This window comes from Scyliorhinus torazame, chromosome 13 (genome assembly GCF_047496885.1).
Source record: "Scyliorhinus torazame isolate Kashiwa2021f chromosome 13, sScyTor2.1, whole genome shotgun sequence".
Classification (NCBI taxonomy): Eukaryota; Metazoa; Chordata; class Chondrichthyes; order Carcharhiniformes; family Scyliorhinidae; genus Scyliorhinus; species Scyliorhinus torazame.
Window position 1 is genome coordinate 120,910,848 of NC_092719.1, and position 72,089 is coordinate 120,982,936.

The 72,089-nt window shown below is 50.2% G+C and overlaps 1 protein-coding gene across 2 annotated transcripts; it reads left to right on the forward strand.

The window, feature by feature from the left end:
- The first annotated feature begins 13,736 nt into the window (after positions 1 to 13,736).
- On the forward strand, positions 13,737 to 58,433 carry LOC140388262 (caveolin-1-like). 2 transcript variants are annotated; one of them, XM_072472121.1, is made up of 3 exons: positions 13,737 to 13,755; positions 37,789 to 37,905; positions 57,878 to 58,433. In XM_072472121.1, exons 2-3 carry the CDS (start codon positions 37,792 to 37,794, stop codon positions 58,217 to 58,219), a joined length of 456 nt encoding a protein of 151 aa, XP_072328222.1. In that variant the 5' UTR covers positions 13,737 to 13,755; positions 37,789 to 37,791; the 3' UTR covers positions 58,220 to 58,433. The 2 variants fall into 2 exon arrangements, with proteins under 2 accessions (XP_072328222.1, XP_072328221.1); XM_072472120.1 differs by lacking the exon at positions 13,737 to 13,755 and adding an exon at positions 37,584 to 37,627.
- The last annotated feature ends 13,656 nt before the right edge of the window (positions 58,434 to 72,089 follow it).

Here is a 72,089-nt window from a genome sequence, read left to right on the forward strand (position 1 = left end):
AGTGGCGGATTTCGGAGGCATGGAGGGTAGGGGAGAAGAAGGCCACAGGCCTGCCCGTTTGGTTGAGGGTGGCCGCCAGAGCTACGTCGGATGCATCGCTCTCGACCTGGAAGGGGAGGGACTCGTCGATGGCGTGCATCATGGCCTTTGCAATGTCTGCTTTGATGCGGCTGAAGGCCTGGCGGGCCTCCGTCGACAGGAGGAAGGTTGTGGACTGGATCAGGGGACAGGCTTTGTCTGCATAGTTCGGGACCCACTGGGCATAGTAACTAAAAAACCCGAGGCAGTGCTTTAGGGCCTTGGGGCAGTGAGGGAGGGGGAACTCCATGAGGGGGCGCATGCGTTCAGGGTCAGGGCCTATAACTCCATTCCTTATAATAATCCCTAAATGCCTCATTTATCTTCCTCGGCTCCGACACCACTGATGCACTATCAATTACTACAAAGACGAGAGTGTGGAATAATCGAGGCTTTATTGAGCAAAGATGTGTGGGCTCCTGCAGCTACTACCAGAATGGGAGCAGCTCCGGTGTGCACACACATTTATACGCCGCCTACTGGGCGGAGCCAGCAGGCAGGGATTTACTCCTGTGCCTCTAGTACAGGAGCCTTACCGTACTACATCTAATATACAGTTACTACATCTAATATACAGTTAGTGGTGACTACTACATTCACCCCCTGTTAAAAAAGAGTCCGGCGGGGGTGGTGAAAAAAGTTCAGGCAAAATCTACAGGTTCAGTCGGTCGGGTGTCTTGATCCTCCGCTGTGATCGCCTCGGTCCCGGTGGTGATGCGGGCGCCGACTTGGTCGCCTGTGACTCCGTGTCCGTGACACGTGGGAGCGTGTTGTCCTCGTCTTCATCCCCGACTGGAACCAGTGGGAGGATGGATCGTTCTGGGGCGGGAGCTGTGGTGAGGTGCGCTTGGGGGAGGGTGAGTGGCCCTGGGGCAATCGGAGGGGGGGGTGTCGGGTGGTGGGCTGTGGGTGGGGAACCAGCTGGTGCCAGGTCCCGGAGGGAGACTGTGTCCTGGCGACCGTCGGGATGTGCCACGTAGGCGTACTGCGGGTTCGCGTGCAGTAGTTGTACTCTTTCACCCAACGGGTCCGCCTTGTGGGTCCGCATGTGTTTGCGGAGGAGGACAAGTCCAGGAACTGCCAGCCATGTTGGGAGCGAAACTCCAGAGGTAGACTTCCTGGGGAAGGCAAGGAGACGTTCATGGGGGGGGGTTTCGTTAGTTGCAGTGCAGAGTAGTGATCGGATGGAGTGAAGCGCGTCGGGGAGGACCTCCTGCCAGCGGGAGACTAGGAGATTTTTAGACTGTAGTGCCAGCAGGACGGCCTTCCAGACCGTCCCATTCTCCCTCTCCACCTGCCTGTTTCCCTGGGGGTTGTAGCTTGTCGTCCTGCTCGAGGCAATGCCCTTGCTGAGCAGGAAGTAACGCAGCTCATCACTCATAAAGGAAGATCCCCGGTCGCTGAGGACGTAAGCGGGGAAACCGAACAGGGCGAAGACGCTGTTGAGCGCTTCAGTGGCAGAAGTCCTATCAGGGCATGGGATGGCGAAGGGTAATCGTAGTATTCATCGACCACGTTCAGGAAGTACGTGTTTCGGTCGGTGGAGGGGAGGGGCCCTTTGAAGTCCATGCTGAGGCGTTCAAAGGGGCGGGAGGCCTTCACCAGGTGCGCTTGGTCTGGCTGGTAGAAGTGCGGTTTGCACTCCGTGCAGACCTGGCAGCCTCTGGTGACAGCCCTGACCTCCGCAATGGAATAGGGCAGGTTGCGGGCCTTTATCAAGTGAAAGAACCGGGTGACCCCCGGGTGACAGAGACCATCGTGTAGGGCCCAGAGTCAGTCTACTTGTGCGCTGGCACATATGCCTCGGGATAGGGCATCGGGTGCTCGTTGAGCTTCCCAGGGCGACACAAAATCTCGTAATTGTAGGTGGAGAACTCGATCCTCCACCTTAAGATTTTATCATTTTTGATCTTGCCCCGCTGTGTGTTGTTGAACATGAAGGCAACCGACCATTGGTCAGTGAGGAGAGTGAATCTCCTGCCGGCCAGGTAATGCCTCCAATGCTGCACTGCTTCCACGATGGCTTGGGCCTCCTTTTCGATAGAGGAGTGCCGAATTTCGGAGGCATGGAGGGTGCGGGAAAAGAAGGCTACGGGCCTGCCCGCCTGGTTGAGGGTGGCGGCCAGAGCGACGTCCGATGCATCGCTCTCGACCTGAAAAGGAAGGGACTCGTCGACCGCATGCATCGTGGCCTTGGTGATGTCTGCCTTGATGTGGTTGAAGGCCTGGTGGGCCTCAGCCGTCAGGGGGAAAACTGGAGTGAATGAGTGGGCGGGCCTTGTCCGCATAGTTAGGGACCCACTGGGCATAATAGTAGAAAATCCCCAGGCATCGTTTCAGGGCCTTGGGGCAGTGGGGGAGGGAGAGTTCCATGAGGGGGCACATGCGGTCGGGGTCGGGCCCTAGAACTCCGTTTTCCACAACATAGCCAAGGATGGCTAAGCGGTTGGTGCGGAACACGCATTTCTTCTTATTGTACGTGAGGTTAAGGATTTTGGCGGTGTGGAGAAATTTGAGAAGGCTGGCATCGTGGTCCTGCTGATCATGGCTGCAGATGGTGACGTTATCTAGGTATGGGAAGGTGGCCCACAGTCCGTAGCGGTCAACCATTCGGTCCATCTCACGCTGGAAGACCGAGACCCCTTTAGTGACGCCGAAGGGAACCCTAAGGAAATGATAGAGGCGGCCATCTGCCTCGAACGCAGTGTATGGGTGGTCCGCCTTGCGGATGGGGAGCTGATGGTAGGCAGATTTCAGGTCCACTGTAGAAAAGACCCGGTACTGTGCAATCTGATTGACCATGTCAGATATGCATGGGAGGGGGTACGCGTCGAGCTGCGTGTACCGATTGATGGTCTGACTGTAGTCAATGACCATCCTGTGTTTCTCCCCAGTCTTTACCACTACCACTTGGGCTCTCCAGGGGCTGTTGCTGGCCTCGATGATACCTTCCCGCAGCAGCCGCTGGACCTCCGACCTGATGAAGGTACTGTCCTGGGCACTGTACTGTCTGCTCCTGGTGGCGACGGGTTTGCCATCCGGGGTGAGGTTTGCAAACAACGAAGATGGATCGACCTTAAGGGTCGTGAGGCCGCATACGGTGAAGGGTGGTAGGTCCGCTGAATTTTAAAGTTATGCTTTAGAGATTGCACTGGAAATCCAGACCAAGTAACAGGGCAGCGCAGAGGTTGGGAGGAAGTAGAATCGGAAGTTGCTGAATTCTACGCCCTGGATGGTGAGGGTCGCGATGCAGTACCCCGGATTTCCACGGAATGGGATCCGGAGGCCAGGGAGATTTTCTGGGTAACGGGGTGTACCGCGAGGGAGCAGCACCTTACCGTAGAGGGGTGGATGAAGCTTTCCGAGCTCCCGGAGTCAAGAAGGCAGGAAATCTTGTGCCCATCGATTTTCACCGTAGTCGTTGCGGTTGCGAGGTTGTGAGGCCGGGACTGGTCGAGGGTCATCAAGGTGAGCTGCGGCTGGTGCTGGTAGGCCCCGGGCTGGTCGGTGGTGGTGGCAGGCGAGGAATGGCCAGACGAAGTTCTCGACGAGCAGGGGTCCTTAGGCGCCATCCAAAATGGCGCTGAAGATGGCGGCGCCCACGGGGCGCACATGGCGGGCGGCGTTAAAGATGGCGGCGCCCACGGGCCGCACATGGTCTGTAGAGAAGATGGCGGCACCCACGTGGTCTGCGGGGATGAAAATGGCAGCGCCCAAGGGTTGCACATGGTGGGTGTAGGAACGCTGGGCCTAGAAACAGCAGCGATCGACCGGGCCTGGCACACAGCAGCAAAATGTCCCTTCTTTCCGCAGGTCTTGCAGGTTGCGCTCTGCGCCGAGCAGCGCTGCCGGGGTGTTTGGTCTGCCCGTAGCATTTGGGCCCCCGGGGTTGGCTGGCTGCCGCGCGGCACAGGCTTGGGGTGGGCTGGGGGCGGTAGCTGGTGGGGCCCACGATATCCATGAGGGTGCCGTGTGGTCGGGGGCGTATGACTGTACGTTACGGGAGGCTACTGTTAGCGAATTCACGAGTTGCCTGGTCGCCGCAAGGTCAAGCGTAACCCCTTGCAATAGGCGCTGGCGGATGTATGTCAACCCCATGCCCGTAACAAAAGCGTCTCTGATTAAAATTTCTGTATGCGCGACTGCCGAAACTGCCTTGCAGTCACAGTTCCTCACCAGGATGTGCAGGGCATGCCAGAAATCGTCCAAGGACTCAATGGGGAATTGCTGTCTCGTGGACAGGAGGTGCTTGGCATAGAGTTTGTTAACCGGCCGAACGTAATGTCCTTTCAGGAGTTCCATTGCTTCAGCGTAAGTGGGCGCATCCCGGATAAGGGGAAAAATATCAGAGCTCACCCGTGAATAAAGGACCTGGAGCTTCTGTGCGTCCAAGGGTTGTTCAGCCGATGATCGGAGGTAACTTTCGAAGCAGGCTAGCCAGTGGTCGAAGGCCGACGTGGCGTTGGCTGCTTGAGGGTGCAGCTGTAGGTGATCAGGCTTGATATGAAGTTCCATCGCTGTAAAATCTCTGCTCAATAAATTGATGCACTATCAATTACTACAATGACGAGAGTAGAGAATAATTGAGGCTTTATTGAGCAGAGATGTGTGGCCTCCTGCAGCTGCTACCAGAATGTGAGCAACTCCGGTGTGCACACACATTTATACACCACCTACTGGGCGGAGCCAGCAGGCAGGGATTTACTGCTGTACCTCTAGTACAGGAGCCTTACCGTACTACATCTAATATACAGTTACTACATCTAATATACAGTTAATGGTGACTACCACAACCACCTCCTCTGTCTTGGTCTGTATCCTGAATATTTCCCTGGATGCGGCCTGCCTCCATAGCTGATGTTCTAACATTCAACTCGCCTTCTCTCCGTATTCGTACTGCATCCCCCTTGCCCTACACAGCTGTCGTACCGCCCTCCCAATCGTCAACCTATCAAATTGCCCCTGCAACTTTTTCCTCCTCACAAATCCCCCGTGGTGGGTGCCCTTGAATACTCCTTATCTACCTAAACTGTGTCGTTCATTAACCCCTCATACTCCTCCCTCCTTTCCCTACCTGCATGTGCCTTGTACGAGGTAATCTCCCCTCGGACCACCGCTTTTAGCGCTTCCCAAAATGTGGCCACCGACACTTTCCCATTTTGGTTCAGTTCTACATAATCTTTAATCACAGCCCGCACTTCATCAGAAAACCCTCAATCTGCCAGCCCTGAATCGAGCCTCCACATCGGCCTTTGCTCCCGTCCGGATCTAAGCCAAATCTCCAACCAATGGGGAGCATGGACCGAGATTACTATCCCCGCATACTCTGCCCCTCCACCCGAACCAAAACCTCCCAGTACACCACAAAACAGTTGATTCTTGAATACACCCTACAAACATGTGAGAAAAAGGAATACTCCTTTCCCCGTGGGTTCATAAAATGCCACGGGTCCACCATACCCATCTTTTCCATAAACCATCCCAGATCCTTTGCCATTTGTATCCTACCCTTTGACAAGGGGCTCGACCTATCTATCCTCGGCTCTAGGACTCAATTGAACTCTCCTCCCACGGTCAACTGGTGTGTGGCCAAGTCCGGGATTGCTGCCAGCAACTTCCTTGATGTGGAGATGCCAGCGTTGGACTGGGGTGAGCACAGTACGAAGTCTTACAACACCAGGTTAAAGTCCAACAGGTTTGTTTCGATGTCACTAGCTTTCGGAGCGCTGCTCCTTCCTCAGGTTCCTTCACCTGAGGAAGGAACAGCGCTCCGAAAGCTAGTGACATCGAAACAAACCTGTTGGACTTTAACCTGGTGTTGTAAGACTTCGTATAGCAACTTCCTTATAACCCCTACATTGTCCCAATTTGGTGCATATACATTCACCAGTACCACAGGCGTCCCCTCTAATACCCCATCCACCATCGCATATCTCCCACCTGAGTCCCTCACTTCCTTCGTGCTCACAAACCCCGTTTTCTTGCTCATCAGAATGGCCACCCCCCCGCGACGTTGAATCAAACCCCGAGTGGAATACATGACCCACCCTTCCCTTTCTCAGCCCAACCTGCTCCTTCACGTGGAGGTGCATCTCCTGCAGAAAGACCACCTCCACCTTTAAGACTCCTCTGTAGCGCAAAGACTCGAGGTCCCCCCCCCACCCACGGCCACCTGTCCCGGCTTTCTCCCCCGCCTCACTTCCGTTCACCAGCATTACCTGCCAGCGTGGCAACACCTGCCCAAAGGCTCCTCCTGCCGACCCCCCTCCCCCAGCTTCACCTCTTTGATCCATGAAGAAGGTTCCCCGCTAATCTCACCCTCCCCACCCAAACAAAGACCCACCTCAAACCACAGGTCACCTCTCCCAAAGACAAACAAAAACAACTACAGGCAGCAGGGACGAGAGGGGACAATCCCCTTTACAAACCTTTCACCCCTGCGACCCTTTGTCAACACAACAGAAAAAAGAAACCCTCCACATCAGAGGAAAAGAAAAAATTAACCCTCCCTCCAACCCCCACTCTACCCGTAGTCTCCATTATTCCGGAGTGCCAGCACCTCCATCACCCAAACTAATTCAGTTCTCCCCCACTTTGTGCTGCTTGATAAAGTAATTTGCCGCTTCTGGGGTCTCAGAATAATATTCCCGACCTTCATAAGTCACCCATAGCTTTTCCGGGTAGAGCACCCCAAAACTGATCTGCCGTCGATAGAACAAAGAAAAGTACAGCACAGGAACAGGCCTTCGGCCCTCCAAGCCCGTGCCGACCATGCTGCCCGTTTAAACTAAAAGCTTCTACACTTCCTGGGTCCGTATCCCTCTATTCCCATCCTATTCATGTATTTGTCAAGATGCCCCTTAAACATCACTATCGTCGCTGCTTCCACCACCTCCTCCGGTAGCGAGTTCCAGGCACCCACTACCCTCTGTGTAAAAAACGTGCCTCGTACATCTCCTCTAAACCTTGCCCCTCGCACCTTAAACCTATGCCCCCTAGTAATTGACCCCTCGACCTAACTAAGGTTCTACACAACTGCAACATGACTTGCCAATTCTTATACTCAATGCCCCGGCCAATGAAGGCAAGCATGCCGTATGCCTTCTTGACTACCTTCTCCACCTGTGTTGCCCCTTTCAGTGACCTGTGGACCTGTACACCTAGATCTCTCTGATGTCAATACTCTTGAGGGTTCTACCATTCACTGTATATTCCCTACCTGCATTAGACCTTCCAAAATGCTCATATTTGTCCGGATTAAACTCCATCTGCCATCTCTCTGCCCAAGTCTCCAAACGATCTAAATCCTGCTGTATCATCTGACACTCCTCATCACTATCCGCAATTCCACCAACCTTTGTGTCGCCCTGCAAACTTACTAATCAGACCAGTTACATTTTCCTCCAAATCATTTTCTATACTACGAACAGCTAAGGTCCCAGCACTGATCCCTGCGGAACACCACTGGTCACACCCCTCCAATTAGAAAAGCACCCTTCCATTGCTACTCTCTGCCTTCTATGACCTAGCCAGTTCTGTATCCATCTTGCCAGCTCACCCCTGGTCCCGTGTGCCTTCACCTTTTGTACCAGTCTGCCATGAGGGACCTTGTCAAAGGTCTTACTGAAATCCATATAGACAACATCCACTGCCCTACCTGCATCAATCATCTTTGTGACCTCTTCGAAAAACTCTATCAAGTTAGTGAGACACGACCTCCCCTTCACAAAACCGGGCTGCCTCTCACTAATATGTCCATTTGCTTCCAAATAGGAGTAGATCCTGTCTCGAAGAATTCTCTCCAGTAATTTCCCTGCCACTGATGTAAGGCTCACTGACCTGTAGTTCCCTGGATTGGCTATTCTCCAGTCCTCCGGGACATCACCTGAAGACAGTGAGGATCCAAAGATTTCTGTCAAGGCCTCAGCAATTTCCTCTCTAGCCTCCTTCAGTATTCTGGGATAGATCCCATCAGGCCCTGGGGATGTATCTACCTTAATATTTTTCAAGACGCCCAACATCTCGTCTGTTTGGATCTCAATGTGACCCAGGCTATCTACACATCCTTCTCCAGACTCAACATCCACCAATTCCTTCTCTTTGGTGAATACTGATGCAAAGTATTCATTTAGTACCTCGTCCATTTCCTCGGTCTCCACACATAGATTCCTTTGCCTGTCCTTCAGTGGGCCAAACCTTTCCCTGGTTACCCTCTTGCTTTTTATGTACGTGTAAAAAGCCTTGGGATTTTCCTTAACCCTATTTGCCAATCACTTTTTGGGATCCGTTTTAGCCCTCCTGACTCCTTGCTTAAGTTCCTTCCTACTTTCCTTATATTCCACACAGGCTTCGTCTGTTCCCAGCCTTCTAGCCCTGACAAATGCCTCCTTTTTCTTTTTGACGAGGCCTACAATATCTCTCGTTATCCAAGGTTCCCAAAATTTGCCGTATTTATCCTCCTTCCGCACAGGAACATGCCGGTCCTGAATTCCTTTCAACTGACATTTGAAAGCCTCCCACATGTCAAATGTTGATTTACCCTCAAACATCCCCCCACCCCCCCCTTCTAGGTGCTTCAGTTCCCGCTTAATATTGTTCTAATTAGCCTTCCCCCAATTTAGCACATTCATCCTAGGACCACTCTTAACCTTGTCCACCAGCACTTTAAAACTTACTGAATTGTGGTCACTGTTCCCAAAATGCTCCCCTACTGAAATTCCTATCACCTGGCCAGGCTCATTCCCCAATACCAGGTCCAGTACAGCCCCTTCCCTAGTTGGACTATCTAAATATTGTTTTCAGAAGCCCTCCTAGATGCTCCTTACAAACTCTGCCCCGTCCAAGCCCCGAGCACTAAGTGAATCCCAGTCAATATTGGGGAAGTTGAATTCTCCCATCACAATAACCCTGTTGCTTTTACTCCTTTCCAAAATCTGTCTACCTATCTGCTCCTCTATCTCCCGCTGGCTGTTGGGAAGCCTGTAGTAAACCCCCACATTGTGACTGCACCCTTCTTATTCCTGATCTCTACCCATATAGCCTTGCTGCCCTCTGAGGTGTCCTCCCGTAGTACAACTGTGATATTCTCCCTAACCAGTAGCACAACTCTGCCACCCCTTTTACATCCCCTCTATCCTGCCTGAAACATCTAAATCCTGGAACATTTAGCTGCCAATCCTGTCCTTCCCTCAACCAGGTCTCTGTAATGGCAACAACATTATAGTTCCAAGTACTAATCCAAGCTTTAAGTTCATCTGCCTTACCCGTTATACTTCTTGCATTAAAACATATGCACTTCAGGCCACCAGACCCGCTGTTTTCAGCAACATCTCCCTGTCTGCTCTTCCTCAGAGCCCCACTGTCCCTATTCACTAGTTCTCCCTCAATGTTTTCACCTTCTGACCTATTGCTCCGGTACCCACCCCCCTGCCATACTAGTTTAAACCCTCCCGTGTGACACTAGCAAACCTCGCGGCCAGGATATTTATGCCGCTCCAGTTTAGATGCAACCCGTCCTTCTTATACAGGTCACACCTGCCCCGGAAGAGCTCCCAGTGGTCCAGATAATAGAAACCCTCCCTCCTACACCAGCTGTTTAGCTACGTGTTTAGCTGCTCTATCTTCCTATTTCTAACCTCACTGGCACATGGCACAGGGAGAAATCCCGAAATTACAACCCTAGAGGTCCTGTCTTTTAACTTTCTGCCTAGCTCCCTGAACTCCTGCTGCAGGACCTAATGCCCCTTCCTGCCTATGTCGTTAGTACCAATATGTACAATGACCTCTGCCTGTTTGCCCTCCCCCTTCAGGATGCCCGCTACCCGTTCGGAGACATCCTGGACCCTGGCACCAGGGAGGCAACATACCATCCTGGAGTCTCTTTCACGTCCACAGAAGCGCCTATCTGTGCCCCTGACTATAGAGTCCCTTATGACTATTGCTCTTCTGCGCTTTGACCCTCCCTGCTGAACATCAGAGCCAGCCGTGGTGCCACTGCTCTGGCTGCTGCTGTTTTCCCCTGATAGGCTATTCTCCCCAACAGTATCCAAAGAGGTATACCTGTTTGAGAGGGGGACAGCCACAGGGGATTCCTGCACTGACTGCCTGCCCCTTCTGGTGGTCACCCATCTCTCTGCCTGCACCTTGGGTGTGACCACATCTCTATAACTCCTATCTATGATGCTTTCTGCCACCTGCATGCTCCTGAGTGCATCCGATTGCTGCTCCAACCGAACCACACAGTCTGTGAGGAGCTGCCAATGGTTATACTTGCTGCAGATGTAGTCGACCGGAACCCTGGAAACGTCACAGATCTGTCACATCTCACAGTTGGAGCACTGCACCCCGCAGAGTGACATTTAAGCACTAATTAATTAATTTAAAATAAACACTTGAATTATTGTTAGATTGAGTTACAATTAACTGTATGGCCCTGACACTAGATGATTTTTACTGTAAAATTAAATGCTAAATACCAATCACTGCCCTCAGGTTTAGTTACTCCACTATCTAGTTAATCAATTAGATTTGTTTTGCAATATTATTTTTTTCTTGTGAGGAGAGGTTAAGTAGATTGGGACTGTACTCATTGGAATTTAGAAGAATGAGAGGTGACTTTATTGAGACATACGGGATTTTCAGGGGGCTTGACAGGGTAGCTGCTGAGAGGATGTTTCCCCTTATGGGAGAGTCTTGGACCAGAGGGCATAATCTCAGAGTAAGGTGTCACCTATTTAAGACCGAGATGAGGAGGAATTTCTTCTCTCAGTGGGTGGTGAATCTGTGGAATTCTTTACTGCAGAGAGCTGTAGAGGTTGCATCATTCAGTATGTTCAAGGCTGAGGTAGATAGATTTTTAATCAGTAAGGGAATCAAGGGTTATGGGATAAGGCAGGAAAGTGGAGTTGAGGATTATCATATCAGATCAGTCATGATCTCATTGAATGGCAGAGCAGACCCAATGGGCCGAATGGCCTACTTCTGTTCCTTTAGTCTTATGGTTTTATGATACAGTCCAACCAGCTGATGTGAATCGTGGAGTTGGATTTTACAGCACCATCACCATGGTGCAATTGAAGGTTTGAAGGTTGGGGGGGTGGATCTTGTAAAATAAAGCAGGTGGCCTTCCTGCCCACCCCAATTAATGGCCGACTAATGATCTCATTCTACTTCTGCCACTATCTTATGTGTGGCAGGGGGAGGTGGCCTGGCAAGTTTCAACCCGTGGGCTGCTGTCATGCAGGAGGTTGGGTGAGTCGGTACCACCTTTGCGCGATCAAAGGCATGTCCCCTCCAAGATTATACCCTTCCCTTTAACCACTGGCCTGTCTAACCCAGCCGCAGCTCTCCGCTCTGGGGGGGGGTCTGCCAGCCAGGCCTGGCCAAAATCCCAGATCAGTGAGGAATACCGTGCCCAGCAAAATGCAGATAAAATGAACAAAGCAGATCCTGGCAACACCTGAACTGTCCACTCTTTAAACAAAGGGGCACGAAGCAACAAGATGGATTCTGCAGTCACGCTATTTAAAGGTACAGACACCCTGATTGAAGGTAAGTAACATTTCTTCCATTGCAAAGTTTCTGAAAATGTTATTTTGGGGGGTGTTTTGGTGTATTTGCCAAAGGGTGTTGCCAGATCCTCTCATGGATGGCAGAGGAGTAGATCATCTGTTGACTGAATGGTTTCAAAGGGTTTGGGCTCTTTAAATAACGTGACTGCAAAATCCATCTTGTTGCTTCATGCCTCTTTATTTAAAGAGTGGACAGTTCAGGTGTTGCTCGATTGGGACCTGCAGCGCGACTGGGAGATAAAGCAGAAGTTATGGAGAGAATAAGATCCGCGTCATGTCCTCTGTCAACTTGGAGCCAAACCCCTCCATGTTCGACGACAGTAGGAGCAGTCTGGCAGGCCAACCAATGCGCCCAGCATCTCAATGTGGACGTCCTTCAGTGTTCTCCCGTTCACCACCTCATCAAGACCCTTATCTGTCTCTGCTGCAGCTGACGTTCGTGTGTTAGATCAAATGTCCGGGACTCTTCATCAGTGCTGTTACCCTCCCTCCTCCTCTTGAGGTTGCTGTGACTGGGCAGGTATCTGAAAGCAGGAAGGGGAAGATTGCGGTGAGGGAAGAGGGGTCAGGGGGAGGAAAGCAAGTGGTATGATCACACCATCTGAACCTTGCTCATCCTGGCAGGGTGGGCTGGGTGTTGAGAAAATGGTAGGAAGATGCCATCATCATCCATGTTCTCAGCTATGATGGATGCTTTGATTCGGCTCATGGCTGGCACCATGATGCTGAGAGCCAGCAGAGAGAGATGCAGGCATCCTTGTCCCCTGCCAATTCTACCCCGTAATATTGTGTGTCAGCTTGTCCTGCAGGAGAGAGGGCAAAATGTCTGTGATCGTGTTACACTGGTTGATGTGCCTGCCATTGTTGAATAGTTGGAGGTCTGTGGAGGCAGCGAGAGGTGTGTGTGAGTCTGTCAGCAATGGTAGGCATGTGAGGGTGAAATTGAGTGTCTGCACGTTAGTCGTGAGTCCTGAGTGTCAGAGTGTACCACTGAGTGAGTGATGGGGGTGAGATACATTGAGCAGTGTGAGGAGTTAGTGGTGTGGTGCAGAGGAAGTGCCATGTGAAAGTCTTCACTAACCGTTACAGTTTACTTGAGATCATTGGATTCGTTGTGAACCGCGGTCAGGTCGTCAGTGTCCAGAACGTGAGAGTTGGCCTCCCTGGCAGCCTCCTCTCACTCCCTTCTCAGGATGGTCCTTGGGGGCCTCTTGTTTCCACCCCCCCCCCCCACCCCCCCCCCCCCCCCGCCCCCCACCCGCCAAACCTTGCCACAGAACCATGGCACCTCTCCTCTCACCCATCTGGACTCCTAATGCCTCCAGTGCCACGTCCGTTGGCCAGTCAAGCTGTGGCTCATCGCATTCTTTCCTCTGATTCATGGGTTCAAGTCCCGCTCCACGGCTTGAGCACAGAAATCAAGGCTGACTCTCCAGTGAGCACTGCGTTCTCAGGGATTAAACTGAGGCCTAGTCCCCATGCTTGGATGGATGTTGTTGATCTCATGGCATTATCTTGAAGAAAAGCAGGGAGTTGGCCCCAACGTACTGGCCAAAATTTATCCTTCAGTGAAGGTCACTAACATAGATTGTTGGATTATTCTGTGTGTTTGCAGAAGCTTTCTGTGCACAAATTGGTTGTCGTGTTTCCTCTATTAATAATAGTATTTAATTGGTTTTTAAACATTTGAGCTCTGGAGATTGTGGGAAAAAAACACTATATAAATGCACATCTGTCTATCCTTCAGCTGTTCATTTTGCATTATGGCAATCTTTTTTACAATTTCCCTTTAAGAGGCTTGCTGCCTTTAAGCAAGAGCAGGCTGTCCTGTACCATGTGATTGGGAAACAATGTTTCTGGTGTGGCCTGGCCTACTGTGTGCAGACAAACAAGCAGCTTAGAGAGGAGGGGACTTGTGCTCGAGGCCTAGCTTCCTACCCTAAAACCACTCATTCAGATGCGGTGGATCGACCAATTTGCAGTTGTACCCGCTGCGATCTGAATGGGGCACACGGCGAACTCCAACTGCCCCCTCCCCAACTCCCACATCCTGAAATCAGGATAGATAAAAGTTTAATCCTGGAATCGAAAGAAGTACATTCTTCCGGTAAGCGTTTGGTGTGAATTGTTGAGGGAAAAAAATTTGCCCTGTGATGTTCCTTACTCGATAAATTAACCGTATCAATGGTCTGGGCCACAAAGTCCAGCTCTGTGGCACCAGCTGGTAGTTTTGCCGGTAACGGGTGCTGGTTTTAGGTGAGGAATAGTGACCCCGTCCTTGAACAAATCCGGCACAGACCGTGCTCATTGCCGCACTGTTCGGTGTGTTAGCATGAGCTTCACGTGTGCAGTGCGAGAATGCAGAATGAGCAGATTTGTACGAGCGGACTAAACAGGAGCAGGAGCAGGCCATTTGGCCCATCCAGGCTGCTCCACCGTCAATAAAATCATGGCTGATCTAATTGTGGTGTTAATTCCTCTTTACTGCCTGCTTCCTGCAATCTTTGGCTTGAATATGTCCAAGAACCAGCTTCCACTGCCCTCTGTAGGAAGAAATTCCAAAGACTGACGGCCCTTTGGGAGAGGAAATTCCTCCTCATCTCCGTCTTCAATGGGAGGCCCCTGATTTTTAAACCGTAGCCCCCTAATTCTAGATTCCCCAGGGGAGGATATTGAGATGTCTGTTGACATCCAACACTGAACTGGTCCACAACCTCCATATTGGACCTTGCTAATCTAGATAATGGCCTCCCTTAGGTCCGCACAGTTGAATACATCGTCGCCCTGACAAGGCAACCCCCCCTGCTGCAAACCCCCATCTTCCCCCTACCAGCACTGTTTAAATTGACACAAGAACAGAGGCAAACACTGCAGATGTGCCAGCATCCAGTAAGCGAGAAACAGTCGGCGTTTCGACTCCTTTAAGTCCTTTAAAGATTCAAAACATTAACTCTGTTTCTCTCCTAATAGATGCTGGCACATCTGCTGTGTTTTTCCATTGTCGTCTAATCTTGTTATTTGCTTATTTTAATGTCCGAATGGATCTGTCTGACTTGCAGTTTAGCTACTTTTTATTTTTTTCGGGTTCTTGACAAGTTTGTGGGAGTTCTGGGTTATTGGAGGAATTTAAAAAAAAAATTAATTTAGAGCACCCAATTCATTTTTTCCAATTAAGGGGCAATCTAGCTTGGCCAATCCACCTACCCTGCACATCTTTGGATTGTGGGGGCGAAACTCACGCAAACACGGGGATAATGTGCAAACTCCACATGGACAGTGACCCAGAGCCGGGATTGAACCTGGGACCTCAGCGCCATGAGGGAGTTAAGAGAAGGGGTGGGGGAAGGATGTGTTTTTTTCCCCGTCGCTTTTATATCTTTCCTCACCTTTTGGGATTGGTTCTTACTCTACTACAGCGTAAGGAGCTAACTGCCCCTAAAATTTAAAACAGTACACAACTTGCTGGTACGGCTGATAAGATAGATTAAAAAAACACCATAAATATGTAAATAGTATACCTAAGTAATAATTTAAAGCACATTAAGGATTGCAGGATAGCGGATGTGTCAAGGCTGCAGCATGTGGGAGCTCCCGGTGAAGACCATTGTGATCTAGGGCACACGTGTGTGCAGTAAGTGTTCACGACTTGAAGAACTTTGGCTCAGGGTCATTGAGCTGGAGGCTGAGCTGTTGAGTCTACAACATATCACGGAGGGGGAAAGTTACCTGGATGCTTTGAACCAGGAGGCGGTCGCACCTCTCAGGATAGGGTCTTCAGATGTGGTCAGTGGTCAGGAAGAGGAGAGCATGATTATGAGTGAGGGAGGTAAGGGGAGAGAGGGCAGGAGTGTCAGCCTCTGCAATTGTTTAGTAGGTTTGAGGTTCTCTAAGCTTGTTTGGATGAGTGTGGGGGCTGCAGGATGGCTGAGCAATCTGACCATGGCACTGTGGCATAGGAAACCATTCAAGTGTGGGGAAGTAAAAATGAATATAATGGTAGTCGGGGACAGTATAGTCAGGGGGTTTGACACTGTTAAGTCCAGATGGCTGTGTTGCCTGCCCAATGCCAGAGTTGAGGACATCTGATCCGGGCTGGAGAGGAACATGCAGTGGGAAGAGGAGGATCCAGTGGTCATGGTCCATGTGGGTATCAATGACATAGGTAGGAAAGGGGTCCTGCATAGAGAGTAGGAGGTGATAGGCACTAAACTGAAAAGCAGAACCTCAAAGGTTATAATCTCAGGATTAGAGTGAGAATGGGCAGCTTTACAGTAGATAATAAGGAAATGGTGGATGAAATGAACAAATATTTTGCTTCTCTATTCAGTGCAGTGGATACAAGAAACATTTTAGTAGTTGTTGTAAATCGGGAGATGGATGGGAGCGGAACTTGATGAAATTACTATCACTCGGTAGTTATACTGAGCAAACTGATTAACCTTTTTAAAATTCATTTACGGGATGTGGGCGTCACTGGTTAGGCCAGCATTTATTGCCCATCCCAAGTTGCCCTTCAGAAGGTGGTGGTGAGTTGCCTTGAACCGCTGCAGTCCTTGAGGTCTAGGTACACCCAGTGCTGTTAGGGGGGGAGTTCCAGGATGTTGCTCCAGCGACAGTGAAGGAACGGCGATATATTTCCAAGTCAGGCTGGTGAGTGACTTGGAAGGGAACCTCCAGGTGGTGGGGTTCCCAGGTATCTGCTGCTCTTGTCCTTCGAGATGGTAGTTGTCATGATCTGCGGACACACACATAATGATATACAGACAAGCAGCTAATGGACACAGAGAACAGGACATGACCAATAAACAGGCAGGACACTCAGGGGTGGGATCTGACTATAAAAGACATGAGGCACTCACACTCCGCCTCATTCCACTGATGAACATCTGGAGAGTCAGTCAAGGGTGTTGTTACAATCTCACACCCCCATCACGTGGCTAAGAGCTACTCTGGTTCAGTCAGACAGAGTAACCACACTTAAGTTAGCAGAGAGTCGAATTCACAGAGAACTGTGCTAACTGTGCTATCAGTTCAATAAACCTGATTGAACTAACTTCAAGGTCTGGAGTATCTTTTTGATCGATGCTGCATCCAGTTGCAGCCAGTGTTATACCAGTGTACCTAACATGACATGACACCAGGAGACTACTATTTTAAGGTGGCTTATCTCAGTCTATTCAGTGACGACCAGCAAATGTATCCCGGCACCATGGAGAAGATTCAGGCTCCTCACCAGCTCAGGACCTCCGGCAATCTCAGTGCCAACTGGCGGATATTCAAGCAAAGGTTTCTGCTGTACATCGAAGCTTCAGACCTCGAGGGTGCGTCTGATGCAAGAAAGATCGCGCTTCTCCTCTCGACAGCGGGTGATCAAGCCATCAAACTCTTCAACTTGTTTAACTTCACCGAAGGCCAGGACAAGACAAAGTTTCAGACCATCCTGGACAAGTTCGATAGTCACTGTGAAGTGGACACCAATGAAATCTTTGCGCGCTACATATTCAAATAACGTCTTCAAGGTAAAGAAAAATCCTTCAGTGCCTTCTTAACTAGCCTCTGCCTGCTAGCGCTGTCCTGCAACTTTGGTGATATTGCTGACTCCATGATCAGAGACCAAATCGTGTTTGGAGTTCACTCTGATCCTTTGAGAGAGCAGCTCTTAAAAATCAAGCATATGACCCTGCCAGTCACGATTGAAACATGTAGAGTGTATGAGCACGCAAAAAATCGGTATTCCCAATGCAAATCGGCTGAAAATGAGAAACTTGCCTCCCACGAGGCAGAGAGTGTGCCGGCCATCTCCCGGATGCAGCGCCTCAGCATTGAAGACAGTTGACATTCGCGGGCTTTTCCCGGAGCCCCACGCATGCACGATGCGAACGGGATAACGAAGCGGCGACACCCACACTGCACAGGTGCAGATGTCTGCCGACTGAACTGCGCATGTGCGACGACGTACACCGCGTCACGACGCCAATGTCATGACGTGTCCGAACTGCGGCAACGCCGACTTAAAGGGACACTGCCCTGCAAGAGGCAGGCGATGTTTAAACTGCGGGAAGCCTGGACACTATGCAGCCTTGTGCAGGTCTGCACCACCAGTCAGAGGCCAGCGCTCCCAATTCCGACGACAGCATGTCCGGAATGTGCAACGACGATTACAGGATTCTGATCCTGGTAGTATAATGGATCCAGAGGACGAGTGCCTGGAGTCCGTCTACCGAGTGGGCATCATTACCACATGCGAACATGCCACACCTAACTCATCTCGCATTCAGTCCATCCTCGCTGTGGATTCTGCGGACGAATGACGTGCGGCGATGCAGGTCAACCGCTGCTCCATCCAGTTCAAGCTGGACACAGGTGCTTCTGCCAACCTCCTCTCACAGACAGACTTCAAACGCATCAAGAAGCCCCCCAAGTTCCTTCCAACAGCCAGCCAGCTCCTGGACTACAACGGTAATGTCATCACGGCACTGGGGTCCTGCCATCTACTCGTCTCCAATCGGAATACCCATGCACGGCTAAGGTTTGAAATTGTCAAGCCGGACAGGGCATTCCTACTGGCCGTGCATGCCTGCAAAAAGCTAAACCTGGTGCAGCGGGTTTATTCAACGCCATCCTCCAACGTGGATCTTCAAGCTGGCATTGACGACATCCTCGCTCAGTATCCAGAGGTGTTTGACGGGATGGGCACTTTGCCATATCGGAATAAGATCCTACTGTGACCTGATGCTAAGCCAGTGGTCCATACACCACGCCGGGTCCCAGCTCCGCTGAAGGAGCACCTGAAGGCACAGCTCAAGGAGCTGCAGCAGCAGGGGATCATTTCCATGGTAACTAAACCGACTGACTGGGTCAGCTCGATGGTGGTGGTTAAAAAACCCTCTGGAGACCTGCGCATCTGCATTGATCACAAGATCTCAACCAGAATATAATGCGTGGACACTACCCCATCCCGAAGCGGGAGAAACTCACCAGTGAGATGGCATATGCAAGGTTTTTCACGAAGTTAGATGCGTCACATGGATTCTGGCAAATCCAGCTTGGTGAGTCCAGCAGAAGGCTCTGCACCTTCAACACACTGTTTGGCAGGTACTGCTACAATTGTATGCCGTTCGGCATTGTCTCAGCATCGGAGATTTTTCATAGCATCATGGAGCAGATGATGGAGGGCATCGAAGGGGTTCGTGAGTACGTGGACGACGTCATCATATGGTCCACAACTCCTGAGGAGCATGTTTCCCGTCTCCAGCAGATATTGCTGAACAGGGCCAAATGTTGCTTTGGCATGTCGACACTCAAGTTCTTAGGAGACCAGATCTCTTAGCAGGACGTGTGCCCCGACACAGACAAGGTCAAGGCCATCGCAGCCATGAAGGTCCCGGAAGACAAGAAGGCGGTATTGCGCTTCCTGGGCATGGTCAATTTTCTGGGCAAGTTCATCCCAAACATTGCCTCACATACTACGGCCCTACGAAACCTAGTGAAGAAGTCCACTGCCTTCGAGTGGAAGGCGGCTCATCAGGCAGAGCTCACCACTGCACCTGTATTGGCATTTTTTGACCCAGACAGGGAAAAGAAAATCTCGACAGATGCGAGCCAGGATGGCATCGGTGCGGTCCTGCTGCAACGCGATGACACCTCATTCAGGGCACCGGTTGCCTGCGCATCAAGGGCAATGACGCCCACCGAACAAAGGTATGCACAAATCGAGAAGGAATGCCTGGGCCTTCTCACTGACATTCTCAAGTTTCACGACTATGTCTACAGCCTGCCGGCATTCACAGTCGAGACGGATCACAGGCCCCTGGTCCATATTATCCACAAGGACCTAAATGACATGATGCCTCGGTTGCAGCGCATCCTCCTCAAACTCAGAAGGTATGACTTTGACCTGGTCTACACGCCTGGCAAGGAGCTCATCATTGCCGATACACTGTCCCGCTCCATCACCGTGCCTAGTGAACCACTGAACGTCATCCTGCAAATTGAGTCATAGTGCCACGTGAGAGTACCCTTTAAGAAATGGGTGTTTAAGAAATGTACCTTTCCGAAATGGAGCTGCTCATGTTACTGGAGTGATAGAACATAGAACATTTCAGCGCAGTACAGGCCCTTCGGCCCTCGATGTTGCGCCGACCTGTGAAACCACTCGAAAGCCCATCTACAATATTCCCTTATCGTCCATATGTCTATCCAATGACCATTTGAATGCCCTGAATGTTGGCGAGTCCACTACTGTTGCAGGCAGGGCATTCCACGCCCTTACTACTCTCTGAGTAAAGAACCTACCTCTGACATCTGTCCTATATCTATCTCCCCTCAATTTAAAGCTATGTCCCCTCGTGCTAGACATCACCATCCGAGGAAAAAGGCTCTCACTGTCCACCCTATCTAATCCTCTGATCATCTTGTATGCCTCAATTAAATCACCTCTTAACCTTCTTCTCTCTAACAAAAACAGCCTCAAGTCCCTCAGCCTGCCCTCATAAGATCTTCCCTCCATACCAGGCAACATTCTGGTAAATCTCCTCTGCACCCTTTCCAATGCTTCCACAGTTACTGGTTGTTTTAAAAAGGTTAACTTGAGTTCATAGAATAAACATTGTTTTGTTTTAAAAACACTGCTCCATTTTCTGCTATACCATACTTGTAGAATGAGCCATGTGCTCCCCATACCACAATCTATTAAAAGTTGTAGGTCAGGTGAACTCCGTGATACACTTTGGGGTTCTCTAAACCCTGACCCATAACAATTGGGGGCTCGTCCGGGATATAAGTCTATCTATTGGATTGGCTTAGTGAAGTTAAAGACAGTGAGGGGTGAGCATATTGTGATTGCTTTTCAGGTGTGGTATTTTAGTTTAAGTGGGGAGTGTGTTGTGGACAATGGCTCTTTCAGAGACTCCAAATTTTTTGGGGGTGGAGACTGTCACACGCAGTACCTTATGGATAGAGACTAAAAGCAGACTGTTAGATTTGGTAAAAACATTGCAGTTCACATTACCTGACAAAATGCGAAAAGATGAGGTAATTATGGTGGTGACTAAGCATTTAAAGTTGCTTGAGATACAGTCTGATTCATCAGAAATGGCAAAAATTCAGTTGCAAATTAAACAAATGGAACATGAGAAAGAATTGAAGCAGCTTGAATACGAAAGAGAGAGAGTGGAAAGAGAAAGAGAGAGAGGAAAAAGGAGAGAGAAGAAAGGAGAAAAGAAAGAACAGCCCTAGCAGAACAAAAAGAAATAGAAAGGGAGATACAGATCAGGGAAAAAGATAAAGAGAGAGAGTTTGAACTTCAGAAAATGGCCATGAAACATGACAGTCAGTTAAAATTGGCAGACGCGAAGGGAAATGTACGGTTGGATGATAGCGATGAGGATAGTGAGAAAGAGCATCAAAGTCGAAGGCTTGGTGGGGTTCTATTTAAATATGTCCAAGCATTGCCAAGGTTTGATGAGAAGGAAGAGGAAGCCTTTTTCATTTCATTTGAGAAGGTAGCTAAACAAATGAAATGGCCACAGGACATGTGGGTATTACTGATTCAAACAAAGCTGGTAGGTAGGGCTAGTGAAGTGTTTGCATCATTACCGGAGGAGGTATCTGGGACGTGTGAGGAGGTGAAAAAAATCCATCTTAGGTGCATATGAACTAGTGCCTGAAGCCTACAGACAAAGGTTTAGAAATTTCAGGAAAGAATTTGGTCAAACATACATGGCGTTTGAAAGGATCAAACAGAGTAATTTTGATGGATGGATAAGGGCTTTGAAAATAGACCAAACATATGAAGCTCTCAGAGAAACTATAGTTTTGGAGGAGTTTAAAAATTCAATTTCTGATGTAGTGAGAATTCATGTGGAAGAACAGAGAGTTAAAACTGCATGATTAGCAGCAGAAATGGCAGATGATTATAAATTAGTTCGTAAATCAAAGCTTGGTGTCCGACATCAGTTTCAGCCTGTGAGGGATAGAAACTGGGGACATGAGAAATACTCAAGTGGTAAAAGTAAAGGTGATCTGATGGGAGATAATAAAGAGAGTGTACCTCAGATTAAAAACAAAATCCAGGAGGGTGGAAAAAAAATGAAAAGTTTCAAATGTTTTCACTGTAATAAACTAGGCCATGTAAAGTCACAGAGTTGGTGGTTGAAGAAAAGCATGGAAGGCTGATGTGGTAAAACAGAATAAGACAGTGGGTTTTGTTAGAGTGGTAAAGGAAAGCCCAAGGGAAGCGAAGGAAGTGCAAAAGATTGTACAGCCTGATCAAGAGGTGATGGATAAGAAGGTGCCAGATGTCTTTAAAGAATTTACTTGTGTGGGTAAAGTTTACTCATGTGTATCAGAAGGAGCAGGTAAAGAAACCACAATTTTAAGAGATACTGGAGCTAGTCAATCTTTAATGGTAAGAGATGAGGAGTTATGTAGGTTGGGAAGAATGTTGCCAGAAAAGGTGGTAATATGTGGAATTCAGGGTGAGAGGAGTAGTGTTCAATTGTATAAGGCAAGGTTGGAAAGTCGAGTGAAGAGTGGTGGAGTGGTAGTAGGAGTAATAGATAAACTATCTTGTCCAGGAATACAGTTTATCTTGGGTAATGATATAGCTGGATCGCAGGTGGGAATGTGCCTACTGTGATTGATAAGCCAGTAGAAAATCAGACAACTGAAGTGTTGAAGGACGAATATCCTGGGATTTTTCCGGATTGTGTTGTAACAAGGTCGCAAAGACACAGGTTAAGACAAGAGGGGAAATCAAAGAGTGAAGATGAAGTGGAAGTGTAATTATCAGAAACGATTTTTGATCAGATGGTTGAAAAAGAACAAGAACAGGTGGAGAATATTTTTAGTTCAGGAAAATTGGCGGAGTTACAACAAAAAGATCTAGAAATAAAACGGATATATCAGAAAGCATACACAGAAGAGGAATCTGAGTGTATACCAGAGTGTTATTACTGTAAAAATGATGTCTTGATGAGAAAACGGAGACTTTTACATATGCAGGCGGATGAAAAGTGGGCAGAAGTTCATCAAGTAGTATTGCCGGTAGGGTATAGAAAGAAGGTGTTGCGAGTTGCACATGAGGTACCAGTGGGAGGTCATTTGGGAATAAGGAAAACGCAAGCTAAAATCCAGAAACATTTTTATTGGCCTGGACTACATAAAGATGTTGTTAAATTTTGTCAATCGTGTCACACATGTCACGTGATCGGGAAACCTCAAGCAGTGGTGAAACCAGCGCCCTTAATACACATTCCAGCATTTGAGGAATCTTTTACAAGGATCCTAATTGATTGCGTAGGACCACTTCCGAAAACAATAAGTGGGAATCAATATCTTTTGACTATAATGGATGTGTCTACTCGGTTTTCAGAGGCCATTCCAGTACTTAATATTACAGTTAAAAAGATTGTGGAGGAGTTACTTAAATTCTTTACTAGATATGGACTACCCACAGAAATACAATCGGATCAAGCTTCAAATTTTACCTCGAGGTTATTCAAAGAAGTAATGGATAGCTTAGGAATAAAACAATTTAAATCAACTGCGTACCATCCAGAATCGCAGGGAGGTTTGGAAAGGTGGCATCAGACATTAAAGACAATGTTGAGGGCTTATTGTCAAGATTATCCAGTGGATTGGGATAAAGTAATTCCATTCGTACTGTTTGCAATTAGGGATGCTCCTAATGAGTCAACCAAATTGAGTCCTTTTGAACTAATTTTTGGTCATGAGGTAAGAGGACCACTTAAATTGATGAAGTAAAAATTCGTGGGTGAGAAATCGTAAATTACATTATTGAATTACATGTCAAATTTTAGGGAACGATTAAATAGAGCAGGTGAATTGGCGAGACAACATTTGAAAGTTGCACAAAATGTGATGAAACGGGTTGCGGGCAAGAAATCCAAAGTTCGTAGTTTTGCTGGTGGAGATAAAGTGTTGATGTTGTTACCAGTGGTAGGTAAACCTTTAAAAGCTAGGTTTTGTGGACCTTATCAGATTGAAAGGAAATTAAGTGAGGTGAATTATGTGGTAAAAACACCAGATAGAAGAAAGAGTCACCAAGTGTGTCATGTGAATATGCTTAAAAGGTACTTTGAAAGGAAAGGAGAGAAAAAGGAGGAGGTTTTTATGATTCTAACTCAAAGTGACGAACCAAATCCAGATGACTGTGAATTTGACATACCTGAAATTAAATTGGAAAACGAGGATGTTCTGAAAATTGGGATAAATTGTTGAGTTACCTTCCAGAGGAAAAACGAACTGATCTGAAAGAGTTATTGATATCACATGGGCAGGTTTGTGGAGATAAATTGGGAAGTACTAAAATAGCTATACATGATGTACATGTGGGAAATGCTGTTCTGATCAAACAACTTAACCCTTTAAAATTGGCACAGCTTAACAAAGAGATTGAGAGTATGCTTAAAAATGGCATAATTGAAGTGGGTTGCAGCAAATGGAGCTCACCCATAGTGATGGTACCTAAACCAGACGGTACCCAACGGTTGTGCGTGGACTATAGAAAGGTTAATGCAGTTACAAGAACGGACTCTTATCTTATTTCACGTTTGGAGGATTGCATTGAGAAAGTGGGACAATCAGTTTTTATTTCCAAACTGGATTTACTTAATGGTTACTGGCAGGTACCTTTATCCGAAAGGGCGAAGGAGATTTCAGCTTTTGTGACTCCAGATGGTATATACCAATTCAAAGTTATGCCATTTGGCTTGGAAAACGCACCAGCCATATTTCAACGGTTAACTAACACAGTCGTTTCAGGATTACCCAATTGTGCAGTATACATCGACGATCTGGTCATTTTCAGCCGGACATGGACAGAACATTTGAAACATCTGATGGAGTTATTCGATCGACTTCTGGAGGTGGGTTTGGTGATAAACCTAGCCAAAATTGAATTTGGAAAAGCCCGAATCACTTTCCTTGAGGAGTTTTCGATACCCTCGAGACAAAGGGAAATAATGCGATTTATTGACATGAGTGGATTTGATCGAACATGTGTGCAAAGGTTTTGTAGCGCGATTGCTCCACTGATGGATTTGCTGAAGAAACGTCGAAAATTTCAATGGACAGCGGAGTTTCAACAGGCATTTGACTGCCTGAAAGCTGTGATAACCAATGCTCCGTGTTGGAGAATTACAAGGGACTCTGTGATCAGATTGAACTAATGTATCTGACTTTAAAGAGACATGCCGAGGCATAGAGAATTGGATGGATCGTGCAGAGACCTTCCTGTTCAACGAGACTGTCAATCATGAAGGATTTCAGTTGGAGGAAGAAGAATGGAAAAAATTGACTTTATTATAATACCTGTTTGCGTGTGTTGTTTATTAAACAAACAAGTATATTTACTGTGCGCATTTCTTAAAGGATAGTGCAAAGGTGAAAAATGAAACCATCTTGAAGTTGATGGGTTTTTTATCTTGGGGTGGAGGTGTCACATGAGAGTACCCTTTAAGAAATGGGTGTTTAAGAAATGTACCTTTAAGAAATAGAGCTGCTCATGTTACTGGAGTGATGTTAGAGTATGGGTGGAGCTGAGCTCCACTTCTGCTTTTTAGTTTAAGTTTGAGAAAGCTTGGGTGTGTCTGTGAGCTGCACTGCTGTTGATCTCTGCCATGAAGGACTATCTCTTAATCTTTTGGTGAATTCAGAAGAATTATAAATGTTTTTAGTCTTGAATGTAAACCCTAATGTGCTCCTGTTTGAAGGTTTGTTAAGTCTTTTGGATGTTAAAAGGACATCATACAGATTACTTAGTGTTGTATTCTTTGGGGGGTGTATTTGATTTACTGGTTGCTAAGATATTCACTGTGTGTTTTAAAAAGGCTAACTTGAGTTCATGGAATAAACATTGTTTTGTTTTAAAAACCACTGCTCCATTTTCTGCTGCACCATACCTGTAGAGTGAGCTGTGTGCTCCCCAAACCACAATCTATTAAAAGTTGTGGGTCAGGTGAACTCCATGATACACTTTGGGGTTCTCTAAACCCTGACCCATAACAACAGGTTGAGTCACAGGTGCAGCTGTGCGCGAGCACACTCCCGGCATCTGATGAGAAGGTGATTTGTATCCGTGAGGAGACAGCCAAAGACCCCCCTCTTGCAGTGTGTTATGCAACACATCACCAATGGCTGGCAAAAAGGGCAGTGCCCTCAATTTTTCAATGCAAAGGACAACCTGACAGTGGTTGATGGCATCCTCCTCAAACTAGACCGGATTGTAATTCCACACAGTCTCTAGAACTTGGTGCTCCGTCAAATCCATGAGGGCCACCTGGGTGTGGAGAAGTGCAGACGCAGAGCCAGGCAGGCTGTCTACTGGCCCGGGATCAGCCAGGACATTGCGAACATAGTCCTTAACTGTGCGACCTGTCAACGCTTCCAGTCAGCGCAGAGTAAGGAGACACTTCAGCAGCATGAAATCGAAACCTCTCCGTGGTCCAAGGTTGGCATCGACCTCGTTCATGCAAATGGTCGTGATTACGTGTTAATCATTGATTATTTTCCAATTACCCTGAAGTCGTGAAGCTCTCAGACCTCACATCTCGAACCGTCATCAAGGCCTGTAAGGAGACGTTCTCCAGGCATGGTATCCCACTCACGGTCATGAGTGACAATGGCCCGTGCTTCAGCAGCCATGAATGGTCTCTGTTTGCCCAGTCGTATCAGTTCAAACACGTCACTTCCAGCCCACACTATCCGTTGAGAAAGGGGTGCACATAGTGAAGCAGCTCATCTGCAAGGCCGCGGGGTCTGCGTCTGACATTCACCTTGCACTGCTTGCGTACAGGGCGGCCCCACTGTCCACTGGCATGTCGCCGGATCAACTCCTGATGAACAGGGACCTGCGAACGACACTTCCAGCCATACACGTGCCCAACCTGGATCACCTCCCGGTGCTCCGAGACCGGCAAAAACAGGGCTATGATGCTCATGCCACCGATTTGCCCGTGTTATCCCCGTCTGACACTGTTCGGGTCAAGATCCCTGATGGAGGCTGGTCAGCTCCAGCTGTAGTTGTTCGACAGGCTGCCCCCCCAGCTCGTATGTTGTGTGTCTGGCTGATGGTTCTGTTGTGCGACGAAACAGACGGGCACTGCGCAAAGTTGCCTGCCCGCAACCACATACTTCTCCGTTTCCTTCTATTATTTTGCCACCACCTGATACCTCGACTCACGAGGCCACCAGTCAGGCTTCAATCCCGCCCATCAAGGCGCTGTCGTCCCCATCACCACCTCTCCGGCGGTCGACCAGGATCAGATGCAAGCCACAGAGATTGGACTTATGAACATTTGTTCTGTTTGCTATGTTCTGTGTTCTCGCATTAGACAGCTGTTTTCACATGTGCATATATATGTTCACATCCACTGCATGTATATATGTTAATATTAGTCTACTCTTGTAAATACGTTCACATATGTCATCGAAACATTTAAAAAAAGGAAGATGTCATGATATGTTGACACACACATAATGATACACAGACAAGCAGCTAATGGACACAGAGAACAGGACATGACCAATAAGCAGGCAGGACACTCAGGGGTGGGATCTGACCATAAAAGACACGAGGCACTCAGACTCCGTCTCTTTCCACAGATGATCATCTAGAGAGTCAGTCAAGGGTGTTGTTACAATCTCACACCCCCACCACGTGGCTAAGAGCTACTCTGGTTCAGTCAGACAGAGTAACCACACTTAAGTTAGCCGAGAGTCGAACTCACAGAGAACTGTGCTACAAGTTCAATAAACCTGATTGAACTAACTTCAAGGTCTGGAGTATCTTTTTGATCCATGCTGCATCCAGTTGCAGCCAATGGTATACCAGTGTACCTAACACGACAATAGTGGTCGTGGATTTGGAAGGTACTGTCTAAGAAACCTTGGTGAGTTACTGCATTGCATCGTGTAGATGGTACACGCGGCTGCCACTGTTCGTTGGTGGTGCAGAGTTTGAATGTTTGTGGAACGGGGAGCAATCAAGCGGGATGCTTTGTCCTGGATGGTATAGAGCTTCTTGAGTGTTGTTAGAGCTGCACTCATCCAGGCAAGTGGAGAGTATTCCATTACACCCCTTGTAGATGGTGGACAGGCTTTGGGGGGTCAGGAGGTGAGTTACTACCATTCCGAGCCTTTGACCTGCTCTGGGAGCAACAGTAGAAATATGGCTAGTCCAGTTCAGTTTCTGATCTGTGGTAACCCACAATGTTAATTTTGATTTGATTTGTTTGATTTGATTTATTATTGTCACATGTATTAGTACACAGTGAAAAGTATTGTTTCTTGCATGCCATACAGACAACGCATACCGTACATAGGGAAGGAAGGAGAGACTACAGAATGTAATGTTACAGTCATAACTAGGGTGTAGAGAAAAGATCAACTTAATACGAGGTAGGTCCATTCAAAAGTCTGATGGCAGTAGGGAAGAAGCTGTTCTTGAGTCGATTGGTACGTGACCTCAAACTTTTGTATCTTTTTCCTGACGGAAGAAGGTGGAAGAGAGTATGTCCGGGGTGCGTGGGGTCCTTAATTATGCTGGCTGCCTTTCTGAGGCAGCGGGAATTATAGATAGAGTGAATGGATGGGAGGCTGGTTTGCGTGATGGACTGGGCTACATTCACAACCTTTTGTAGTTTCCTGTGGTCTTGGGTAGAGCAGGCTCCATACCAAGCTGTGATACAACCAGAAATAATGCTTTCTATGGTGCATCTGTAGAAGTTGGTGAGAGTCGTAGCTGACATGCCAAATTTCCTTAGTCTTCTGAGAAAGCAGAGTCGTTGGTGGGCTTTCTTAACTATAATGTCAGCATGGGGGAACCAGGACAGGTTGTTGGTAATCTGGACACCTAAAAACTTGAAGCTCTCAACTCTTTCTACTTCGTTCCCATTGTTGTAGACAGGGGAATGTTCTCCTCTATGCTTCCTGAAGTTGATGACAATCTCCTTCATTTTGTTGACATTGAGGGGGAGATTATTGTCGTCGCACCAGTTCACCAGATTCTTTATCTCATTTCTGTACTCTGTCTCGTCATTGTTTGAAATCCGACCCACTACGGTGGTGTCATCAGCAAATCTGAAAATCGATTGTGGGGGATTCAGCGATGGTAATGCCATTGAATGTCAAGGGGCGATGGTTAGATCCTCACTTGTAGGAGGTGGTCATTGTCTGGCACTTGTGTGGCGCGAATGTAATTTGCGACTAGTCAGCCCAAGCCTGGATATTGTCCAGGTCTTGCATTTGGATATGGACTGCTTCATTGAGTGAGGAGTCGTGAATACTGCTGAACATTGTGCAGTCATACGCAAACATCCCCACTTTTGACCTTATGATGGAAAGGCGGTCATTGATGAAGCAGCTGAAGATGGTTGGGCCCACGACACTACCCTGAGGAACTCCTGCAGTGATGTCCTGGAGCTGAGATGATTGACCTCCATCCACCACAATCATCTTTCTTTGTGCCAGGTATGACTCCAACCAGCGGAGAGTTTCCTCCCGAATCCCATTGACTCCAGTTTAACTAGGGCTGCTTGATGCCATACACGGTCAAATGCTGTCTTGATGTCAACGGCAGTCACTCTCACCTCACCTCTGGCATTCAGCTCTTTTGTCCATGTTTGAACCATAATTAGATTGAGAGCCGAGTGACCCTGGCAGAACCCAAACTGAGTGTCTGTGAACAGGTTACTGCTAAGTAAGTGTTGCTTTATAGCACTGCTGATGACTCCTTCCATCACTTTGCTGACGATGGAGAGTAGACTGATCGGGCGGTAATTTGTTGGGTTGGATTTGTCTTGATTCTTGTATACAGGACACACCTGGACAATTTTCCACATTTCCGGGTGGATGCCAGTATTGTAGCTGTACTGGAACAGCTTGGCTAGGGATGTGGCAAGTCCTGTAACACCAGTCTTCAGCACTATTGCCGGAATATTGTCAGGGCCCATAGCCTTAGCAGTATCCAGTGCCTTCAGCCATTTCTTTTCTTTTCCAATTAAGGGGCAATTTAGGCGCCAGCCCACCTACCCTGCACAGCTTTGAATTGTGGGGCTGAGACCCACGCAGACACGGGGAGAATGTGCAAACTCCACAGGGACAGTGACCCGGGGCTGGGATCGAACCCGGGATCGTAGGACAGCAGTGCAAATCACTGCGCCACTGTGCCACCCCCTTCAGCCATTTCTTGATATCACGTGAATCATATTGGTTGAAGACTGACAACTGTGATACTGGGGACCTCTGGAGGAGACTGAGATGGATCAACCACTCAGCACTTCTGGCTGAAGATTGTTGCGAATGCCTCAGCCTTGTCTTTTGTACTTATGTGCTGGGTTCCTCCATCAATGAGGATGGGGACATTTGTAGAGACTCTTCCTTCAGTGAATTGTTTAATTGTCCACCACCATTGCCAGCTAGATGTAGCAGGACTACAGAGCTTAGATCTGACTGCGTTTGTTGCAGAATTGCTTAGTTCTGTCCATTACTTATTGCTTATGCTGTTTGGCATACACGTAGTCCTGTGTTGCTGCTTCACCAGGTTGACATCTCATTTTTTGGTATGTCTCATGTTGCTCCTGGCATGCTCTCCTGCACTCTTCATTGAACTGTGGGATGATAAGACTCCAGGTCCAGATGGACCTCATCCTGGGGTCTTAAAAAGGTGGCTAATAAGATAGTGATGTGTTGGTGTTAATTTTTGATTCTGGAAAGCTCCCTCAAGACTGGAAAGTATCAAATATAAATGATACGCCAGTTAGTTTGACATCTGATGTGGGGAAGGTGTTATAATTGATCATTAAAGAGAATATAGCTGGACACTTTGACAAGCTCAAGCGAATCAGGAAAAATCAGCATGGTTTAATAAAAGGGAGATCATGTCTAACCCGTTTACTAGAGCTCTTTGAAGGCGTAAAATGTGCTGTGGATAGAGGGGAGCCTGTAGACGTGCTGTACATGGATTTCCAGAAAACATTTGACAAGGTACCACATTAAAGGTTATTGCAAAAAATAAAAGCTCATGGTGTAGGGGGTAACATATTAGCCTGGACTGAAGACTGGCTGGCTGGCAGAAAAAAAGGGTGGCAAGGTGGCACTGCTGCCTCACAACTCCAGGGGCCCAGGTTCAATTCGGGCCTAGGGTGCCTGTCTGTTGGAGTTTGCATGTTCTCCCCATGTCAGCATGGGTTTCCTCCGCGTGCTCCGGTTTCCTCCCACAGTCCAAAGATAGGCAGGTTAGGTGGATTGTCCATGCTAAATTGCCCCTTAGTGTCCAAAGTTGTGCAGGTTAGGTGGGGTTATGGGGATAGAGCGAGGAAGTGGGCCTAGCTGGGCTGCTCTTTCAGAGGATCGGTGCAGACTCGATGGGATGAATGGCCTCCTTCTGTGCAGTAGCGATTTTATGAAGGGAATATGCATAAATCTTTATATTTTTCCTGATTTGCAGGATGTGACGAGTGAAGACCTGCAGTGGCTTTAACCTTTTACAATTTACATCAATGACTTAGATGAAGGGATTGAAGGCATGGTAGCTAAATTTGCAGACGACACAAATGATAGATAGGAGAATGCGTTGTGAAGAAGTTTGCAGATGAATATTTCATAGAATCTACAGTGCAGAAGGAGGCCATTCGGCCCATCGAGTCTGCACCGGCTCTTGGAAAGAGCACCCTACCCAAGGTCCACACCTCCACCCTATCCCCAAAACCCAGTAACCCCACCCAACACTAAGGGCAATTTATCATGGCCAATCCACCTACCCTGCACATCTTTGGACTGTGGGAGGAAACCGGAGCACCCGGAGGAAACCCACGCACACACGGGGAGGATGTGCAGACTCCGCACAGACAGTGACCCAAGCCGGAATCGAACCTGGGACCCTGGAGCTGTGAAGCAATTGTGCTATCCACAATGCTACTGTGCTGCCCCAATATAAATAGGTTGAGTGTGTAAAAACCTGGCAGATGGTGTATAATGTGGGAAAGTGGGATATTCACTTTGGCAGGAAGAATAAAAATGCAGAATTTTATGTTAATGGAGAAGGAATGCAGAATTCCGAGGTGCAGAGGGATTGAGGTGTTCTCGTGCATTAATCACAAAAAGCTAGTATGCAGGTGCAGCCTGTAATCAGGAAGGCTAATAGAATGTTATCCTTTATTATGAGGGGAATTAAACATAAAAGTAAGGATAATATGCTTCAGTTAACAGGGCACTGTTGAGACCACATCTCAGATACTGTGTGAAGCTTTGGTCTCCTTACTTAAGGAAGGGTACAAATGTATTGGAGGTGGTTCAGAGGAGGTTTACTCGATTGATACCTGAAATGGAATAGACGTCAAACAGATCTAGCAACTCAACACTGGGCATCCATGAGGCACTGAAATGAAAATGAAAATGAAAATCGCTTATTGTCACAAGTAGGCTTCAAATGAAGTTACTGTGAAAAGCCCCTAGTCGCCACATTCCGGCACCTGTTCGGGGAGGCTGATACGGGAATTGAACCGTGCTGCTGGCCTGCCTTGGTCTGCTTTCAAAACCAGCGATTTAGCCCTGTGCTGAACAGCCCCTGAGTTTATTTACTGTAGGCCATCAGCAGCAGCAGAACTGTACTCAACCACAATCTGTAACCTGGCCTGGCACATTCCTCACTCTCACATTATCAACAAGCCAGAGGGTCAACCCTGGTTCAATGAAGAGTGCCAGGCATACCGAAAAATGAGATGTCAACCTGGTGAAGCTACAACACAGGACTACTTGTGTGTTAAACAGCATAAGCAGCAAGTAATAGACAGAGCTAAGCAAGTCCACAACCAATAGACCAGATCTATGTTCTGCAGTCCTGCCACATCCAGACGTGAATGGAGGTGGACAATTAAACAACTCACTGGAGGAGGAGGAGGCTCCACAAACATCCCCATCCTCAACGATGGAAGAGCCCAGCTCATCAGTGCAAAAGACGAAGCTGAAGCATTCACAATAATCTTCAGCCAGAAGTGTCGAGTGGATAATCCATTTTGATCTCCTCTGGAGGTCTCAGCATCACAGATGTCAGTCTTCAGCCAATACGATTCATCCACGTGATATCAAGAAACGGCTGAAGGCACAGGATACTGCAAAAGTTATGGGCCCTGACAATATTCTGGGAGCTTGTGCTCCAGAACTTGCCGCACCCTAGCCAAGCTGTTCCAGTACAGCTACAACACTGGCACCGACCCAGCAATGTGGAAAATTGCCCAGGTATATACTGTACACAAGAAACAAGAGAAATACAACCCAGCCAATTTCTGCCCCATCAGTCTAATCACCATCATCAGTAAAGTGATGGAAGGTTGCGGGCTCTGGAAATGGTGCCGCTCCCAATGGCCCCAAGATGTATACAGTGAACCCGGTGGTGGTGGTCACATTGAAGATTTGGAGGCAGTTTAGGCAACATTTTAGGTTGGGGGCTGGGTCGGGGGGGAATGCCAGTCAGGGGGAACCATGGGTTTGATCCGGGAAGGATAGATGCAAGGTTTTGGGGATGCAAGAGAGGGGGGTTGAGGAAATGCATAATTTGTTTCTAGGAGGGCGATTTGCAAGTTTAGAGGAGTTGGGCAAGAGTTTGGGATGGTGCGGAACAAATGTTTTGGGTATATGCAAGTGCAGGACTTTGCGAGGAAGGTCTTCCCAGCTTTCCCATAGCACCTGCCTCTTCGCAGTTGGAAGCGGTGCTGTCAGTGGGGGTTTGGAGAGATGTGGAGAGGTAGTTGTCTTGGCAATTTATGGGAGGATCACGGAGGAGGACAGGGTGTCCATGGAGGGGATTAAGGCAAAGTGGGAGGAGGAGTTGGGGATAGTGCTGGAGGAGGGTTTGTGGTGTGAGTTGCTGTGGAGGGTGAATGCCTCGACTTTGCGAGGCTGGGGCTGATACAGTTGTGAGTCGTACATAAGGCGCACCTCACAAAATCGAGGATGAGCCGGCTGTTTAGGGGGTAGAGGATGGCTGTGAAGCGATGTGGGAGAGGCCCCACGAACCATATTCATATGTTTTGGTCCTGTCTGAAGCTGGGAGGGTGGTTTTCAGCACCATCTCGGGGTTCTGTCTGTGGATGTGGAGCCCAGTCCCCTAGATGCCATATCCGGGTGTTGGACCGGCCAGAGTTGCAGGCAGGTGCGAGGGCAAATGTTTTAGCCTTCGCCTCGCTGATTGCTCGTAGGCAAATCTTGTTGAAGCGGAGGTCAGTCTCCCCACCCTGTGCCTCGGCTTGGCGGGGGTGACCTGCTGGGATTTCTGACCCTGGAAAAGATTAAATTTGTGCTGAGGGGGACGAGTGATGGTTCTACAATGTCGGGATTTGTTCATCATGCATTTTCGGGAATTGGTCACCGTTGACTGTTGGGGGGGGGCGGGGGGGGGGGGGGTTGGTTTGGGTGGGTTTGTTTTGTATTGTAAAACTGTTGAACATCTGTTGAATAAAAATACTTTTAACAAAGTGATGGAAGGAATCATCAACAGTGCCAACAAGCGACACTTACTTAGCAATAACCTGTTCGCTGACGCTCAGTGTTTCACTATGTCACGTGAGAGTACCTTTAAGAAATGGGTGTTTATAAATGGGTGTGTATAAATATCTGTAGTGAGAGTACCTTTAAGAAATGGGTGTTTATTACTGCAGTGATGACAGAGAGTGGGTGGAGCTGGGCTAGCTGTCAGCTTTTTACTTTCATTTTAGGCTGTTTGCTGCAGGGTGTGTTTTAGTTTCGTTTTCAAAGTTGGATAGCTGCAGTCACAGCCAGAAGGTGTATTAGAGTCTCTCTCTGTACCCAAAGACTGTAAATCGATCCTGGTGATTTAAAACTAATAACTGCTCTCAGTAGTGACTTTAACCTGATGTGCTTCTGTTGAAAGGTTTTGTTTTAAGTCTTATGGATGTTAAAAGGAAAGTAAGAATTACTTTGTGTTGTATTCTTTGGGGGTTGTATTTGAATTGATGGTTGCTAAGATGTTCACTGTATGGTTTAAAAAGGTTAACTTGAGTTAATAGAAGAAACATTGTTTTGTTTTAAAAATACTTTTCCATTTCTGCTATACCACACCTGCAGAGTGGGCCTTGTGCTCCCCATACCACAATCTTCTGCAATGAGGCGTATTATCCTAGGGGACAGATAAAGGACATGGTGAGATGCATGGAGGCAGGTTACATGGGGGTCTGTAGCTAGTGGCATGAGTGTGCAAGGCCAAAGAGGGCTCGTTGTTGGGCTTTGGTGCAGGATGGGATGTGAGAGAGATGGCGGGCAGGTGGGGTTTGATTGGCCTCTATGGGAGTGGGAGTGTGATGTGAAGAGCGAAGGACAGAGGTGATGCCAGGGAAACAGAGGTGGTGACTCACCTGAACTGCCCTAAGGTCGTTCATCTTCTTGCAGCACTGCATGCCAGTCCATCTGGTGAGGCTTCCTGTGCTGAGAACCTCGATCACCTCCGCCCAGGCCCCATCTATGACCGTGGGCAGCAGTTTCCTGCCCACCCTGGGGTAGAGGGGGTCCTGCCTTTCCTCCACTGCATTCAACATCCTCATGAGCTCTACGTCCGTGAAGTGTGGTGCTGCTCTTCATGGAGCCATCTTCTTGGCTGGAATGAGAGTGTGTGGAGAGTGGAGTGCTTATAAGCAGCTCCAACTTGTCAGGCTCTCCAGCGTCATTTCTGGCCCCAGTGAATCTGACGTGGCAGGAATGAAAATTGCTCTAGATTCACGTGGGCAGAGTGCTGGCCCATTAACATGTCCTGAATTGCTCCAAAAATAGCATCCCCAATGGGAACGCGAACCGCATGCAATTCAGTCCAGGCATCAACATTGTGGCCGGGTTCTCCGAAATCCCGGCCAAGTGTTAATGCCGGCGTCAAAACCGGTATGAGCGACGCCGGCGTCAACAGGACTCCAGGCCCAGTCATTCTCCCCGTTCTCGGGGGCTAGAATGGCGCCGGAGTGCTGAGCACTGCTCCGCCGCCAAAAGCCGGCCCTACAGGGGCCCGGGGGAACATAGGCCCGTCCCGGAATTAGCGCGCCCGCCGATCGATTGCCCCCGATCTCGGGCCTGGCCACCGTGGAGACCCTCCCTGGAGTTGGCACTCCCCCCCCTCCCTACCAGGGCGGCCTCCGCAGCCAGAACGCCGTGTTCCTGCCAGGTAGGACCATACGCAAACGATGGCAGCGGGACTCGGCGGAACTTGGCGGGTACTCGGCCCGTCGAGCGTGCAGAATCGCCGCAGGGACCGCTTTCAACGGCCTCCAACCGGTGAATTGGCGGCCTGGCATCGGAGCGGCGTGACGGGCTTCGCACCCCCCCTCCCCCCCCCCCCCCCCCCCGACGATTCGCCGACCCGGCGCGGGCTCAGAGAATCCCGGCCTTAGTCTCTCAAATGGAGAATTCCGTCCCCTATATCCAATATCTGTCAATTTATATCAAACAGCTAACACCCTATACCCAACATCCAACACCTGTATTCAATACCCAACACCCTGAACCCAATATTAAACTCCCTATGTCCTATATCCAGCATCTTGTCTCTTAATCCAACCCCTTCTATAAACCCGATATCCAATGCAGTTCCCTATATCCAATACGCTACTTCTTATATTCAATTCTCAAAATCCTTTATTCAGCACCCTACCCAAAGACCCAGGATCCCACATTGAAGATCTAACACCCAAACCCAATACCCAACACCCTATATCCAATACCCAACACCCTGTATTCAATACCCAACACCCTATATCCAATACCCAAAGCCAATACCCAAAACCCTATATCCAATACCCAACACCCTATATCCAATACCCAACACCCTATATCCAATACCCAACACCCTGTATCCAATAACCAACACCCTCTCTACAATACCCAACACCCTATATCCAATACCCAACACCCTATATCCAATACCCAACAACCTATATCCAGCACCCTGTATTCAATACCCAACACCCTATAGCCAATACCCAACACCCTATATCCAATACCCAACACCCTGTATTCAAAACCCAACACCCTATATCCAATACCCAACACCCTATATCCAATACCCAACACCCTATATCCAATACCCAACACCCTATATCCAATACCCAACACCCTATATCCAATACCCAAAGCCAATACCCAAAACCCTATATCCAATACCCAACACCCTATATCCAATAACCAACACCCTCTCTACAATACCCAACACCCTATATCCAATACCCCAAACCCTATATCCAATGCCCAACAACCTATATCCAATACCCAACACCCTATATACAATACCCAACAACCTATATCCAATACCCAAAGCCCCATATCGAATACCCAAAGCCAATACCCAAAACCCTACATCCAATCCCAAAGCCAATACCTAACACCCTATATTCAATACCCAACACCCTATATCCAATACTGAACACCCTATATCCAATACGCAAACCCAATACCTAACACCCTATATCCAACATCCAATACCCAAACCCAATACTGAAAACCCCAAACTCAATACCCCAAACCCCATATCCAATACCTAATGCCCTATATCCAATACCACCTCTCTGTATCCAACACCCAACACTATATCCAATACACAACATCTACTAACCCAGCACCTGATGCCCAATTACCAGTAATCAATTTCGGAACATTCCCCAATCTGGGGTGAATTGACTCAGGTAGTTTGTCTTGTGCTTCCTCGCTTCTCTTCTCATTCTGTACAGGTATCAGAATAATTCCTGACCGCTGTTCTGGCTTTGGACTCCAGTGTTATTAATAAAGCAGCGAGAGGGAATGTGCTATATTGGTGTGAGGGGACTGGATGGCTGACTTTCTCTCTCTCTCTGGCTGGAAGGAATGCCATGGGCTGGTGCAGCAGCAGGCTGCAGATCCTCTCTCCCTCAGAGCTCACAGTAGTTTGAGAGGAGTCTCCTGCCCATGTCAGACTGATAGCCAGGGTGGGGCTACATTTGAGGAAGTTGGGAAAGCCTGGGCACTTCTCTCACACCATCTACCCCCCCCCCCCCCCCCTCCTTCCCACACATACATTCCCGACTCTCTGACAGAGTGCGGCGGAACGCTCAAGCCACTTGAGTAGTAAACCTTCTTTCTGTTGCAGGTCATGACTGAGATTCAAACCCCGACCTCCGACCATAACAAGGTCACAAACGGAATCACCAAAGAAATCGATTTGGTCAACCGAGATCCCAAACACATCAACGAGGATGTGGTTAAGGTACACTTTCTCTGTCTGTTTTGTAACGCGCGTGTATGTGCTGGGCTGCTTTCTCAACACCAAACCTCTTGTGCAGACCCACTATTAAAATGCTCAAAGTCCAATAATGCCCCTCGTACCAAATACGACCCTTTTTTGACATTTACCCTTTGGCTGTTACTGAACACTTTAAAACACACACGTGTCTTGGAAGTTTAGTTTGAAACGAAAATCCGCAGTAGTGTACAGACTGCACAGTCAGGTGAATCGATCTGTCCGCCCCCCCCCCCCCCCCCCCATTCTTTTTACCGCTTTGAGTGTCTCTGCTTTAAATATCCCGAGCTTGAGGTGTTGACAACTATTCTATATTTAACCAGCTGTGTGCTCCATTATGAATGTACGGGCTTCTTGAATTGGTCTTACTGTAGTTTTTCTTTTAATTTGTTCATGGGGTTTTGTCCTCCCTGGCTGGGTCAGCGTTTATTGCCCATCCCTGAGGGGGGAGCCTGTAAGAGTCGACCGCATTGCTGTGGGCCGGTGGCCACCAGTTTATTGAGCACCCTACCGGTTAACCAGTTGCTTCAGTCTATAGACCCAATGAGAAACATTTCTTTCCCTCTGAAATAATATTTTGGAAAAGACGTCTGCAGAACAAATGCCACAGCTTTCAAAGTAAGGCCTGCATTTCCATAGGAGAGAATGGGGATCTCTCAAAGACTTCCACAGCCAATGGAATACTTAAAAAAGATGTAGTCACTGCAGCCAATCAGCGCACAGGAAGTTCCCACAAACAGGGATGTGAGAATGATCGGATTATCTGCTTCAGTCATGTTGGCTAGGGGATAAATATTGCCCAAGACACCAGGGAGAGCCCCCCTCCTCCCCTCAACTTCTTTGCAATAGAGCTGTGGAATCTCCTGACAGGTGGGGCCTCTGTTTAACATCTCATTCAAACAAGAGCATCGTTTGACAGTGCACAACTCCCTCCAGCACCACACAGATGGAGAAGAAGTGTCCAGAGTAGGGGTTTGAACCCGCTATCTTTTGACTCAGCCGAGCTGCAGTAACCCAGTCCTGTTGATGTGTCAGCATGCAGACCATTGGATATAACCGCACAAGGATTTGAGATTTCAAATTGGCCAAAGTGTTGATTGAATTCCCAATTCAAGGAATTGTGCACCTTAGGAACTGGAGGACACAGAATGGAATGTTGTCTCGCCCGTGTGTTGAATAGCTGGTTACTCAACAGATAGTCAAGAACCTGAATGCTTGGATCCCTGTTTCATTCATTGGATTCATCCATTGTTTAGAAATGATTATTAGTGCAACTGAAATAAAAACAGCAAGTGCTGGAAAAGCCCAGCAGGTCTGACAGCATCTGTGGAGAAATCATGTTTCAAGTCTGTATGATTAATGCAAATGCAACTGACCTGAGCATAATAATGTAACATTGAACAATCAATAAGGAGTCTCAGGCTGTTCGAACACTGCTCAACATGGAGAGACGGGAGAGCTATTGACGCAGGGCTTGTAATCCAGAAATTCGGCTAATTTCCTGAGGAACATGGGTTCAAATCCGCAGCGGGTGGAATTTAAATTCAATTACAGGCAAATGCCGTTTTTACGGAATGGGTCAGGGCTAAGTTCACTTCCTTAAAACCAGCAGCCACCAGGCTCCTACTCTGCTACATGGATCGGGACAAAGTGGCCACTGATAATCTAGCTTGGAAAACACAAGATTGTCAAATTAACTCATCTTCATCTCTTCCCTAAACAAAAAAATACCTGTAACCTGTAGCCACCTCTGAGTCTAGGTGGATTGGCCATGCTAAATTGCCCCTTAGTGTCCAAAAGACTAGGTGGTGTTACTGGGTTACAGGGATAGGGTGGTGGCGTGGGCTTATGTGGGGTGCTCTTTCTAGGGGCCGGTGCAGACTCGATGGGCTACATGGCCTCCTTCTGTACTGTAAATTCTATGATTCTATGATCTGGCGCTGCCAGTCCTGGAGGCCCCCCATTGTCTGCACCATGGTGTTGATGCCCTCAGTGATGGTCCTCAGTGACTGGACCATGCACTGGAGTGCCTCGGCAATGTCCACCTGATTCTGGGACATGTCTCTCAGTGACTGGGACATGATGTGAAGAGGCCCGAAGCCATAATCGTCAGACTGAGCAACGCCTTGGACACCACCACTCAAGACGCAGACATTTTCCACAGCGGTTGCCACCCTAGCGGTGCTGGCCTGGGTGCCACGCAATGCCGGCTCCATCTCCTGAAGGCTTCGGGACTCTTCCAATTGGCCTTGCAGTAGCTGGAATCCCCTCCTGAATGTCATGGCTGTGTTCTATCACCTGCATCAGCTCTGGGATAACCTTGTCCAGGGGCTTGGCCTCTGGCTGGGACCCAGCTGTGTCCTGGGATCCAACAGGACTCCGACTGCTGTCTCCATTGTATTGTAAATCCTCAAGACACTTTGACCAGTTTATTACTCAAACGTTTTATCCAGATGTCTTTCTTTACGAGATGAACAAAAGACAAATACAAGTGGATGATTCAAATTCATTTGTCTTACAGTAAAAACAGTCACCCTTCTTAAATTATCCTAAAACAATAATAAATGATCCCAAGAGTCTTAATACTACCCGAGCCGATGGACTCCATCGAGCTGCGGGTCCGATTCGCTGAGTCTCGCTTCCTCAGCGCCTTCGTCCACGAAGGTGGGACTCACACGCTGATTCCTTCGGTTTCTGGTCAGCCGTCCAATCCTCTCTGCAAGTTTTCGCTGGAGAGGGTCCTGCTGGCTGATACCCATCTTTTTGCCTAGCCAGAAAGTTCTCTGGCCCTCAGCAATGAGGGCGGGGGGTTGCAATACCCATTGGTGTTGTCGATTACAACTCTGCAAAACTCGGGCAGCACGGTAGCATTGTGGATAGCACAATTGCTTCACAGCTCCAGAGTCCCAAGTTCGATTCCGGCTTGTTACTGTCTGTGCGGAGTCTGCACATCCTCCCCGTGTGTGCGTGGGTTTCCTGCGGGTGCTCCGGTTTCCTCCCACAGTCCAAAGATGTGCAGGTTAGGTGAATTGGCCATGCTAAATTGCCCTTAGTGTCCAAAATTGCCCTTCGTGTTAGGTGGGGTTACTGGGTTATGGGGATAGGATGGAGGTGTTGAACTTGTGTAGGGTGCTCTTTCCAAGAGCCGGTGCAGACTCGAAGGGCCGAATGGCCTCCTTCTGCACTGTAAATTCTATGATAACACCAGGAACCCAACCCCAGGGATCCATTCCTCGGTGTATTGTTTGCACGTAACCTCTCCCCATATAAGGTTAAGGTGGAAAAACTGAGTGCCAAAATGTTTAGCTTTATCTGGGCAACCCAAAACAATCGATCTATATGAATTGGACCGATTATCTCCTGGTGGGTGATTGATAGGACAGGACCAGACATGCCCTGGAAGTTTGTCTGTGTTCAGTGTATTCAAACTTGACCAAGTTCAAATTCCCAGCAGGCCAGTCCTGGAGCTGAGTGTGATTTGATTTAAAATGTCTAATTCTTAATTTAGAGTGTTCAATTTTATATCGGGCCCAAAATTCAGGCCGATAATAATAATAATAATCTTTATTAGTGTCATAAGTAGGCTGACATTAAAAGACTGCAATGAAGTTACTGTGAAAATTTCCTAGTCGCCACACGACGGCGCCTGTTCAGGTACACAGAGGGAGAATTCAGAATGTCCAATTCACCTAACAAGCACACCTTTCGGGACATGTGGGAAGAAACCGGAGCACCCGGAGGAAATCCACGCAGACACAGGGAGAATGTGTAAACTCCGCACAGACAGTGATCCATGCCGGGAATCGAACCCGGGTCCCTGGCACTGTGAAGCAACAGTGCTAACCGTGTGCTATCATGCCGCCCACACGTCCATTTTACCACAGTCCCTCCGCTTGATCCAGTGAGTGTCGGCGAACCGGATCACACAACTTTTAAAAAAAATTTAGAGTAGCCAATTATTTTTTCCAATTAAGTGGCAATTAAGAGTGGCCAATCTACCTACCCTGCACATTTTGGGGTTTGTGGGGGTGAGATCCCAGCAGACATGGGGAGAATGTGCAAACTCCACACGGACTGTGATCCAGGGCCAGGATCAAAACTTGGTTCTCAGCGCCGTGAGGCAGCAGTGCTAACCACTGCACTACCCTGAATCACACAACTATGACCAAGATATCGGATCGGCAAGTATCAGAATCTTGGGCGAACAATCCTACTCCCTAACTGTTCATATACAAAAGACAATGGTTGGACATACAAATGCAAAAGCAACAAGTACATCAAATACCAAACATATTGACAACTTCCAGGTAGAGTTCTTAATATGTCCCTTCCCGGTGCCGAATCAGTTTTTACATCCAAGCGCCGCATTAGTTCCTTCTTCCATTCGACAGGTTGTAGTGTGAGGTTAGTTAAGTAGACAATCATAAGCAGCATGCCTATTACGGTCAGGTGTGACAGGAGGCAGGCCCATAGATGTATTTGGATGTTGGCGCCCCAATCTCAGAAATCCTACCACCAGGTAGTAACTCTAATCTCACTGATATTTATTTTGATTTCCTGTTTGTTGCACTACTTTGACGAAGGTTTGGGTCAGAATTTGTTGTAGTTTCGAGCAGAAATGTTATCCCAGTCTCGATTTTTCAAAGTACTCACCCAGAGTCTGCCTGAGCTCCTCGTTAACGTTCATCACCACTTCTCTCTCCTGTGTATATCTACCAGATCAATCAAACCTATCGCAGCGGGGATGTGTGGCCTGATGCAGAAAGTGGTGTTGGTGACGTTGCATGTTGATGCCCCAAATTGGTATTGACCTAGCGAGATTGTGATACAGCTTTCTCCATTCCCCTTAAGGGCTACCCGGCTGACATCGCTTTGCAGGTTCCGAATTTCCAACAGACAGCTTAGATCAGTGCTTGTCCTGAATCCACACAGGGCATGTTTGTAAATATATCGGGTATGGACACACAACTGTTCAGTCTGTCTGCTTACATTTGTCCAGACTGGTGCCTATGAGCCTCCCTCCTTTCTCGACCACGTATGGTAGGATCCCATTATATCCCATCCACATTACCTTTTGTATGACCCCTATATTTTCAAAGACTCTTAACTCGACTTTGTTATTTAAGATTTCGGGGATCCCTAATACCACTCCCAGTGCTCTCCCGGGGTCACAATTTTTGACCCGATATAAAATTGGACACTCTAAATTAAGAATTAGACTTTTTAACCCCGGGGTTCCTCTCCAACTATCGTTAAACCAGACCCTGGTCAGTTGTCGTAATTAGCAGTTAGTGACATCGTGGTGTCTTTTCCCCCGGGACAGGTGTTCGATTTACTCGTCGTTGATCCAAGACAGAACCTTTCCCCTGTTGACATGGTCGCAGTTCTCGCTGAACCTCTCGACCGCCCACTGAAATTAAATGAAATGAAATGAAAATGAAAATCGCTTATTGTCACAAGTAGGCTTCAAATGAAGTTACTGTGAAAAGCCCCTAGTCGCCACATTCCGGCACCTGTTTGGGGAGGCTGTTATGGGAATTGAACCGTGCTGCTGGCCTGCCTTGGTCTGCTTTCAAAGCCAGCGATTTAGCCCTGTGCTAAACAGCCTCTGCCCATAGGTACTGCACAAGGTTCGGTTCTGTTGCCTGGCATCATCTTCCACCCTCCCCTTGACAATCTAATTGATAATTTCCAAGGTCTGTTTATCTTGTCGGATCAAAACTCTGAGCTTGTTGTCCAGATCAGTCAAATCAAGTGCGTTAATTGTGGACACAGCCGCTAAGTCATTCAGGATCTCCCTCCTCTTGTGCCCCTTCATCCTGCGTCTATTCTCGCCCTCGTCTGTTCCAGTCTTTCTGCCTAATAGCCTATGGGTCAAGTGGAAGTATAATCTCCTGAGTGGAGAGGGCCACAAGTCTAATAATTGTGTCCTGGCTAGATCCACCACTACCGGCACCAATTTGTAGTGGGTGTTGTTGAATACTACTTTCCCTGCGTGTTTTAATACCAACCTGCTTTGGAGCGCTGGGGTGGCTTCAGGACAAGTCGGGATGGGTGGAGCGGCAGTTGACCGTAGCTTATTCCTAATTTCGTAGTATATATATTTTCTGTCTATGTCTTACTTCCTCGCCATATACCAGGGGTCTCTCTACACTAGCTCATTTGGCGTTACATGCCCAAGTCAGAGAGGCCTGGCACCGTCATGCACTTGGTATGGTATCCAACTAGGATACAGGCTGTATGGGTTGTCTGGGTTCTCTACGGAGGTTATCGTGGCCTGTTGGACAGGTCCCTTTAGTGGACTGGGTATCGTGGGTGCGTTTGCGACTGTTGGCAGGGTGCTCTGCATTCCCTAACAAAGTGGTCTGTCTGGCTGCAATTGTCGCTGGGTAGATGAATACTGTGGTCCGCTCTGGGCTGTTCTCTGCTTCTGGGGTTGGGAGGAGTGAATGAGGGCGGGCACCTTCTTTGATTATATCCCCCATTTCCCATTTGGGTTTGGGATTGTCCACCTCCCTCTCTTAGGACAGGTCATTCTCCTGATTGCCTCATTGTGGGTATTAATGGCAGGGTCAAAATTCTCGCATGCCTTCAAACTCCCCTTGGTAGCATGTGAGACGAGAGTCAGGATCCATGTGGATCTGTGGCACTTGTCCAACTGGGCTCGGTTTAACCGCCCAAAACAGCCATGAACTGGGTCCAGTCCCTGTGCTCTATGGCCACAGGCATTGAGACCCTGGTCGAAACGAGAGCGGGCCTCCAGGACCTGCAGCGCCTGTTGGTGGGGGGCACCTGGAGTTCACCCCGACCACACACCCATTCCAAGGAGTGCCCGGGGGCCATCGAGCCCCCCGAGGGAGGAGGGGGTGGGGGTTGATGGGGCCTGTGCCAGTGAGCCACTCAGGGGAGGTGCTGGAACACCACGGCCACAAATTCCACACACCCCATTCCCCGGGCCCATCCAAGACTGGACTGCTGGGCCCATCCAAGACTGGTGACTCCAGAGGCCGCCAAAGGTGACTCGAGTAACAGGGTGGGAATCACAGCAGGCCGCCTCCACCCCGGATGTACTGCCTGCGGATCCACCTGGATGTAGGGTTAGGGCCTGTAGGGCCAGAACGTTTGACACCAGTTAGGTTGGTAAGGATGCGGCACAAGGGCTAGTGTTAGGGGCGAGGGCACAAACCTGTAGAAACGTCTTCACCGGTTCACAATAAACATCTGTTCACAATCGTTCCAACCTGCCTCGGTGCTCTGTCTGTAGGATGGTCTGGACTGGCTGCAGAGGGGGAGCAGGGTGTGCGACCATTGGAATTGGCACGAGCCAGGTCCTCCAGGTCAGCCACCGCTCACTGCCCCGGTATGCGGCCCCTCCCCCATTCCTCTACACCTCAGCCCCCCTCCACACACACAGTTACCACCTCAGTCACCCAAATGGTTTGGTGGGACCATGTGACGGAATGGCCAGCTCGCCTCCATGGATCACCCAGGTGGACGGCGGAAAATGCTACCGTGGGCAGGAGTCGGATGTTGTTAAACGATGTGGAGCACCAGAGCTCATCGCAGAGCGGGTTGTCATCACCCTCCATCCCATGGACCAGACCCGCTGTTACTGCCAACCTAGGACCCCCACCCCATAGTGAGGTAGGTCGGAATCACGGAACGGATTGCAGGTGCCAGTGGGGTGGGGGTGCTTGGTGCAGGGAGGTGATGTTGTGAGGGTGGGAGGTGATGTTCGTGCTGAAGTTGGCCAGGCCCCCTAGACGGGGAACCGGAGGTGATTAGAGTGCCCGTGTGAGGTAGCCCTGGCTCACAAGTTGTGCGGCCTCCTTTGCCTGCCCAGGCCCGATGCCTTGCCCATCCTGGCCCTCCCCCCATGACCTCCTCGCCTGGTGTTCATCCCCCCCCCCCCTCAAGCAAGTTGACCCTCTGCTGCGTGATGCAATGTTGTGGAGGATATAGCAAGCCATCACGATGTGGGAGACTCTCCTCGCACTTTACCGGAGGTTCCCTCCAGAGTGGTCCAGGCATGTGAACCGCATATTCAGGATGTAGATGCATCGCTCGATTACAGCTTTGGTCGCGGCATGGCCATCGCTGTAGCGGGTCTCCGCGTCGGTCCGTGGCCTCCGGAAAGGCGCCATCAGCCATGACCCCAGCGGATAACCCCTGTCGCCCAGGGACAAACCCCTGACTGCGGGGGGGGGGGGGGGTCTCAGATGTGTTGGGAATTGTTGAGTAACAGGATCAAGGCGTCGTGCACGCTGCCTGGGTATCAGACACAGACGTGCATGATGTGCACCTTGTGGTCACACACCAGCCGCATGTTCATGGAGTGGAGCCCCTTTTGGTTGTGAAGACCACCCCTCATGCGTCGGTGCTCGTAGGGGGACATGCATCCCATTGATCACCATCTGCACATGGGGCATTCGGGCATTGGTGATGAACTCTGCTGCCCGGCATCCTGAAATTCGATATTATAATGTGGCAAGCGGGAATAGAGGGCCTCCCTGACGGCGCAGATGCACCTGTGCACGAAGGTCTACAAGACCCCTGACAGATCCCGACTTGGCGCCTGGAAGGAAGTCCTGAAGTTGAACACTTCAGCGAAAGTCTTCAGGGCGACCGTCACCTTGACGGCCATCGGGAGCGGGTGTCCACACCTATATCCCAGCGGTTCCGGCAGATATGCCGTTTGGTCTCCTTGAGCAGCCGGAGTCATCGACGGCGCCCCCAGTCTGGCAAGTCCTCGAATGACAGGCGCTGCCGATACACACGAGGCCTCATGTGGCGCTTCCTTCCAACCTCCTCCTCGGCCTGTTGGATGGCCGGTTCTCCTTCCTCACCGGCAGGCTCCCCAGCTGCAGGGTCCTCCCCGAGCAGCACCTATTTGTACAGCCAGGTCTGCAGCTGGGCTCTGAACAGAAGAGGCACTGAAAAGTAAGTGGAAAAACCCTCCTTGGTGTAGCCAGTGTGAGCAGAATTCCATTCTCTGTATCCCACAAGGAAAGCTACGACCTCCCATGCCCTGCACTTGCCCCATGTACTTAACCCCCCCCCCCTGCCAAATCTCCAGATTCCCATTCAATTCTCCCCTGCCTACCCAAACCCCCTGGGAGTTAAAATTACCCTTTCATTACATCCACACAATGAGAACCTCAGACATCTCAGTCTCTCTTTGGCCGAATGTTGCTCCAACCCTTTGCTGAAGTGAAACACGGCGGCCTGAATAACCATACTTTTAATCCAAGATGTAAATTCATTGGATAAAGACACTACATAATTTGGTACGAAGGTTGTAAGGTGTTGGGCCTAATTCAGTGGTCTTAAGATATTCGTAGTCTTAGGTAGTTTAACAGTAAATATTTGTTAACCACGAGAAGCGAGATACATAGGTACACAAAAGATCCAAGCTAGGAGCCATCTCCGTGCTAGCTTATGCACACGGCTCTGTCCAAAACCATGTGACTCCCTCGGTGTTCTGTTACATCACTGTGTGGACGATACTGTACTCAATCCCACATTAACCCTTTATGTGCCAGACCCTTTTTCCATATCTCCTCCCAAGTCGTTATCTAACAAATTTACAAGTAATCTCAGTTTATCCCATGTGTTACATCATTACTACTACAGCATCTCCATTCACTGCCATCATGTTGGAAGGTGTTGGGTGTGGTTCGATAGGCCTTAACGTAATTGTAGTGTTCGGTAGTTCAACAGTATTTATTGACTACGAGAAATTATATACATGGGTACGCAAAGGTACAGTGTCGAAACACAGCTCTGACCAACACTGTACTGACACCTAGGTGTGGGTTGTGTGTTCTCTTGCATCACTGCGTGGGCGGTCCCAGGTCTCAGTCCCACATTAACCCTTTATGTGCCAAACTCTTATATCACATTCAGCTATCCGTGGGCTGGGCAGGAGAGAATAAGCACTGGCTGGGGTTTTCACATCCCACCCCTGTCCAGCAAGCATGAATGGAAGCAGATGCCTCTAGGATTCATCTTTTACTTATCCTGGTGTGCCCACTGTCATGATATTCAAACACACATCAATAAAACACACACATCATGATAGACAGACCAACAGACCAATTAGCACACATAATACGACAGCCAATCACAGACAAGAGCAGACACAGTATAAGACAAGAAACACGACACCTCCTGGTCAGTCGATCTGGAGACAGGACAAGGCCAGGACCTCATTAACAAGACACTCACACAGTCACCACGTGCTGAGTACCAAGTCAGATGTGTAAATAACTAGTTGGAATAAAACTGCGTTGTATCAATCGCAACCGTGTTGGTTCGTCTGTACCTCAGAGCACCCAACACCACATGGTACCAGGAGTGGGTACCACCACTAACCAGTTAGCACTCGAGCAAGGGGTCTGGGGAAGATGGGGCGGGGTTAGCACTCGAGCGAGGGGGGGCTGGGGAAGATGGGGCAGGGATAGCACTCAAGCAAGGGGGCTTGGGAAGATGGGATGGAGTTAGCACTCGAGCAAGGGGGGCTGGGGAAGATGGGGCGGGGTTAGCACTCGAGCAAGGGGGCTGGGGAAGATGGGATAGAGTTAGCTCATAAAGAAGTGGGGAGGATTGGGGTGGGGTTAGCTCTCGAGCAGAGGTGGGATAAATGGGGGCGGGGTTAGCTCTCAAGCAGAGAGGCTGGAGTGGATGGGGGCGGGGTTAGCTCTCGAGCAGGGGGGTGGGGAGAATGGGGTGGGGTTAGCTCTTGAGCAGGGGGCTGGTTGGAATGATGGGGACAGGGTTAACCCATGAGCAGGGGAATTGGGTGGGTGGGATCAGTGTGGGCGAGGGATTTAGTGCAGTGGGAATTGTTTAAACTGCAGGACTGGTGGGTGGGCTGCAGGCTGGATTTGAACTCGTGTTTTACTAGATTAACAGTCTTTATTTTTCATGTGTTACTGAACCTGCCACATAACCACTATTCCATTGCCGAACAACCCCTAATGTCAGGAAATACAAGAATACACCCAGGCCACAGTCTGAATTCCATTGGCAGCTCATCCCTGTTGGGTCGGGCACTTTTATTAGGATGGTAGGGTGTGGGTGGGGCAACTCCAGGCCACAGTGCGATTGCCTGGCAGGTGGCAGAGTTCAGCGTCAGCCAGAGGGTTGGGTTTTCCTCTTGCTTTGATGGAATGTTATACTTCCACATGCTGCGGTGCCCAAAGGCATAGCATAGTGCTGAGGGGACATGCCAAACCAGCTGTCAGGGCTTGTCTGGGCCACTGAACTGCAACCTGACCCCATAAACCCACTGTTTTTGAAGCTAAGGCTCAGCACTTTCACCGATGTTTGGGGAGCCTAGCAACAAGCAACACGGTAAGCCTCATGCTTACAGCGCAGTTGTACTAGTTTTATATTCTGGAAGTAATGCTATCGGATTGTCATAAAAACCACAGTTGATTCCTTCATGCCTGGGGGCGGGGAGGAGGGGGAGAGAAGGAAACCGACCAACTTTAATTCATTTAATAGGGAACTAATGCCCAACTCGTAGCACACCAAGCAGTGCACAATTGAGAGCATTCGGAGATTGGGACAAGACACCAGCCAACTTCTTCCAGACTTGTTGTTCTGTCAACTCTTTGGTCAAACTTATGCAGCGGGATTCTCCGTTTCAGAGACTAAGTGCTGACGCGGGGACCAAACCGGTGGAATTCTACGACAGCAAAATTGGCACCGCTCATGGGGTAATTCAGGATCCATCAATGGGCTCGCACCGGCACCACGTAGAACTCGACCGATTCGCCGGGGTCGGGATTGGCACTCGAGAGGCTGACAGGCTGCAGCCACATATTAGCACTTCACTCCCCACACACACTCATGATTATCATGGAATTTACAGTGCAGGAGGCCATTCGGCCCATCGAGTCTGCATCGGCTCTTGGAAAGAGCACCCTACCCAAGGTCAACACCGCCACCCTATCCCCATAACCCAGTAATCCCACCCAACACTAAGGGCAATTTTGGACACCAAGGGCAATTTATCATGGCCAATCCACCTAACCTGCACATCTTTGGACTGTGGGAGGAAACCGGACCACCCGGAGGAAACCCACGCACACACGGGGAGGACGTGCAGACTCCGCACAGACAGTGACCCAAGCCGGAATCGAACCTGGGACCCTGGAGCTGTGAAGCAATTGTGCTATCCACAATGCTGTGCTACCGTGCTGCCCATGATGGCACTGGTTGACCTGGAGCACACCCATCCCGTTGGTGGGTCGGCTGGGGCCAGAGGGTACCTGGAAGGGTGGCCTGGGAGGCGGGGGGGACGGGACGGGGTGGGGAGACCCATACGACCCTTGGCAGGTTCACAGTGGGCAGTCATTGACATGTGTTCCATGCCCGTCCACCCTGACCCCACAGCCCACCTCCGAGCTGCTCCCTCGATACTCCCCTCCCGCCCTGGCAGGAGCCCCCCGGCTAGCGGCACAGCTCTCAGCACACTATGACAATGTTGGACACTTGCCATATCCCCTCTCACATAAGAACTAGGAACAGGAGTAGGCCATCTGGCCCCTCGAGCCTGCTCTGCCATTTAATGAGATCATGGCTGATCTTTGTGGACTCAGCTCCACTCTCCGGCCCGTACACCATATCCCCGAATCCCTTTATTCTTCAGAAAGGCATCTATCTTTTTCTTAAAAACGTTTAAAGAAGGAGCCCCAACTGCTTCACTGGGCAAGGAATTCCAGAGATTCACAACCCTTTGAGTGAAGAAGTTCCTCCTACACTCCGTCCTAAATCTACCTCCCCTTATTTTGAGGCTATGCCCCCTAGTTCTGCTTTCCCCGACCAGTGGAAACAACCTGCCCACATCTATCCTATCTATTCCCTTCATAATTTTATATGTCTCAATTAGATCCCCCCGCATCCTTCTAAACTCCAATGAGTAGTCCCAGTCTACTCAACCTCTCGTCATAATCTAATCCCCTCAACTCTGGGATCAACTTAGTGAATCTCCTCTGCACTCCCTCCAGTGCCAATATGTCCTTTCTCAGGTAAGGAGACCAAAACTGAACACAATACTCCAGATGCAGCCTCACCAACACCTTATACAATTGCAGCATAACCTCACTAGTCTTGAACTCCATCCCTCTAGCAATGAAAGACAAAACTCGATTAGCCTTCTTAATCACCTATTTACTATTTCACACCAACTTTTTGCGACTCGTGCACCAGCACACCCAGGTCCCTCTGCACAGCAGCATGTTTTAACATCTTACCGTTTAAATAATAATCCATTCTGCTGTTATTCCTCCCAAAATGGATAGCCTCTCTCAGCAGCCGCGGCGCCCGTTTCCCGATTTTTGAAACCACAAGGGAACCTCGCCGTCGGTAATTCCTCCTGGTGGAGGCGGAGCATCGGGGACCCGGAGAATATTGGGTCAGACCTGTTCATGATTTTAAAAAAAATTTGGAGTACCCAATTATTTTTTTTCCCGATCAAGGGGCAATTTAGAGTGGCCAGTCCACCTGACCTGCACATCTTTGGGTTGAGGGGGTGAAGCCCACTCAGACATGGGGATAATGTGCAAACTCCACACAGACATTGACCCAGGCCGTAGGCAGCAGTGCTAACCACTGCACCACCCTGCTGCCCAGAACCACTAATGATCTGCCAATGGCCTTTGCTGTATGTGCGGAGTGGAACGTATTGACGCCGCTGTCGAGGCACGGCATTCTGTCGGGCACCCAGAGTCGGTCACGATTTTGGCCTCACGCCCGTTTCTCTGCTTAATCACCTTTCTTGATTTTGGTGTCGGGCGACAAGAGCATCCCATCCGCGATCTTCAAAAAGAGCAGACACGGCTTTAGTTTCAAACTTTACTTAAATATATTAGTTTTAGATATAAATTCACGAAGCACCATCTGCAGTTATATATACCACAACTGACAGGTACCACTAACCTGTCCGCGGACACTTGTCTTGGGAACCCACTGACGATGTCAAGGTGTTGATTGCTCAGTTCTGTAATGTAGAACCGCACGAGGCTAGCAACAGCAGCAATGCCAGAAGTGCAGTACAACTTGCCCAGGCTTCTTTGACAGCATCTCTCAAACCACCACCACTTAGAAGGACAAGAGCAGCAGGTGCCTGGGGACTCTGCCACCTGCAAGTTCCCCTCCCAAGCCACACACCACCCTGACATGCTATTTTCGTTCCTTCTCTGTCGCTGGGTGAAAATCCTGGAACTCCCCAACTGCACTGTGGGTGTACCTACACCACACAGACTGCTGACCTGGCTATTGATGCCAATATGTCCAGAATTAATAAATAAAACTGGGCATAAAAGGATGTGAGATTAACCAGTTATACTGATAATTTGGGCACTTTCAGCTCAACCCAAATACTTGCACTCTCAAGGAAGACACCACCACAAATAACAAATCACATCATACTCAAATGTCTGAATGTTTAAATAGCCATCTGGTAAATTTTGAAGGCAGCTATATTTCTTCTCCCCATACTTTCTCCTCCTTTGCCTGGGGTCAAGCCCGTGAGGGGTGGTGTGCAGCACTTTGGTTTGAGCTGTGAAAAGTGAATAATGGGGTATGTATTTAAAATGAACTAGTGAAACATCCTTTCTGATTCTTTCCTCCCCCCTATCAACCACTTTATCCACTCACCACCTCAATGGTGCGGCTGAGAGTGGGGGCACGGGGTGGGGGGGGGGGGGGGGGCTGGGGAAAGCGAGTGTTACAGTGAGGTGCGTCACACGTGACGTAGGTTCAAACCAAACTCCGACAAACCTGAGCACACAGTCTAAACTGACACTCCAATGTAGTACCGAAGGAGTGCTGTACTGTCGAAGGTTCTATCCTTTGGATAAGATGTTGAACTAAGACCCTGCCTGCCCCATCAGGTAAATGAGAAAGATTCACCGCACTGTTTGAGGAAGAGCAAAGGAATTCGCCTGATGTCCTGCACAACCTTTATCCCACAGCAACATCATTTTTTAAAAAAAGTATATCGTCACATGTACACTACTTTCCCTTTGGGGAATAGTGAGGGAAGTGGTGCAAGGATTCTCGAGCTGATTATCAGCCCACTGAACTCCATTCTGAACGCTCTGTCCAGTGGCCAGTAAGTCCTGGCGTTGGACTTAAACCCGGAGCATCTGGCTCAGAGGTAGGAACGCTACCCACTGTGACACAAGACCTAGCAACATCACTAAAACTGCTTAATTGGGCAGCTCTCTCATTGCTGTCTGTGACACCTAGCTGTGCTTCCTTACATTACAACAATGCCTATACTTCAAGAAATATTTAACTGGCTGTAAAGTATGGAAGGTGGCGGAATGTGGGACGTCCTGAGTTCATGAAGGCACTACAGAGATACAAGTCTTTTTTTTTTGAAGTAGGCAACAGATTTAGTCGTGCATATAAAATGGAGAGATGCCTGACGTAGCAGACAGTAGACAGGTTAAACAAAAAAAGCCAATTAATAAACCCAATACATCCACGTTCATTCAGCAGTTCAGCCCGAATCATTCCAGAACAGAGATTAAGGATATATTAGTGATGGATATATCCCCAGTGGAGTGAAATTGGAAAATAATTCTCCTCTTTAATAAAAATAGTTTTGCCACATATCTTATTGTGAACGAAAAAACCAAAAGCGGCCACCTAATTCCACAGCACTCAGTTATGACATATTTAAGGTATTTACGTCTACCAGATGCACTGCAGGAACTCACCAAGGCTCCTTAGACAGCGCTTGCTAAACTCACGACCACTACACAGCACTGTGGGTGCATCTACACCACATAGACTGCAGCGGTTTAAGTAGGCAGCTCACCATTACCTTCTCGAGGGCGATTAGCGATGGGCAATAAATGCTGACCTAGCCAGCGATGTCCACATCCTGTGAATGGATTTTTTAAAAAGCAAAACTAAATCATACAACTTCAGCATAAATGAAAGTGATTCCTGCATATCACTGTGTGTAACGGTGTATTCAGTTTATTGCACTGCAATAACATTCTGGAATTGCCAGTCTCTTCCCATACCTGCTCCATTCAGCCACCTTCCACATAGAAACGAGGAGCAGGAGTAGGCCATTTGGCCCTTCAAGCCTGCAATGCGATCGGCGCAGATCCTCTATCTCAATGCCATCAGCATTAAATTGAAATGGTTTGTGTGATGGCACTTTCATGTGTTCTGAGTGCTTTGCCTGTGAGCAAGCTCGTGGAAGAAAGAATGAACATCAATTTATATAACATATTTAATGGCGACAGATGTTCCAAACATCTCCCAGCCAATGAAGTATTGTTGCAATGTAAGAAACATGGTGCCAATTTACACACAGCCACTCCCACAAACAGCAATTAATTAATTCTGCTTTCGGTGGTGTTGGTGCAGGGATTGGTATTGGCCGGGACAATGGAAATAATTCCCTGCAAAGTAGTGTGGGATCTTTGGTCAGACACTGGAGGGGGTGAATTTGTATGACAAACTGGGGGTTGTGGATTTTATGCGCTTGTCAATCTCCATTCAATGGAAAAGAGATTCTCTATTTCTTCCCATTCTCACTTGTGGAGAAGATCTTTGTGGCGATGTCATCCACGATTAATCCAGTGAGTTCAAATTCTGTGGTAAATAACTCAGCTCCTGACTCCTTTTAAGCCTGCCCACCATCTACAAGGCACAAGTAAGGAGTGGGCTGGAATACCCTCCATGTGCCTGAATGAGTGCAGCTCAACACCATCCAGGACAAAACAACCCACTTGATTGGCACCCCATCAAAGCTTTGAACATTCACTTCCTCCACTATTGGCCCATAGTGGCAGCAGGGGGTACCATCTACAAGATGCTCTGCAGCAACTTGCCAAGGTTCCTTTGGCAGAATCTTCCAAACTTGCGACCTCTACCACCTAGAAGGACAAGGGCAGCAGATGCATGGGAACACCACCATCTGGAATTTCCCCTCCAAGTCACTCAACATCCTGATTTGGAAATATATCGCCGTTGCTTCACTGTCACTGGGTCAAAACCCTGAAACTCCCTCCCAAACACCACACGGACCGTAGCTAGGAATGGACAGTAAATACCAGCAACATCCAGGCCCTGAGAATCAGTAATGTCTTGAACAGCCCTCAGAGTGCTGAGTGAGCTAGTGAGTTACCAAGTGTACTCCCATCTCCTGGAGCCTGGGTTTGAAAGCGTCCAGACAAATGATAAAATAAACATGAGCCAAGTAAACGTTCACAGCACAACGCATCCAGTAATTTGCTGATTTACTGCATATTGCAATTAACTTGGAAGTCGCAGTCAGGCAGTGTGTGGTCTTGTGGCGCAGTGGGTAGTGTACACCCTGCCCCTGAGCCGGAAGCTCCAGGTTCAAGTCCCATCTCAGGACTTGGTGGCTAAGGAAGGTGGGTTCATAACACAGTCAAACAGATTGATGACTAACCTGCAAGTCCTTTCAGCATGCCTATAGCAGGTGGTAAAAGGGGGAGAGTCTACTGGTCAGCCGTGCTTGACGTGGGGTTGTGCCCGTCAAGCTTTAGCCTCTGCTGCCAGGCTGGTGACCGGTTTCAGGGGAAAATAGCCATGGAAACAGATGGAAGCAATGTGCTTTGTCTGCCCGAGTGCTAATGGGCACAGGATAGGTCTAAGGCCAGAATGGGGCGGTGCGGTGGGCCAACCAAAAATCCATTGACTTTCAGCAGGATGAGAAGGTACCGTCAACCGGCAGGGCTGGAAAGTCTCAGCCCGTGTGTCAACGGGGCCATTAAAATGAATCAGTGAGAGGTTTACGCTGCTTTGGCATTGGATGTTCTCAACACAGAGGTAGAGTGAAGAGGGTTTTGTGGCTATCATTGATTTGAAAGGCCTTGGTAATGCCGCAACCAAATACAGGGAAATGCACATTTTTTTTCTCGGAATAGTGAAGCTCTAATAATCTCACATTTGGAGAAATCGCGGGCAGAATTCTACCAGCCCCCACTGGTGGGTTGACAAGAGGGGCTGGGGTGGGAAGGGGGAGCGAAAAGATTGACTTGTTGGGATTACTGCTGCTGTTCATCCCACCCCGACTTGTCTGCAATTTTACCGGAGAGCTGATGAAGCCTCGGGGGGGGGGCTGCTGACTGTCCACCTGTGATCCAATCAATAGCCACTTCCCGCCTAGCCTAAACTTTCAGTCCAGTCGGAGGAGGTCAGGGCTGGGATGAGCTCTGTCGCTGCTGAAAGAACACTTCCCCCCACCGCAGTCCTTACCTTCCGTCCAAATCCTGGCTCTTCTTCGCTGGGACCTGGTGTGGTCCCAGCAGTGGCCATCGATCCCAGAGCTGCCTTCCAATGTGGTTGGGTAACAGCTCTTTGTGGCGGGACTTGTCCCTGAGGGAGGGGCAGATGTCTTGTCTCGGAGCATTAAATGTCTGAGGGGCAGCTGGCATTGGTGGGAATGAGCTCCCTGCCAACTCTTCAGGTGGCAGGACAGGAAATCCCAAGACTCATGAAATACTGCCTGATGAGTTTCAAATCCATATATTTCATTAATTCAGAAACATAGGAACAGGAGAAGATCACTCAGCCTTTCAGGTATATTCCCCCTGCATTCATGGTCGACGCAGTGGCACAGTGGTTAGCACAGATGCCTCACAGCGCCAGAGACCAGGATTCGATTCCAGCCTTGGGTGACTGTGTGGAGTTATCACATTCTCCCAGTGTCTGCGTGGGTTTCCTCCGAGTGCTCCAGTTTCCTCTCACAGTCCAAAGCTGTGCAGGTTAGGTGGACTGGCCATGATAAATTGCCCCTTAAGTGTCCAAAGATGTGCAGGTTAGGTGGGGATAGGGCGGGGTGTAGACCTGGGTCAAGTACTCTTTCGGGGGGGCTGGAGCAGGCTCAGTGGGCCAAATGGCTTCCTTGGCACTGCAGGGCTTCTATAGTTCAATTATTTACACCTCAACTATATTCATTCACTTTGGTTTAGCATCCCTAAATACCCCTACCTAACAAAAATCTATCTCAGTCTGAAAAAACACCAAAAGGGCTGGATTCTCTGTCCCGCCACGCCAGATTTCTGGTCCAGTACGCCGGCGGGATGTTCCGTTTCACCGGCTGGTCAATGGGGTTTCCCATTGTGGGAAACCCCAGGCCGTCGGGAAACCCCCGGGCTGCTGGCAAAATGGAGCATCCCGCCGGTGGAGAATCCAACCCCAAATCTCCCTCAACCTCAATCCTTCAGAGAGACTATTCCAGATTTCCTTGTGAGAAGCAATTCTTCCTGATTTCACTCCTTGATATATCTTGAAGACGATGTCCCCTTGTTCTGGACTTTCCCTTTGGGGGGGGGGGGGGGGGGGGTAATAGTTTCTCTTCATCTACCATATTTACCCCGTCTAACATTTTAAATGCTTTACAATTGGAAACATTATTTAATTGGCAGGCATTAAGACCAAGAGTCTCCTTTGCACTAGAAAACCTTCACCTTTAACTAGAAACAAAAATAGGGTAAGTTTTTCAATTCCCTCAACTAACATTCTCGGTCTTAATTATCACCAAAACTCATCAAAGTAGATTTAAAAAAAAGAAACCGACCTTATGTATTCTCTGTTGTTAGCATTCAAGCTGATTGGTGAAGCTGAAACCAAGACACAGAGCTTTTCTTTATCAAGAGAGTTTATTGACTTGTTCAGCCTCACAGCTCTCCTCCCACTCAACCCAGTCTCCCAGCTGTCCCCTATTTATAAGCGCTTAAGGACAATTAATATCCCCACCTGTTTCGCTTAACCATAACAGTGTAATTGACATTAACAAACCCCAACTATGTAACGTTTCCTGTCCAGAAATGTGTTATAAATTTTAAACCAATTTTGGAGCTGCGAGGTTAAAAGGAGGCTCAGTATTTGACACTTGTGGAGTTTGAAAGTGTGCTTTCGGTTGTGTCCATAGATCGATTTTGAAGATGTGATCGCGGAACCCGAGGGGAGCCACAGCCTGGACAGTGTGTGGAAAGTCAGCTTCACAACCTTCACTGTGTCCAAGTACTGGTGCTACCGAATAATGTCTGCTATCTTCGGTGTCCCCCTGTCTCTGTTCTGGGGTCTCTACTTTGCCTGCCTCTCCTTCTGCCACATCTGGACTATTCTTCCCTGCATCAAGGGCTGCCTGATCGAAATACACTGCTTCAGTAGGATGTACTCCCTCTGCATTCACACCTTGTGTGACCCCTATTGTGAAGCCCTGGGCAAATTATTCAACAACATTCGTGTCACTTTACACAAGGAGGTTTAGGTTCTCATTGTGTCTTCTATCAACACATGTACCCTTACAGAAGGCTTGTCTGCTAAATTGCCATATTACATTCAGAACTGTTTCTTTTCAAATTGTAATTCATTTCCACTGTTGACATGGTTATAACTTTATCTCACCATTGTTCACTATTGATCATTGTGAAGTTCTAAAAATGTCTGAGAATTCGTAGACAAATATTACTGTTCTACCCAGAGCTGTCCGAGTATTTCTTGTCTGATGTGTCTATTTTCCACAAAGATTAGCCAATCAGCATTGTGATGGTGTTTAAGTATTTTTACTTTAACTGTATTATCAGAGCTCTCCAATGTATTTCCACCCCCTCCACAGCCCAGTCTCCGAGGTTGAACCAGACTCAACCCTGAATGAGCTTCCCACCCATCACACCGAATGCTCACTTCCACTGCAATGTTCCCCATCTCCCCTGTCTTGGCCTATCTGCTGCTGAGTCCATCATCTGGATGCATCCGTCACCTTGAGACTCCATTATTCCTTTCACCTGACTCCGGCTTCTGCCGAATTTCCTGCTCTGTTCACACCGTTGTGCGGGGCTGTCTCTTCGGCGACCTGAGTCCCATCCTCTGGAACTCCTTTACACCTCTCTGAATCTTACTGCCCCTTGGCTACTTAAAAACAAAACTCTTTGAGCTTTTGATTAAGATTTGAATCGTTAACTCAGCGGTCTACTATTGTCCAGCAGCGTCTCTATGAAGTGCCGCACTTGAGGACATTAGTTTTACATTAGGAGAATTATATAAATGTGACTGTCAGCTGGGTGTCTTGACATTTGTGGAAATGCATCAACACATTGAAGTGCCTCATTAAAACCCGGAAAAATCCACACCAGTTGATTTTACTGCACAATACGCAATGCAAACTCTATCCCTAAAAGGAGGGACGCATCTCACCCTATTGCTAGCCTGTGTTCACTATGTTTCCTGCTTGTGCACGACTGAGCTATAGAGACCAACCGGTGCGTTCTGAATGATACCAGGTCTGAAAAGGCTGAACTGTGAGGGACGGTTGTATAGCTTAGGCTTCCATTCTCTTGGGTATAGAAGATTACGGGCTGACCTGATTGAGGCACTTGAGATGAGTAAAAAGGATTTAATAATGTAGCGAGGGTGTGTTACAGCTCACTCGGGGAGCCTGGGTTGCTGAGGAAACGGGTGGGATTCTCCGACCCCCCCTCCGGGTCGGAGAATCGCTGGGGGGCGGCGTGAATCCCGGCCCGCCGCTCCGACGCCGGCTGCTGAATTCTCCGGCGCTGTTTTTTTGGCGGGGGGGGGCCGTTGGCAGTGGCCCCACCCGCCCCCCGATTCTCCGGTCCCCGATAGGCCGAGCAGCCACCCGTTTTCGGCCTGTCCCGCCGGCGTGTATTACACAAGGTCTGTACCGGTGGGTCCTGGCTCTGAGGGTGGCCTGCGGAGTCCTCGGGGGGGGGGGGGGGGGGATCCGGCCCCGGGGGGGGGGGGGGCGCCCACGGTGGCCTGGCCCGCGATCGGGGCCCACCGATCTGCGGGCGGGCCTGTGCCGCGGGGGCACTCTTTCCCTCCGCGCTGGCCGCTGTAAGGCTCCGCCATGGCCGGCGCGGAGAAGAAACCCCCTGCGCATGCTCAGGAATCACGGCAGCGGTTCTGGGACCACGCAGGCGCTCCAGTGCATGCGGCAACTCGCGCCGGCCGGCGGACGCCCTTCGGCGGCGGTTGGCACAGCGCCAGTCTCTCCAGCGCCGGCGTAGCCCCTGAAGGTGCGGAAGATTCCGCACCTTCCGGGCTGCCCAATGCCGGAGTGGTTCACGCCACTCTTTGGCGCCGGTACAGCCCGTCCGCCGGATACCGGAGAATCCCGCCGAAGCACTTTTTCCATGCGTGTGGTAGTCAGGATCTCTGGACAATGATGGTAGAGGCTCGAACGTTCTTTCCATAATATGGCTGACCAGGAATTGCTCCCACTCGCCATTGGCCTGTGTGTTGGAAGGATTTTCAGGTTGAACTCGATAGGTTTGGACACATCACAAACACATCTTCCTTGGTCATCAATTCCTGGGGTGGGACTCGAACACAGAGCTTGTGTGCTAGCGGCAGTGACACACCCTCCTTTTTGATAGTATCGAGGGAGATAAACTATTTCCGCTGCTGGGGGAGAGTCAAGAACAAAGAGGAATTTGAGCTCGGACATTCAGATGATGTCAGCAAATATTCCTTCATACAAAGGCTAGTGGAACTTTGGAATCCACCCCTAAAGCACCGTTAAGATTGGCGGTCGATTGAAATTTCAAAACGGACTTTTGTAGGTAAGAGCTTTAAGGGTTACAGAAGCAAGGGAGTAAGGTAGAGTTGAGGTACAGATGAGCCATTATTTATTTAATTGATAGAACAGCAGAACGTGTTCAAGGGGCTGAATGGCCTCTCCAGTCTCTACATTCCTGCTTGGTAGAAGATTAGCTGTCCTGGGCCGTAGTGACAGTTGGAAAGACACAAATGGTCCCAGTGTTTATGTTCCTGAAGGAGGTAGGTGTAGGGAATTAGATCGATGGGCCAGGACCTCTGCCCCTGAACCTTGCTGTCCTGCGGTTCAATGAAATGGGCGCATGTCCAGACTTGGTGAGGACAAAGGTCTGGCTGTGTTGTCATGCCCTTCATGACTGAGTAGCCTGCAAACTGTCAGCAGCTGGTCTTAACACATTTGGGTGAGATAGCAGAGGGCAGCTTTAGAACCAAACTGTGCCTTATGGGAAAAAGAAGGGATGAAAATCTGGAGTCATCTGCAACTAGATAAAGCACCCATTAGATATTAGTTAAATGTGGACATTGAATGATATGGATTGAAGGCAGGGAAATGGTGATGAGGTAGATGTTAGCTACAATGTAATGAAATAGTGGAACTGGTTCGAGGGGCTGAGTGCTCTCTCTTCTGTACATATGCCCTGGATTTATAGGAGAATAGTGGTATGTGTACTGGGAGTTTTGACTCACCTATACTTACCTTGCTGGGCTTGTTCCCTGCACTTCTGGGCAGCAGTGCATCTCTTTATGTCTCGTAAATATCCTGTCATTAGTCAGGCCCTTGCTCGTCTGACTTCACTACATTTGGCTCCCTTGATATGGAAGTTTGGATGATTGTATTACACATTCAAAAGTAATGCTACCGTTGCACCTCAGCAAGGTAACTGTTGCCAATGAGGCTTTTGACACGGCCCCAGGACTTCATCCTGAAAGGCAGCCTTTTCAGCCAGCGCCAGCCCACTCCTCCCTCCCACAACTCTCACATCGAGGTGTGGGTATGGTGCTGGTGAATTGCCTTGAGCAGCTTTTGTTTTTCTCACTCCCATCATCAGGGAAACTCAGCCAGCAGGCAAGACCCCAGAATGCAGCACGTCATATGGTTCAGCTGAAGGAGGTAGGATTGAAGTGGGATTTCTCTTCTGTGTTCAGTGTTTTTCTCTTGATTTTGTTACCCTTCCTTGTGGCCCAGCTGGACATTTCAGAGGTCGCAGGTATTCATTGAAACGTCAATCATTTCTACACAAGAGAACCTGATCGGCGAGTGCCATCGATGACCATGGAGGGGAACGTACAGGTGGTGATGTTCCCAAGCATCTGCTGCTCTTGTTCTAGGTGGTAGAGGTTGTGAGTTTGGAAGGTGCTGTGGAAGGAACCTTGGTGAGTTGCTGCAGTACATCTCATAAATGGTACACGTGCTGCCCTTTTGTGCAGCAATGGAGGGAGCAAATCTTTACCTTGACAGATGGGGGGGGGGGGGGGGCGGGATTCTCCTGCACTTGGCGGGATGGCCAGAAGCTGACTCCAAGAGCGGCGCAAACCACTCCGGCATCGGGCCGCCCGGAGGTTGCGGAATCTTCCGCACTTCCAGGGGCTAGGCTGGCGCCGGAGGGGTTGGCGCTGCGCCAACCGGTGCCGAAAGGCCGCCGCGAGTTGGCGCATGCGCAGGATCGCCGGCGTGTTTCCTGCGCATGCGCAGAGGGTTTCTTCTCTGCCGGTCATAGCGGAGCCTTACAGAGGCCGGCACGGAGGGAAAGAGTGCCCCCACGCCACAGGCCCGCCCGCAGATCGGTGGGCCCCTATCACGGGCCAGGCCACCGTGGGGCCCCCCCCAGGGCCCGATCCCCCCCACCCCCCCCCCCCCCCCCCCGAGGACTCCGCTAGCCGCCCTCCAAGCCAGGTCCCGCCGGGATGGACCATGTCTATTTCACGCCGGCGGGACTAGCCAAAATCGGGTGGCCACCGGGGCCCGGAGAATTGCCGGGGGGGGGGGGGGGGGGGGGGGTGCTGCTGCCAACGGCCCCCGACCGGCGCGGCGTGATCCCCGCTCCTGCCTGAAAACCGCCGCTGGAGAATTCGGCATCCGATGGCGGGGCGGGGTTCACCCCCCCCCCCCTCTCCCCCAGCGATTCTCCGACCCGCTGGGGGGGGGTGGGGGGGGGGCGGAGAATCCCGCCCGGGGTGTCAGTCAAGCAGGCTGCTTTGTCCTGGATGGTGTCAAGCTGCTTTGTCCTGGATGGTGTCAAGCTGCACTCATCCAGGCAACTGAAGGGGGGCACGGTAGCACAGTGGTAGCACAGTTGCTTCACAGCTCCAGGGTCCCAGGTTCGATTCCCGGTCACTGTCTGTGTGGAGTTTGCACTTTCTCCACGTGTCTGCGTGGGTTTCCCTCCGGGTGCTCCGGTTTCCTCCCACAGTCCAAAGATGTGCAGGTTAGGTGGATTGGTCATGATAAATTGCCTTTAGTGTCCAAAAAGGTTAGGTGGGGTGACTGGGTTACGGGGATAGGGTGGAGGTGTGGGCTCAGGTAGGGTGCTCTTTCCAAGGGCCAGTGCAGACTTGATGGGCCGAATGGCCTCCTTCTGCACTGTAAATTCTATGATCCCACTTCTGACTTATCCCAGTGAACAGGCTTTGGGGAGTCAGGAATGAATCACCACTGCAGCACACCAGGCATCTGGCTTGCTCTTGTAGCCACAAAATATAAATAGTGAATTATTGTAGGATAAATTTTGGCCAGGGCACCAAACAGGATGTTCCTACTCTCCTTCGAATAGTATCCGGACATTGCCTTGACTTACATCTCATACCAACAATGTTGGGCTGGATTCTCCACTTCAAAGACATGCTGACGTTGGGACAGAATCGGTGGACTTCTATGACAGCAAAATTTGTGCCGGTCCTGGAGAAATTTCGGAACCATTAATGAGTTTGCACCAGTGTCACGTGGAACACGAGCGATTCCAATGAAAAACGGTGTCTGATTTGCTGGGGTCGGGATTGCCACACGAGAGGGTGACAAGTGGCAGCCGCATATTAGCACTCCACTCCCCACGCACACTCATCCCAGCCAACAAGACATTGGTTGCGCTGGAGCGTGCCCACCCCGTTAATGGTCCGGTTGGGGCCAGAGGGTACCGAGGAGTGTGGCCTGGGGGGGCACCATACGACCCGTGGCACGAAGTTCACAGTGGGCAGCCAGCTGCAGCAATGGTGGTCTGTGACTGTCCACCCCGACCCCACAGCCCACCTCCTGGCCACCCTCCGTTTTCCCCTCGGCCCTGGCAGATGCCCCTTGGCCAGCGGCACAACTGCCTGCACACTATAGTGATGTTGGACACTCTTCGTACCCCCTCTCTCCCCCTCAGCAGTCACGGCGCCTTGATAATTCCTCCTGGTGGAGACGGAGTATTGTGGGAGTCCTGGAGAATACTGGGTCAGGCCCGCTAATGATACACCAATGACGTTTACTGACGTGCGGAGTAGAACGCACTGATGCCGCTGTCGATGCACCGGAGCATGGCATTCTGTCGGGCGCCCGGTGCCGGACACGATTTTCATCTCCCACGCGATTCTCCACCTAATCACGTTTCCCGATACCAGCGTCGGCCAATGGAGAATCCCGTCCAGTGCCTCTCACACCGCTGCACTCCCTCAGCACTGCATTGACATGTCAGCCTAGATTACGCGCTCAAATCTCTAGGATGGAACTCCTACTTAATACTTTCTGATTCAGGGGTGAAAATCCTAAAGCTGAGCCATAGAATTATGACAGCACAGAAGGAGGCTATTTGGCCCATCAAGTTCATACCAGCTCTCTGTGTTATGGCTGACATGGTGCAACTCTCCCAACTGTAATGGTGCTGTTAACCCATTCAGCGTAATTATTTTCACACCTCTGTGAAAATAAGTCAGAGGAGAATTTGATATCATAGAATCTACAGTGCAGAAGGAAGCCAATCGGCCCATCGAGTCTGCACCGGCTCTTGGAAAGAGCACCCTACCCAAGCCCACACCTCGTAACCCCGTAACCCCACCTAACCTAAGGGCAATTTATCATGGCTAATACACCGAACCAGCACATCTTTGGACTGGGAGGAAACCGGAGCACCCGGAGGAAACCCACACACACACAGGGAGAACGTGCAGACTCTGCACAGACAGTGACCCAAGCCGGGAATTGAATCTGGGACCCTGGAGCTGTGAAGCAACTGTGCTAACCACTGTGCTACCGTGCCGCCTCTCGAAAGAGTTCTACAATAACGTGATATATTTTTGTAGGCAGCATGAGGAAAGACAATAAAAAAATGAAGGACGCATTTTTAAAAGAGGATGCTGGAACAGAAATTGGTGGTATACTCTTTTGGGCAAACAATAATTAAATTAACAAGAACAAAGAAAAGTACAGCACAGGAACAGGCCCTTCGGCCCTCCAAGCCCATGCCGACCATGCTGCCCGACTAAACTACAATCTTCTACACTTCCGGGGTCCGTATCCCTCTATTCCCATCCTATTCATGTATTTGTCAAGATGCCCCTTAAACGTCACTATCGTCCCTGCTTCCACCACCTCCTCTGGCAGCGAGTTCCAGGCACCCACTACCCTCTGTGTAAAAAAACTTGCCTCGTACATCTACTTTCAACCTTACCCCTCGCACCTTAAACTAATTAACAAACTCTGAAAATGGCACAATAAATTTTTTTTTAGATGAACTTAAATTAAAATAATGTTCCCGAGGATGATAATGCACTCCAGTACCTGTGGGGCTCACCAGATATGGAAGGCCTCTAGTGTACCAGGGACACCCGAGCACGGATGTAATCACAGAAGATAGGCAGGCAGTTGAGCTGAACAACAGCCTGAACCACCAGTTACCCAGCTTGGAGGACGGCACGGTGGCGGAGTGTTTAGCACTGCTGCCCAACGGCGCCAAGGACCCGGGTTCGATCCCAGCCCCGGGTCACTGCCTGTGAGGAGTTTGCACATTCTCCCCGTGTCTGTGTGGGTATCACTCCCACAACCCAAAGATGCGCTGGTTAGGTGGCTTGGCCACATTAAATTGCCCCTTAATTGGAAAAAAAATAATTGAGTACTGTAAATTTATTTAAAAAAAAGTTACCCAGCCCTGTTTATGGCTACTACGCCCAGGCCCAGGACAGACCAATGAGGACGTCCTTTAATCTAGCTGCCCCCACCCCACCCTTTTGCTACGAGTGACCAAAGATCAGGAGCCTGGAGTTGAAGCAGAAGCAAAGGCTGAGGCGAACCTCGGAAGATAATGAAAGAGTGGCTGCCTCACACATTCCGCATGTACATGGAACACTGACTTCACAAAGCCACAGCATTATGGGTGGCCTGGGAACTGGTTTATGATTGCATGGAACTGCTGTACACAATACCTTCCACACCAAGTCGCCAATAATGGAGAACTTCCACACGGAGAGCCTGTAACTGGGGCCCCTTCCCTCGCAGACAGTTGAACGGGACACCACAATGTGCCTGGACTGCCGGCAATGGTGCGGAAGTGGACTGTGTAGCAGCAGCCTGCACAGGAAACCACTATGCAGAGAGGAATGGGGATTACTGCGAGACAGCTCAAATTCTGGGGCAGAGATTTCTCCATCCGGCACACTCCTCCATCCCGCACACACCTCCTCCATCCCGCACACTCCTCCATCCTGCACACTGCTCCTCCATCCCGCACACTGCTCCTCCATCCCGCACACTCCTCCATCCCGCACACACCTCCATCCCGCACACACCTCCTCCATCCCGCACACTCCTCCATCCCGCACACACCTCCATCCTGCACACTGCTCCTCCATCCCGCACACTCCTCCATCCCGCACACTCCTCCATCCCGCACACTCCTCCATCCTGCACACTGCTCCTCCATCCCGCACACTCCTCCTCCATCCCGCACACTCCTCCTCCATGCGGCACACTCCTCCTCCATCCCGCACACTCCTCCTCCATGCGGCACCCTCCTCCATCCCGCACACTCCTCCTCCATGCGGCACCCTCCTCCATCCCGCACACTCCTCCTACATCCCGCACACTCCTCCATCCTGCACACTGCTCCTCCATCCCGCACACTCCTCCTCCATGCGGCACACTCCTCCTCCATCCCGCACACTCCTCCTCCATCCCGCACACTCCTCCTCCAGGCGGCACCCTCCTCCTCCAGGCGGCACCCTCCTCCTCCATGCGGCACGCTCCTCCTCCACCCAGCACACTACTCCTCCATCCAGCACACTCTCCTCCATCCAGCACATTCCTCCTCCATCCAGCACCGTCCTCCTCCACCCTACACGCTCCTCCTCCACTCAGCACACTCCAGCCCATACAGCACACTCCTCCTCCACCCAGATCACTCCTCCTTGACCCAGCACACTCCTCCTCTATCCAGCACCCTCCTCCTCCATCCAGCACAAACCTCACACATCCAGCACACTCCTCCTCCATCCAACACACTCCTCCTCCATTCTGCACGCTCCTCCATTCATCCCACTCCTCCTCAATCCAGTAAACTCCTCTTCGATTTGGCACACTTATCCTCCATTCGGCACACTCCTTCTCCATCCAGCACCCTCCTCTGCCACCCAGCACACTCCTCTTCCATCCCGCACACTTGCTGCATTCAGCACACTCCTCCACCATCCAGCACCTTTCTCCGCCACCCAGAACATTCCTCCTCCACCTAGCATACTCCTCCAAATTCCAGCACAATCCTCCTCCACTCAGCTCCCTCCTCCCCCATCCAATACACTTCTCCTAATTCCAGCACACTCCTCCTCCATCTCGCACACTCCTCCTCCATTCAGCACACTCCTCCTCCATTCAGCACCCTCCTCCTCCATTCACAACACTCCTCCTCCATTCAGCACCCTCCTACCCTCCTCCTCCATATAGCACACTCCTCCATTCAGCACACTCCTCCATTCAGCACACTCCTCCATTCACAACACTCCTCCTCCATTCAGCACCCTCCTCCTCCTTATAGCACACTCCTCCATTCTACACGCTCCTCCATTCAGCACACTTCTCCTCCATTCATCCCACTCCTCCTCAATCCAATACACTCCTCCTCGATTTGGCACACTTCTCCATTCGGCACACTCATCCTCCATCCACCACCCCCTTCCTTCATCCTGCACACTCCTCCACCCAGCACACTCCTTCTCCACCCACCACACTCCTCCTCCATCCTGCACACTCCTCCGCCATCTAGCATACTCCCCCTTCACTCAGTACACTCCTCCTCTATCCAGCACACTCCTCCTCTATCCTGCACACTCCTCCTCCATCCCACACACTTTGCCTCCATCCAGCACATTTGTCCTCAATCCAGCAAACTCCTCCTCCACCCAGCACACTCCTCCACCATCCAGCACACTCCTCCTCCACCCAGCACACTCCTCCTCCATTCAGCACACTCCCCCTTCACTCAGTACACTCCTCCTCTATCCAGCACACTCCTCCTCTATCCAGCACACTCCTCCTCCACCCTGCACACTCCTCCTCCACCCTGCACACAGCTCCTCCACTCAGCAAATTCCTCCACCCAGCACACTTCTCCATCCAGCACACTTCTCCATCCAGCACACTCCTCCTCCACCCTGCACACAGCTCCTCCACTCAGCCAACTCCTCCATCCCGCACACTTCTCCATCCAACACATTCGTCCTCCACCCAGCACACTCCTCCTCCACCCAGCATGCTCCTCCTCCACTCAGCAAACTTCAGCTCCATCCAGCACACTCCTCCTCCACCCAGCACAGTCCTCCTCCACCCAGCACACTCCTCTATCCAGCACCCTCCTCCTCCATCCAGCGCACTCCTCCTCCATCCAGCACACTCCTCCTCCATCCAGCACGCTCCTCCTCCATTCAGCACACTCCTCCTCCATCCAGCGCACTCCTCCTCCATCCAGCATACTTCTCCGCCATTGAGGCCATTCCTCCTCCATTCAGCACACTCCTCCTCTATCCAGCGCAGTCCTCCTCCATCGACCACTCTTCTCCTCCATCCAGCGCACTCCTCCTCCATCCAGCATACTTCTCCGCCATTGAGGCAATTCCTCCTCCATTCAGCACACTCCTCCTCTATCCAGCGCACTCCTCCTCCATCGACCACCCTTCTCCTCCATCCAGCACACTCCTCCTTCATTCAGCACACTGCTCCTCCATCCAGCACACTGCTCCATTGAGGCCATTCCTCCTCCATTCAGCACACTCCTCCTCCATCCCGCACACTCCTCCTCCATCCCGCACACTCCTCCTCCATCCAGCACACTCCTCCTCCATCCAGCACACTCCTCCTCCATGCGGCACACTCCTCCTCCATCCCGCACACTCCTCCTCCATCCCGCACACTCCTCCTACATCCCGCACACTCCTCCTCCATCCCGCACACTCCTCCTCCATGCGGCACACTCCTCCTCCATCCCGCACACTCCTCCTCCAGGCGGCACCCTCCTCCTCCAGGCGGCACACTCCTCCTCCATCCCGCACACACCTCCTCCAGGCGGCACCCTCCTCCTCGAGGCGGCACACTCCTCCTCCATCCCGCACTCTTCTCCATCCAACACACTCCTCCTCCATCCCGCACACTCCTCCTCCAGGCGGCACCCTCCTCCTCCAACCCACACTCTGCTCCTCCACCCAACACACTCCTCCTCCATCCGGCACACTCCTCCTCCATCTAGCACACTCCTCCTCCAGGCGGCACCCTCCTCCTCCATCCCGCACTCTGCTACTCCACCCAACACACTCCTCCTCCATCCGGCACACTCCTCCTCCATCCCGCACACTCCTCCTCCAGGCGGCACCCTCCATCTCCAACCCGCACTCTGCTCTTCCACCCAACACACTCCTCCTCCATCCGGCACACTCCTCCATCCAGCACACTCCTCCTCCATCCAGCACACTCTTCCTCCATCCCGCACACTCCTCCATCCAGCACACTCCTCCTCCAGGCGGCACCCTCCTCCTCCATCCCGTACTCTCCTCCTCCATCCGACAAACTCCTCCTCCATCCCGTACTTTCCTCCTCCATCCGGCACACTACTCCTCCATCCCGCACCCTCCTCCTCCATCCCGCACACTCCTCCTCCATCCCGCACCCTCCTCCTCCATCCCGCACACTCCTCCTCCATCCCGCACACTCCTCTATCCTGCACACTGCTCCTCCATCCCACACTCTGCTCCTCCACCCAACACACTCCTCCTCCATCCGGCACACTCCTCCATCCAGCACACTCCTCCTCCAGGCGGCACCCTCCTCCTCCAACCCGCACTCTGCTCCTCCACCCAACACACTCCTCCTCCAGGCGGCACCCTCCTCCTCCAACCCGCACTCTGCTCCTCCACCCAACACACTCCTCCTCCATCCGGCACACTCCTCCATCCAGCACACTCCTCCTCCAGGCGGCACCCTCCTCCTCCAACCCGCACTCTGCTCCTCCACCCAACACACTCCTCCTCCATCCGGCACACTCCTCCATCTAGCACACTCCTCCTCCAGGCGGCACCCTCCTCCTCCATCCCGTACTCTCCTCCTCCATCCGACAAACTCCTCCTCCATCCCGTACTTTCCTCCTCCATCCGGCACACTACTCCTCCATCCCGCACCCTCCTCCTCCATCCCGCACACTCCTCCTCCATCCCGCACACTCATCTATCCTGCACACTGCTCCTCCATCCCACACACTGCTCCTCCATGCGGCACACTCCTCCTCCATCCCGCACTCTTCTCCTCCAGGCGGCACACTCCTCCTCCATCCCGCACTCTTCTCCATCCAACACACTCCTCCTCCATCCCGCACACTCCTCCTCCAGGCGGCACACTCCTCCTCCATTCAGCAAATTCCTCCACCCAGCACACTTCTCCATCCAGCACACTTCTCCATCCAGCACACTCCTCCTCCACCCTGCACACAGCTCCTCCACTCAGCCAACTCCTCCATCCCGCACATTTCTCCATCCAACACATTCGTCCTCCACCCAGCACACTCCTCCTCCACCCAGCATGCTCCTCCTCCACTCAGCAAACTTCAGCTCCATCCAGCACACTCCTCCTCCACCCAGCACAGTCCTCCTCCACCCAGCACACTCCTCTATCCAGCACCCTCCTCCTCCATCCAGCGCACTCCTCCTCCATCCAGCACACTCCTCCTCCATCCAGCACGCTCCTCCTCCATTCAGCACACTCCTCCTCCATCCAGCGCACTCCTCCTCCATCCAGCATACTTCTCCGCCATTGAGGCCATTCCTCCTCCATTCAGCACACTCCTCCTCTATCCAGCGCAGTCCTCCTCCATCGACCACTCTTCTCCTCCATCCAGCGCACTCCTCCTCCATCCAGCATACTTCTCCGCCATTGAGGCCATTCCTCCTCCATTCAGCACACTCCTCCTCTATCCAGCGCACTCCTCCTCCATCGACCACCCTTCTCCTCCATCCAGCACACTCCTCCTTCATTCAGCACACTGCTCCTCCATCCAGCACACTGCTCCATTGAGGCCATTCCTCCTCCATTCAGCACACTCCTCCTCCATCCCGCACACTCCTCCTCCATCCCGCACACTCCTCCTCCATCCAGCACACTCCTCCTCCATCCAGCACACTCCTCCTCCATGCGGCACACTCCTCCTCCATCCCGCACACTCCTCCTCCATCCCGCACACTCCTCCTACATCCCGCACACTCCTCCTCCATCCCGCTCACTCCTCCTCCATGCGGCACACTCCTCCTCCATCCCGCACACTCCTCCTCCAGGCGGCACCCTCCTCCTCCAGGCGGCACACTCCTCCTCCATCCCGCACACACCTCCTCCAGGCGGCACCCTCCTCCTCGAGGCGGCACACTCCTCCTCCATCCCGCACTCTTCTCCATCCAACACACTCCTCCTCCATCCCGCACACTCCTCCTCCAGGCGGCACCCTCCTCCTCCAACCCGCACTCTGCTCCTCCACCCAACACACTCCTCCTCCATCCGGCACACTCCTCCTCCATCTAGCACACTCCTCCTCCAGGCGGCACCCTCCTCCTCCATCCCGCACTCTGCTCCTCCACCCAACACACTCCTCCTCCATCCGGCACACTCCTCCTCCATCCCGCACACTCCTCCTCCAGGCGGCACCCTCCTCCTCCAACCCGCACTCTGCTCTTCCACCCAACACACTCCTCCTCCATCCGGCACACTCCTCCATCCAGCACACTCCTCCTCCATCCAGCACACTCTTCCTCCATCCCGCACACTCCTCCATCCAGCACACTCCTCCTCCAGGCGGCACCCTCCTCCTCCATCCCGTACTCTCCTCCTCCATCCGACAAACTCCCCCTCCATCCCGTACTTTCCTCCTCCATCCGGCACACTACTCCTCCATCCCGCACCCTCCTCCTCCATCCCGCACACTCCTCCTCCATCCCGCACCCTCCTCCTCCATCCCGCACACTCCTCCTCCATCCCGCACACTCCTCTATCCTGCACACTGCTCCTCCATCCCACACACTCCTCCTCCATCCGGCACACTCCTCCATCCAGCACACTCCTCCTCCAGGCG

Excerpts from the sequence above, each read along its gene's own strand:
- LOC140388262 (XM_072472121.1), top strand. The coding sequence starts at position 37,792 with ATGACTGAGATTCAAACCCCGACCTCCGACCATAACAAGGTCACAAAC. Across the intron at positions 37,906-57,877 it reads TCAACGAGGATGTGGTTAAG|ATCGATTTTGAAGATGTGAT; the intron begins GTACACTTTCTC and ends TTGTGTCCATAG.